We start from the raw sequence: 72,089 nt of genomic DNA, 5'->3' as shown, positions 1-72,089 counted from the left end.
CCAAGGGAAACAACAACAACAACAGTAACAACAACAACAACAGCAAGAAGAAAGCCTGGAATAAGAGAAAGGGCAATTCTTCTCAGGAACCCTCAAAGAAGCAACAATTAGTGGCGGTCCATGCTGCTACTGAACCTGCTACAGTACCTGCTGCTGTTCCAGCTAACCCTGCACCAGGTAAGACTTATGCTGGTAATCTCCCCAAATGTAACAAATGCAATTTTCACCATAACGGAAAATGTCGGGAAATGCAATGTCGTAACTGCAACAGAAAAGGGCATACTGCTCGATTCTGTAGATCACCATCCCAACCGATTAACCAAGTACCTGCGGCTGGAGTAGGTCAAACATGCTACCAATGCGGTGATGTGGGGAATTTCAAGAGAGATTGTCCGAAAGCTGGAAATTTCGGTGGAGTTGGGAGGATTCAAGCAATGGGTCACGAAGAAGCAGTGGCAGACCCTGCGGTGGTCACGGGTACGTTTCTTCTCAACAATACTTATGCATGCATTCTATTTGATTGTGGTGCTGAGAAGATCTTCGTGAGTCATAATTTCAAACACTTGCTAAATCAAAACTCCCAACCACTAAATGAAACTTTCACAGTCGAAATGGCTAACGGGAAATCCGAATACACCAACGATATGTACATAGGATGTACCCTTTGTTGGATAAGGTGTCTAAGTCCATAACTATTTCTGGTATGTACTTAACCCGACCCGGCATGGTCCATTTGGGTTGCATGGCACCATGCAATTGGATAAACTAAAATGAGAGAAATAACACTTATGGTTTATTAATATATTATAAGTTCTAATATATTAATAATATTATTTAATTAGTTTGATCAAGAATTAATTTAGAATTAATTAAGTGATCAAAAGATAACTAATTAAATATATGGGTAGATTATGTAAATCTTCCATATCTTATATAGTGGGCTAAGAGGCTCCATGGATTATCAAGTTGGGTTCCACCCATAGGATGCTCCATGGATGCTCCATAGGAGTTACAAACCCATGGGTCATGGAAATGAAGAGTCATGACACATTAGGGTTTACATGGTGTAACCCTAGATGTGTCAACACTATATAAGAAACCCATTCTCCACCAAAATTGGCTACACATAAGAAACAAGAGGGCTAGAGCCGATTTTGCAAGTGTAAGATTCTCTCAAAGTTTACTCCTTTGCATTTGGTGTTGTGTGAAGCATTTGAGGCATCACACTTGGGGTGCTAGGCTCACAAGGTTTCAAGGATCATAATCAACAACAAGGTAAGTTATTCTATCTTTCATTCAAGTTAAAAATGTTCCCCATGTATGCTAGATAGGAATATAACCTTGGAATTCAACTTTGCATGATTATTAGACAAACATAGATCCAAGGTTTCTAGGGTTGCATGTACACCATAGGAGTGTTAGAATGCTCAAAACCCATCAGTGGTATCAAAGCCTAGGTTTGTTTGTTGTTTTTTTTTTTTTGTGCAAATAGCTTGGAATTGTTTGTAACCTTCATGGTAGTTTAATTCATGATCATAATGTGTTTTAATGGAGTCCATAACTTGTCCTCAAGTTATGGAAAACCAAAAGTCTCACTTTTATTAAAGCCATTAAAAGAACACAAGAGTTATAAAAATGAAGAGTCTTCATTTTTATTACTCAATTAATTCATAAGTTATAAGAAATGAAAAGTTTTGGAAGTTTACAAAACTTGCCCTCAAGTTTTGGAACATGTAAAGTCTTGATTAAAACTTTAGTTCCAACCCTTAGAATTTTAAAAGTTAAAATTCAACCCTTATACTTTATAATATTATAAGTTACTAATATATATATATGTATAACAACAAGTCGTCTTACCGCTAGTACGCCTCATTAACGAAGCCGGTCTATAAGGGGGGTATAAGGTTGTTTCCTATAAAATGGCAACTTAATGGGTGTCCACTCTTACCCACCGCTTCCTTGATCGGTGGAGGGTCGTTAGCCGAACGGGTAAGACAAGGACTTATAAATTCTCATTAAAAGTATGATGAATATTATAAAGTAACTAAATGCTTTTATTAAATTCCCAATCTTAGTTACTTTAGGAAAATGTGAATAAGGTGCTAATCCATGAAATTACACTTTACACTTTGTTTAAGTCGTTGGTGGAGCGTGTGTGTTTAACCGGCACACTAACTTGGACTTAACAAGGTAGGTAAAGGGTGACTTAAAGTTTATTATAGGTCGGTGGAGCTCGTGTGGTTAACCGGCACATCGATTGAGTAATAAACATTGAGTGTACCAAGTGATTTGCATGGTTACTTCACACCTCGTTTTGTGATCCTCGGTATCCCAGTCACAAAACTTGGAGGGCACACTCGAGATTGAAACATGCCTTTGAAAAGTTCATTGAATCTCAAAAGAATCTAGGAATTTCTAAGAACCAATTAAAAACCTAATATTTATATTTCGTTTTTCATGGTGGAAATTGGTGAATCGTCATTCACCTACCTTTCAAATATGTTATAGCTTGGATTACGGCATACCTCTTCTAAGTTATAATATATTGTGATTGGATCCTAGCCTTAATATTACATTTGGGTGTTTTATTAAGGACTCTCTTAATATCTAAACTAATATTGTTCTCTTCTTTCAGGTGTCTTCAAACAATGCTGCTTCTGGCTCTAATCCTAATGGCTCCTTTACCCTTATGAACTTGTGTGGGAAAGTCACTTTTGATGGATCCAACTTCAATGAATGGATCAGAAACATCAGGATGATTACCCGCTACGAGGACAAAGAATATGTCCTTGACAAGGAGCTTCAGGAGATTGATGAGACCACTGCAACTCCCCAGGAGATCGCTGACTTCCGGGCACATGAAAGGGATGCTACAAAAGTGGCATGCATCATGTTGGCCACCATGACAGCGGAACTCCAAAAGTCCTATGAGGACTTCTACCCTTTTGAAATGCACCAAGATCTGATGGAAAGATACCATCAAAGTGCACGACAAGAGAGGTATGAAATCATATGCTCTATCATAACAACCATGATGAAGGACGGGGAATCCATCACGAGCCACATGCAGAAAATGCAAAGGTATGTGGATCAGTTGCTGAAGCTTAATGTGAACTTCCCTGAGGAGCTTGCAATAGATATCATTTTGCACTCCTTACCATCGTGCTATGATCAATTCCGCATGACATATCACATGAATAAGGAAGAGGTCACACTCAGCAAACTTCAGGGACTCCTCAAGACCACAGAAACAGGTCTTAAGGGTAAGTCAGTTGTTAACACTCCTACTCTAAACTCCGCCCCGGTTTTGGCAATCGGGAAAGGTAGAGGGAAGAAGAGAAAGAGCTCTTCGAAGGGTACCAAGGCTAGGACCCTTGATGACTCTTATTCAAGTGGAACCAAGAAAGGTTTTGTCACTCCTTCTTCTGACCCTAAAGAGGCTGAATGCTTCTATTGCCATGAAAAGTCACATTGGAAGCGGAACTGCCCAAAGTACCAGCAAGATGTGAAGGATGGGAAAGTTAAACCCAACCATGCAGGTATTTACACTATCTTATGTAATAACTCACCCCATTCTAACTCTTGGGTCCTTGATACCGGTTGTGGTATTCATATCTGTTCTGATTTGCAGGGACTAAGAAGAAGTGAGAATGTTGAGCATGGAAGAATAAACTTAATCATGGGGAATAGGAAAGCTTTACATGTCACCAAGATTGGAGTTTATACTTTATCGCTAAGTAGTGGGTTTAGTTTAGATTTGAATAAATGTTGTTATTCGCCATAAATGGCAAGAAATATTATTTCCTTTCATGCATTGTATAAACAAGGTTTCACCTTTTCATTTGATAATGAAGTTGGTTTGATTAATGCTTTCTTTAATAATGTTCTTTATTTTAAAGCATTACCTTGTGATGGTGTGTATGAAACTGTATCTGTGGTTGATAACTCAGGAAATAATGTATTATGTATTGATTCTGTTAATGATAATAACTTGGATAAAGCATCATTATGGCATTGTCGTCTTGGACATATAAGCAAGAAACGCACAGGCCAACTCCAAAAGGATGGAGTATTGGAGTCATTTGACCTAAAGTCAGATGATAGTTGCGAATCATGCTTACTTAGAAAAATAACAAAGTCACCCTTCACAGGTTGTTGTGAGAGGGGTGAAGGTTTGTTGGATCTTATACACATGAATGTGTGTGGGCCCTTCAAACATGCCACAAGGGATGCTAATCGTTATTATTTGACTTTTACTGATGATTACAGTAGATATGGATATGTCTACTTAATCAAGCATAAGTCAGAGACTTTTGAGAGGTTTAAAGAGTTTAAACAGGAAGTCGAGAATCAATTGGGCAGGAACATTAAGATGCTTCGATCCGATCGAGGTGGTGAGTATCTTAGTTCAGAGTTCCTCGACTATCTTAGGGAATGTGGGATTGTCTCACAATTGACACCTCCCAGGACACCGCAGTTGAATGGTGTAGCTGAGAGGCGTAATCGAACCTTGTTGGATATGGTTCGTTCGATGATGAGTCGAGCTTCGCTACCAATATCATTTTGGGGGTATGCCTTAGAGACTGCCGCCCATATCCTTAATCTAGTTCCCACAAAGAAAATTGGCAAAACTCCTCATGAGATGTGGACTGGTAAAGTACCCAAACTAGACCACATTAAGATTTGGGGTTGCGAGGCTTTCGTGAGACGCGAGACTCATGATAAGCTCGAACCTCGAAGTGAGAGGTGTATTTTCATCGGCTACCCACAGAAATCCTTTGGTTACCTCTTTTACAGACCTAGTGAGAATGTGGTCTTTGTAGCTAGGAGGGCTTTCTTTCGAGAGAGAGAGTTCATAAGCCAAGGAGACAGTGGGAGGCAAGTTGACCTTGAAGAAATTCAAGAGTCAAGTGGTGAAGGAACTTCAAACCCTAGCACTCAACTTGAGGAGGAAACTCCAGTTGAGCCAATTGACAAGTCTGTACCTCTGAGGCGTTCCACAAGGGTTAGGAATGCACCTGAGCATTACTATGGATTCCATATTACTGCGGAAGGTGATACACTTATCAGTGATGAGACACTGATAGGTCTGGATGAACCTAACAGTTACGCGGAAGCCATGGCAGGCCCTGAGTCAGCCAAGTGGAAAGAGGCAATGGACAGCGAGATACAGTCCATGTATGATAATCAATTTTGGAACTTGGTTGAGAATGTACCAGGTCGTAAGACTATAAGGTGCAAATGGATCTTCAAGAAGAAGACCGACATGGATGGTAATGTACACACTTATAAGGCACGACTGGTTGCAAAGGTTTCTCACAAACTCCGGGAGTTGATTATGATGAGACCTTTTCTCCAGTGGCCAAGATTAAGTCTATTAGGGTTCTGTTAGCCATAGCTGCATTTCATGACTATGAAATATGGCAAATGGATGTCAAAACTGCTTTCCTTAATGGAAAGTTGGCTGAGGATGTTTACATGAGTCAGCCAGAGGGTTTTGTCAATACAGAGTACCCTAATAAAGTGTGTAAGCTTGGGAAATCCATTTATGGGTTAAAGCAAGCACCTCGCAGATGGAATCTTTGCTTTGATGAGAAAGTCAAAGAATTTGGCTTTTCTAGGAGTGAAGATGAATCTTGTGTATATGTCAAGGCTAGTGGGAGTATAGTTAGCTTTTTGGTATTGTATGTGGATGACATACTACTCATAGGAAATGACATCCCAACTCTGCAGGAAGTTAAGTCCTGGCTTGGGAAGTGTTTCTCTATGAAGGACCTAGGAGAAGCTGCCTATATTCTAGGGATAAGGATCTTGAGAGACCGGAGTAAAAGACTAATTGGACTTAGTCAGAGTACTTACTTGGATAAGGTGTTGAAGATATTCGGCATGCAGGACTCCAAGAAAGGAGAGTTACCCATCCAGAGTAATGCCAGATTGAGTAAGACACAAAGCCCTAGTACTGAGGCTGAGATAGCAGAAATGAGTCGAATACCTTATGCTTCGGCTGTAGGATCGATCATGTATGCTATGACGTGTACTCGACCTGATGTAGCCTTTGCTTTGAGCATGGTTAGCAGGTATCAGGGGAACCCTGGCAAGGCACATTGGACTGCGGTAAAGAATATCCTCCAGTACCTACGGAGGACTAAGGACTGGGTCCTTACCCTCGGTGGGAGTGAAGACTTGAGAGTTGTAGGGTATAGTGATGCTAGCTTTCAGACTGATTGGGATAATTTCCGCTCTCAGTCAGGCTGGGTCTTTACCTTAAGTGGAGGAGCAATTTCTTGGAAGAGTTCCAAGCAAAAGACAGTGGCTGATTCAACTTGCGAATCAGAGTATATAGCAGCTAGCGAGGCAGCAAAGGAGGCGATATGGCTGAAGAACTTCATTGGAGACCTTGGAGTTGTACTAGCTATTAAAGAGCCAATGGAAATTTTCTGTGATAGTGAAAGTGCAGTTGCCTTAGCCAAGGAACCAAGGGATCACGGGAGATCCAGACACATCGACAGAAAATACCATTTCATCAGACATCGAATAGAAGAAGGACTCCTCGTGGCAAAGAGGGTATCATCGGATAAGAATCCAGCAGATCCCCTCACGAAATGACTGACTCGGGTTAAGCATCTCCAGCATGCTCGGAGCATAGGGCTGAAGGATGATATTAGATTTAGTAGTTAGATAACCTTCAAATTTGTAAAGTGTAATTGACATTAGATGATGAATAAAAGGTGTTTTATTTATGAGTAAAGTGTTGATATCTCTTGTCGATCGTTTACTATATTTCTTTTGCATGTTTTGACTTCGAGAATAATTATGTTTGGTATATCATATTATTCGAACCTCCACAGTCGGTCATATGTCGGAAGTAGGTATGAATCATGACTGTCATGATTGGTTGCAGAGGTCTAAGTTGTTGGACATGGCTACAACACTCATGAGTGCTCATAAGTTCTGAGCATTGGACTCAACCCACGCTCACTGGAATCACTTCATGGAATTTATCTCGAGTGATCGTGAGACGGTAATATCATATAAGTCTTCAAACCTAGATATATGATTTGTTACTTATGAGTTGGTTATGCATTGATTGTACGAAAACGCATTGGTAACTCGATGTTATAAAACGTGCTCTTGTGTATTATTCAATGAGTAGTAGAACAAACATATGAGTCGAAGTTTATATGTTCCTTCTTGGATTAGAAGCTGATATCTGGGCCCCTCGATGATTTTGTTTTGACCTATGTACCGGGCCCGGTCAGAACTAAGTTGATGTGTTCAATTGAGTTCTATGTCAAACAAATCGGAAATCAGGAAACAAACTGCTGGACACAAAGTAAGACATTGTTCCATGTATTTGTCTGGCTGATATCTAGAACAGAGGATTATATGATCACTTATCTTAAATGGCGTATCATCATCTTCTCAGTTCCGAGAGACCTTGAAAGAGCTACGATTGCCGATCGGTTCCTGAAGTATTGCAGTTATAGTTATTAGACTTATCCAAGTGGGAGATTGTTGGATAAGGTGTCTAAGTCCATAACTATTTCTGGTATGTACTTGACCCGACCCGGCATGGTCCATTTGGGTTGCATGGCACCATGCAATTGGATAAACTAAAATGAGAGAAATAACACTTATGGTTTATTAATATATTATAAGTTCTAATATATTAATAATATTATTTAATTAGTTTGATCAAGAATTAATTTAGAATTAATTAAGTGATCAAAAGATAACTAATTAAATATATGGGTAGATTATGTAAATCTTCCATATCTTATATAGTGGGCTAAGAGGCTCCATGGATTATCAAGTTGGGTTCCACCCATAGGATGCTCCATGGATGCTCCATGGGAGTTACAAACCCATGGGTCATGGAAATGAAGAGTCATGACACATTAGGGTTTACATGGTGTAACCCTAGATGTGTCAACACTATATAAGAAACCCATTCTCCACCAAAATTGGCTACACATAAGAAACAAGAGGGCTAGAGCCGATTTTGCAAGTGTAAGATTCTCTCAAAGTTTACTCCTTTGCATTTGGTGTTGTGTGAAGCATTTGAGGCATCACACTTGGGGTGCTAGGCTCACAAGGTTTCAAGGATCATAATCAACAACAAGGTAAGTTATTCTATCTTTCATTCAAGTTAAAAATGTTCCCCATGTATGCTAGATAGGAATATAACCTTGGAATTCAACTTTGCATGATTATTAGACAAACATAGATCCAAGGTTTCTAGGGTTGCATGTACACCATAGGAGTGTTAGAATGCTCAAAACCCATCACCCTTACCTTGAATAACTTTCGTTCCATATAGACCTTATGTCGGTCTCTATCAAAAGTTTCGACGCCATAATAGGTATGGATTGGTTGTGCTCTAACCATGCCGACATCCTATGCTATGAAAGAGCTATTCGCCTGAACTTGCCAACTAACGAAACTCTTATTATCTATGACGATAAACCCGGAACGAACCTTTAGATCATTTCTTGCATCAAGGCACAAAAGTACCTTCGCAAAGAGTATTGTGCTTTCTTAGCTCACGTGGTATAAAAAAAGCAAGAAGTGAAAGACATTGCGAGCATTCCTGAGGTCTGCAACTTTCCTGACATTTTTCCCGACGATCTTCCAGGACTACCTCCCGAACGACAAGTCGAATTCAGAATCGACTTAGTCCCTGGGGTTACCCTGTAGCCAAATCCCCTTATCGTCTTGCACCTTCTGAGATGCAGGAATTATCCAGCCAGCTTAATGAAATCATTAGCAAAGGTTTCATAAGACCAAGCTTCTCACCCTAGGGAGCACCAGTTTTATTCGTAAAGAAGAAGGATGGATCATTCTGTATGTGTATAGACTACTGCGAGCTAAATAAACTTACCATCAAGAATCGATATCCTTTGCCTCACATTGACGATCTGTTTGACCAACTTCAAGGTGTGAGCTACTTCTCAAAAATAGACTTAAGATCCGGGTATCACCAGTTACGGATTTTGGAGGAGGACATTCCCAAAACCGCGTTTAGAACTCGTTATGGTCATTACGAGTTTGTAGTGATGCCATTCAGATTGACGAATGCACCTGTTGTGTTCATGGACCTAATGAACAGAGTGTGTCGTCCATTGCTGGAAAAATTCGTCATAGTCTTCATTGACGACATCCTTATCTACTCAGGAAGCAAAGAGGAGCACGGCCAACATCTTTGTCAAGTATTACAAACATTGAGAACCGAGAAACTTTATGCGAAGTTTTCAAAATGTGAATTTTGGATCAGGAAAGTAGATTTCCTGGGTCACGTGGTTAGTTCAGAAGGAATACACGTGGACCCTTCCAAAATTAAGGCAATTGAGAACTGGTCAGCACCCAAAACACCTACAGAAATTCGAAAATTCTTAGGTCTTCCTGGCTACTATCGCAGATTCATCCAAAATTTCTCCCGAATCGCTAAACCGCTTACCACCCTGAAACAAAAGGGTGTAACTTTTAGTTGGGGAGAAAAGCAAGAAACGGCGTTCCAAACGCTGAAACGAGCTTTTTATAGTGCACCGATCTTGTCTCTACCTAAAGGGACAGAGGACTTTGTAGTGTACTGTGATGCTTCTAATCAAGGGCTTGGATGTGTTTTGATGCAACGAGGAAAGGTTATATCCTACGCCTTGAGGCAGCTCAAGACACATGAGGTCAACTATACAACGCATGATCTTGAACTAGGAGTAGTGGTATTTGCTCTGAAGATATGGAGACATTACCTATATGCCACGAAATGCACAGTATTCACGGATCATAAAACTCTCCAGCGTATCTTCGATCAGAAAGAGCTGAACATGAGACAACAAAGGTGGGTGGAGCTACTGAACGATTACGAATGCGAGATTCTTTATCACCCTGGTAAAGCCAATGTAGTAGCTGACGCTCTTAGTAGAAAAGAATACTTGGGACGACGAGTAAAGTCGTTGACCATGATAATCCATTCACATTTGTCCACACAGGTCAGAGAGGCTCAACTCGAGGCCTTGAAACCCGAAAACGTGGCAGGTGAAACCCTGAGAGGAATGGATAAGAACTTCAAAGTTAGGGATGATGGAGTCTATTGTTTCACGAACCGGATCTGGACATCAAAGTTCGGTGGTTACATAGACGTGGTTATGAATGAAGCACACAAAACCCGATACTCCATTCATCCATGTTCAGACAAGATGTACCTGAACCTCAAGAAACTATACTGGTGGCCTAACATGAAAGTCGAAATCGCTACCATTGTGGGAAAGTGCCTTACTTGTGCCAAAGTCAAGGTACAGTACCAGAAACCTTCAGGTTTATTGCAGCAACCTGAAATCCCTGAAAGGTAGAGTTCCAGAAACCTTCATGATACCATTTGGGTATTGTCGACAAATTATCCAAATCCGCCCACTTCCTGCCAATAAAAGAAACAGATAAAATGGAGAAGTTAACAAAGACGTGCTTAAAAGAAATAGTACGGTTGCATGGTGTGCTAATATCTATTATCTCTGACCGAGATAGTAGATTTACCTCACGGTTTTGGCAATCATTGCAAAAATCCTTAGGAACAAATCTTGACATGAGTACATCATACCATCCTCAGACTGATGGGCAAAGCGAAAGAACAATTCAAACGCTGGAAGACATGTTAAGGGCTTGTGTGATAGATTTTGGTAAAGCTTGGGATACTCATTTACCACTAGTTGAATTCTCCTACAACAATAGCTATCACACCATCATCAAAGTTGCACCCTTTGAAGCTCTCTATGGCCGTAAGTGCAGATCCCCTCTGTGCTGGGCTGAAGTAGGCGATACGCAACTAGCAAAGAACCAAATACTTGATAGTACTCTAACCGGTCCTGAAATCATTCGTGAAACCACAGAAAAGATTGTCCAAATCCGGGAACGGTTGAAAGCTTCTCGAGATAGACAGATTAGTTATGCGGATAAACGACGAAAACCTTTGGAATTCCAGGTTGGTGACCGTGTTATTTTTAAGGTCTCACCCTGGAAAGGAATGATACATTTTGGTAAATGTGGCAAACTGAATCCAAGGTACATTGGACCATTCCAGATCATTGCTAGAATTGGTCCAGTTGCCTACAAACTCAATCTACCACATGAACTCGATAACATTCATCCCGTATTTCATGTCTCAAATCTCAAGAAGTGTTTGTCCGACGAGACTCTTGTTATCCCACTCGATGAAATCAAGATAAACGAGAGCCTCAATTTCGTTGAACAACCAGTAGAAATCCTAGACATGGAAGTAAAGAGAACTAAACAAATTCGTATCCCGATAGTGAAGGTTAGATGAAACAGAAATATCCACATCTCTTTCCCTAGTCTTTCCGTAACGTTATAGTCCTAATTTTGGGACGAAATTTTCTCTAACGGGGGGATAATGTAACGACCTGTTATTTCGATTTTATGTAATAGTATATATATATATATATATATATATATATATATATATATATATATATATATATATATATATATATATATATATAATAAAGGGAAATTTATGTATATTATGTACATTTATATATCAACCCTCAAAAATGAAATGTTAAACAAACTTGTTTGGGATGAACATAATGGTAGAAATCGTGTCAAGGACTTCAAAAAAATAAAGAACGCCCAATTCCGAGTTATAACGAAAAATTTCTAACCTATCGAAAATCCGCGACAAAACCGACAAAACACTGTTTAACATAAAAACTGAATTTTCAATAAAAATGCTTTTTAGCCTTAACAATCTAAATAAAAGTCGTAGAATACATTAAACTGAGAATTTGCATAAAAAGAACGTCCAAATCTGACTTCATATGAGGAAGTTATGATTTTTCTAAATTTCGGTTTAGCAGTAGACAACTAAAAACTCGAAATAAAGATCGAGTGATTTTTAGCCGACGCAACCTAAACGAGAATTGAAGATCTCGTCAATAGTAGTACAGCGATAAAAATACAGATGAAAACGGACGTCGGATGAAGAAGTTATGAATTTTTAACGGATTTTTCATGTCCCGGCCTGTTAAAAATATAACTTTAAAAATAAAGTCAGAATTAGCCGACGAAGTCTAAATGAAAGTTGTAGAGCATAGTGTCACCTACGCGTGGATATAAAGAAATTTAAAAACCGAGCTCGTATGCAAAAGATATGAATTTTAGAAGTTTGGAAAAAGGGAGTACGCCCCGCGTACAAGAGTACGCCCAGCGTACTCGGAAACAAGGCCTTGGATTGGCCACGTCGACGCCCCGTTACCCCTATCTCGCATGCATGCCATGAAATGTAATAGCTCCGATACGTAACGACTAGGCTGGGCACGTACGCTACGCCCAGCGTACGCCCAGTGTACCAGGAGGCCTCAACCTCCTATAAATAGAAACCGAGACCTCCGGATTTTGTTGCTCAAATTCTCTAAAAGCTAACCTCTTTCCAGTCGAAGTGTTGCCCGCGTAAAGCCCAGCTTTTCATCAAATCGTCACTCTTGCTAAGTGAGTTCATACCCCCGTATTTTCATAGTTTTTACTGTTTTAAGGGGGGGGGGGATACAAGTTTAACTCAAAGATTTTGTGTTACAAACTAATAGTTTTAAAGATTGTGTTAAAATGACATCAAGTCATCACACGTATTTCAAAATGTTAAACTTCTATTAAATGGCTTTATAAACTTATATTTTTCCCCATAAATCATATTTATATATTTATATAAATAAGGTTTAAAAGGCTTAGGAGTGATAGCTCACTTTGGTTCCTTTTCCTTGTTTGGATGTGGGATTATAACCAATGGTTATTTGTCCAAATGTCATTTAAATTTTACTTATATAATTGTATATGTATATAAATATATAATAGTTAATTTGTTCAGTTCAAATACCCTTTGTAACATGTTGAGCAAGGGGTTACGTTCATGAACAGTTAGTATCAATTCAAAAAGTACATATAAATTATAATAGGTATAATTTATGATTCATAGAACATTAAATCACGATTCAAGTATACTAAAATACATTGTTTTACAAGAACAAAGGTTTGATTCAAAACTAATCAAGAGTATACATCTTTCAAATACTAATTCAAGGGCATACTATCAATTATTCATTTCAGAATGATTGAGTTTTCACAACTATTATACATGTAACGTCTATATGCTTTTTATGAGTCATTTGATTCAGGTTGTTTAGTTCATTTAAACAACATAGTTAAAGTCATGACATTATAACCAGAATCTCCAGTCGGGGATCGAAACAATGTTTGTATAGATCTATATTGGGACTGACAACCCCGCACTCAGACTGCTAGCTACAGTCAGGCATACACGCCTACGAGTGACAGTTGTTATCAACAGTTTTAACACATTCATAGCGTTGGGTCAGGCCATCTAGTCTCAGTATGGTTATAATAACTCATTAAAAAGGTATTATTAACAATACGTTATTGCATAATAAACTTAAGTACATTTTCAAGGTACCAGTTTACCATAATATAGTTTTATGACATTAAAACTACTTTTCATACACAGCAGAAAATATAGATATTTTGAAACAGATTACATATTCAAGAAACAGAAAACATACTTTTAAACATAAATACTTATGCACTCACTCAACTTTATGTTGATACTCTCTTTTCAAATTACTTGTATTTTCAGAGAATCAGTAGACAGGTACTCCCCGAGCTTTTGAGAAGATGGAGCTATTTTGAGTCATGTCTTCTTCTTTTGTATAACTGTTTTGGTTTCAATATACAATGGTTGAACACATGTAAATGTTTATACTTTTTAAATACAATGGTTGTTTGTACTTTGATTACTATGATGCATGTGTTGTGATACTACAAATGAAGTCATCCACCCCCGGACGTTTCCGCCGTCTAGTTTGGGGGTGTGACACCGTCCTTGCGATCTCTCAGGTAGTTAGGGCAGCTTCGTAACTAATGCCCCTTCTCTTGGCAGTAGAAACACACAGACTCTTTCGGAATGGCACAAGGGACAATCTCAGAATTTGCCTTTCTCTTATGGTCGAACTTTTTGACCATGGTAGATTTCTTTCCCTTAGGAGAAGAAATCATTTCTGGACTATCGTTGCCATTGCCTATGTCCATGGAAGTTTGGGAGGTTATCCACCAGTCAAATGTGCTTTACCAGTGCGCCAAATCATTGTTGATTCAGCAGCAATAAGCAAATAGGCAAGATCAATGTGGGTCACGTCGTGGTCTTTCATATAATAATCATCAATGAACTCACTATACGACTTAGGAAGTGACTGAAGAACCAAGTCAACAGCCAACTTCCTTGAGATTTCGACACCCAACATGCCCAACTTGTGAATGTGCAACTTCATTCATAGGACGTGAGCACATATAGACTTTCCATCTTTGTGTTTGCTTGCCAAAAGGGCTTGAGTGACCTTGAACTTTTCAATTCTTCGAACACGTGGGTCAGGGAGAATAATTGGAGGAGGTGGAGGAAGTGATGCATGATTTCCATTTTCACGATCTAATCGTGGAACATCATCTTCGTGTGGAAAGCTTTTTCCAAGGGATTCAGGAAGACCATAGTTGTTAGATTTTGACATCTACAAAAGGGAGAAATTCAAGTTAGTTGATAAGAGTCCTTGATATAACACCCAAATGAAATATCAAGGCTAGGATCCAACATAATACTCTACAACTCGGAAGAGGGATGTCGTAATCCAGTTGTAGAATATTTGAAGGTAGGTAAATGACGATTTACCAATGTCCACCATGAAAAATGAAATGGATAATTAGGTTTTAAATGAATTGAAACTCCTGGAAAATTAGGTTTTAAATTAGGTTTCAATTGCATGCTTAATCTCGATTATGCCCTTCATGTTTGTGACTGGGATGCCGAGGATCACAAACAAGGTGTGGATAACCATGCAAATTAGCTTGGTACTCTCGATGTCGATCACCACCCAATCAATGTGCCGGTTAACCACACACGCTCCATTGATCAATGATAATCTTACGAGAAACTCATTACCATCCTTCATTGGTCCCATATTAGTGTGTCGGTTAACCACACACGCTCCACTAACGGCCAACAAGGTGTAATGTGCAATTTCATGGATTAGCATCAATTCAACATTTTTCCTAAAGTAACTAAGATTTGGGAATTTATAAAGTGTTTAGCTACTTCGTATTTCATTATACTTATAATGGAAAGTTGTGTCCTATCCTACCCGTTCGGCTAATGACCCTCCACTAGTCAACAGTGCGGTGGGTAAGAGTGGATACCCAATGGCGGTCATTCTACAGACCGCTTCCTTAAACACCCCTTATAGACCAGCTTCATGACTGAGGCCTACTAACGGTAAGACTGACTCTTTACTTATACATATATAATATATTAGACTTTTAATTTTATATAGTATAAGGGTGTATTTTACACTTTTAAAATACTAAGTGGTTTAAACTATTAATAAATTATACTTTTAATTTTATTAATCTTAAACCATATTTTTTGGGTCTAAAATATTGGTTTATACTTAACTTTTCTAGGAAAATATATTTTTATGTCTAGGACCGTAAACAACTTGGTGTTTACGGATGCATATGTGTTTACGGTTGTGTTTACGGCCGTGAACAGGTTTAGGGCTGTAAACCCATTCACGGCCTATGTCTACTATATATTGTATTAGTGGTGAGGAGTGCATAAGTGTGAGAGTGTACGGCTAGAGAAGGAGAGCATATTGTAGAGAGAGAAAGTACAGAGAACAATAGTGTGTGTGTGTGTGAATCTCTTGTAAGGATCTTCATTGATATCATCAATACATTAGATTCATCTTATTCTTCTCCTCCTTCTCTTCTATTTTGATCTGGCATCATCCGTTTGATTGGGATTCCGCACGATCAAACGGATCTTATTGATACACTAGCAGATTGGGGACTTACAAGTGGTATCAGAGCTTGGTTGTATCAATCAATTTTGCCAGATCTGGAGCGTATTTTACCTTATTCTTGAAGGATTTTTTCGTTTTTGGATTGATCTTGGCAAAATAGGGGGGTTTGTTCTTCGTGTTTTTGATAAAAACGAGTTTTGGAGCTACAAAGTCGAAAAAACGTTGTTTTTGGTCGTAACCAGCGAGGGGGTGGCTGCGTGTACGGCCAGCAACTAGGGTTTCCGAAGCGTTTGCAGTCGAAAACGATTTGCGGTCTAAGGGTTTACGGTCCGAGGTCTCACGAGTTTACGGTCCGAAGACACGTGTTCGGTCAGGCGGGTTTACGGCTCAAGAGTTCACGGCCTTTGGAGTTTACGGCTCAGCATCATCTTTCTCGGCCTCGCACGTCCTCGCATCCTCGCACGTACATCTGTAAAAATAGGAAACAATTTTGGGGTTGCCGAGTTTCGAACCCGGGTGCCTAGCATCAACATCCCAAGCGTCTTACCAGTTGGGCTAGGCTGGATCTTGTTTCCTTCCTTCCCTTTTTAACTCAAATATCATATCTTCGATTCCTTAGTTTCGCATTTTTAACACTTTTAACCCAAAAATCAATTTCCTTTTATTTTTAAATTCCATTTTCAACCCAAAATTTTAGTTTTTATTTTTTGACTTTCTAAATTGACTTTTGACCTAAAATTTTGACTTTGACTTTCAAGTTTGACCTTTGACTTTAAACTTTGACTTTCTCGTTTAACCTTCAAATTTTCAAATTTTGCTTTTCGGTTTGACTTTTAAGTTTGATTTTTTAAGTTTGACTTTTTAAATTTGACTTTTAAGGTTGACTTTTGAGTTTTTAGTCAAAGGGCATTTTTGATAAACAATGAGTTCTTCAAACACCAAAGTCAATGAAATTTCTTCTTCTCAAACATGCATTGATAATGTTAAATGAGCATATCGAATTATTACGTAGAGAGAACGAGGACCTAAAATACGAAGGATATCAACTCAGGAAAAGGACAGAAACCTCAAAAAGCACAACTAGAAGCCAAAACAAAAGATTTTAGGAAACTTTAGGAACAGTGTAGCAATAAATGTGCAAACTACAGATTTGTGACAGAAAAACTTGCTGAGTTAACTGCTGAACTTGACACATTGAAAAATAAGTTTGAAAATGCAGATTTTAATTTCAGAAAATTTGATGTGTCAAGTGAAGTAGTTACGTCAATGATGGAAAATAGTTTGGGATTTAAAAATAACCAGCAAAAGGGTTTAGGGTATGATAAAGTGACTCCTCCTTTTCATCACACCTATCAGTATAACCCTTTGACAAAAGAGGAAATGGACAGAGAGGCACATCTCAAATATGGCAAACCTGCTGTATTTGTGTTGGGATGTGGTCCTCAGGTTGCAAGTACTAATGTTTCTACTTCTTATGCAGATCAACCACTATGTCATTGCAAGCAAGCTGCTGAAGAGAGTGTGTCTGATAATAAGATTGTTTCAAAGTCTGATGTTTTTGTTTTAAATGATGCTACTCTTGTTTCTAACTCTAAAACTAATGATTTGTCTTGTGCTGATTTTGTGTCAAAGTCTGATGACTTAAATATTTTCGATATATTTGATGATATCTTTGATAATTCTGTCGTGGTTGTGCCAGAAAGTGTTAAGATGAAAGATTCTAATGTTTCTACTTCATGTGCAGGTAAAGTAACGGAAGATGAGAACAAGGAGAAAACTATTGAACAAACCAATGTCTCCTTCAACTCTGAATCTGTTGCTTCGAACTCAGTTGCTTCTGATCAACCTGCTGTTGAGAAATACAGGCCACCAAATCAAGTGAAACAGCCAGCCTGCTGCAAGTGTGCATGTGGAAACAACCAGGAAAAAGGCAAGGATATGCCACCAGGGGCAGGAAGAAACAACTCCTACGTGAAGAAGCAGACTTGCTTTCACTGTGGAACACCTAGACACATTGCCAGAAATTGTCCTAATCGTGCATACATTCCCTACTACGCACAAGGATGGCAAAATGCGCCAAGAGGGAGATTTTTCAAAAGAAACCCCTCAAGTTCACGTTCAGACAATGGCGACTGGAACGCGCAAAATGCCAAGAATCAAAATCCCAAGGGCAAGAAGGGAATGTCGGCCAAGAAGTCCAATCCAAGAGATGCTCCAGTGAAATCAAGACCGGTTAGGTCAAAGTCATCTCGACGATCGGCTTCAAGTTCAAAATCAAGTACCGAGGCAACCATCGTATCGAAAAAGATATGGGTTAAACCCAACTACAGATGGGTTCCGAAGGTTCACTCTCCCAAATGTCCTAATGCTTCTAACGTTTCTTCATCTTCTGTTTGTGATAAGCAGGATATGTCGTGGGAGAGAGTTCCTTGCGTAGATGACAAAGTTCAACCCAATTTCAAAATGGACTGGGTTCCAAAGTCCAACTGATCCCGCTCTGTGTCGGAGCAGCTATGGAGGCAAATCATCAGACTTCGGTTTGTTGATAGTGGCTGTTCCAGGCACATGATAGGAGGCATCTCTCAACTTTACAACACTCAGAGCTATGTTTGAGAGTATGTTTCCTTTGCAGGAAGGGAAGAAAGGAGAGGATCACACATGGGTTTTGTGCTTAATGACATGAAGAATTTTCGGATCTGTTCTGAGATTATGCGTGCTGTTCCCAGACCTTCTGGATGCAAATTCAATCGGTGACTTACGGTTTGAGTTTTCTTCTCGATACTCTTGAGTTTTTCCTAAGCTGATTCGCTTCAAAGACAAATTTTTGTTTTAGGATAGTTTAAATTTGCGCATTTACTTTCGTTTCTCTCCTATGCACAAATTTAGGGGGAGAAATAAAAACAAAACAAAAATTAGAAAATTTTAAAAAATCCAAAAACATTAGAAAATCAGAAAATCCAAAAATATGTTGTTAATGGAATGTGCTTGCAGGTGATGTGTTGGGAAGTGATATCAACAAGTGTAACAGGCAATCGTCTTTTGTATAAGGTACCAATGCTGAATTGTCTAGGCCCTGTGTTCAATGCGATGGTAGGCACGAAAGATTTAAAATGGACTTGACTAGGCATAGATGAACTTAAGGAATCTAGAGACTTGAAAAATCTTGACCTAGATAGATCCATTTAGCCTGACAATACGACGCTCAGATAGGTTGACCAGGGAGATATACATGAGAATCTGCGGATTCACTAAATAATTTGTATCTAGAACCATGGTTTAACTCTTCCTCGATGTACGGACTCTGTCCTTAATTCCGGTATTGATGGGGCGACTGGGAATTCCGATAAAGTAGGTCTGTAGGAAATTATTTTCTTGCTTTCTTTCTGTTAGTCATATGTTTCCTCCTCTGCGTGATTGAAATACATCCGACCTGGACTCCAACATATGCAATTCTATTTCTCTGCATCTTCTATCTATGTAATTCTTCCTGTCTGTTAGTCATATGATGTCTCCTTTGCGTGATTGAAATACATCCGACCTGGTACACAGCATATGCACCATTCTACTTCTCAATCCCTCTAAATCTGGTTAGTCATATGTTTCACCTTCTGCGAGATTGGAAGAGATACGACATGGGTGTATAGCATATGCATTCTAAATCTGACTTCTCTCATAATAATTGTCTGCTCACCTAAAGTAAGGAGTACTTTGGAAGTTCTTGATTATTGGGGTATGTCAGGAAGCGGGAAACATGTTCTAGTACGTTTAAAATTGAACAATCACTAGGTTGTCTGTAGATCTCGCTGCTTAATTTAGGTGGACAACAATATCTTTGGTCGTCGTCAGCTGAATGGTCCTTTAGGAATATTATCTAGGAACATAGGATCACATTGTCTTGTCACTTGTAGTATGTCCTAATTTTGTCACAATCTTTCGTGTTTAAGTGGACCATAATACCAACGATTGACCAGATCTATTCATGAAGGGAGAGGTACTGATAAACGGATAAAAGATGTCTAAAAACTTTGATCCCAAATCACTCTTAAAGTTGGCTATTATTTTTGTTTTTGTTAAATTTGTTCATAGTGTTCTTCTAATTTAAAAAATTACGGGGAGAATTAAAAAATTTAAAAAACCAAACAAAAATCAGAAAATAAAAAAAATCTAAAAAATAGTGTTACATCTGTTTTATTTCTTTTTCGGAAAATATGAAAAATCCAAAAATATTTTGTGTTAAGTTTTATTTTAGTTTTGTTTCTACTTTTAGCTTTGTTTGTCTTGAAAAGTGAATTCAGATGTAGATGAGTGTCGAGACTTCATCCGTGAGTGTCGATGAATTTTCATTCAAAGGAGCAAGAAATGAAGATTATTCTTTCAACATTCAATCTTTCAACCCAAGAAGCAAGGTCAAGCTATTCTTGAAGATTATGTGACAAGTTGCATTGAAGCCTCCTCAATCAATTTGCTGCTATCTATGTACATGCTAAAGTGATCCAAAAGATTCGTTCTCTCTGATATTCTCTCTGAAGATTCTCAAGCTGAAAGCGCTATCTTTCACGAATCTCTACAAAAAGCCTCCTCACCCAATGTGCATTCAATGTCAAATTCTGAATAAAATACCAACTGCTCAAGATGAGTTCATTCATTGAAGATTCATTAAGTTCATCTTGAAGCTGTGAAGAAATCGAAGATAAAAGCTGAAGCCAAGCTCCCATTGAAGATTGACAAGAAAAGCCAACTACTTTTTAGGGGGAGCTTGTTGGGTCAATTAGAAAAGAAAGCTATAAACCAAGGGGGAGATTTTTGGGTCTAAAATATTGGTTTATACTTTAATTTTCTAGGAAAATGTATTTTTATGTCTAGGACCGTAAACAACTTGGTGTTTACGGCTGTATATGTGTTTACGGTTGTGTTTATGGCCGTGAACAAGTTTACGGCCATATACCCATTCACGGCCCATGTCTACTATATATTGTATTAGTGGTGAGGAGTGCATAAGTGTGAGAGTGTACGGCTAGAGAAAGAGAGCATATTGTAGAGAGAGAAACTAGAGAGAAGAATAGTGTATGTGTGTGTGAATCTCTTGTAAGGATCTTCATTCGTATCATCAATACATTAGATTTATCTTATTCTTCTTCTCATTCTCTTCTATTTTGATCTGGAATCATCCGTTTGATTGAGATTCCACACCATCAAACGGATCTGATTGATACACAAGCAGATTGGGGACTTACAATATTATTATGGATTTATTAATTATCTCTTTTAATTAAACATTTAATTAATTTAATAAAATTATAAGGGTCTAATTTAAACTTTTCAAAACACTAGGGTTCTAGAATTTAGTATTTAAAAATTAATGCCTTTTAATTAAATTATAAATTTCAAAACTTGAGGGCAAATTTTGAAACTTTTCAAAATATCTTTTAGATCAAATTTGAAAAATAATTAAATATCATATAATTAATAATTATCACATAATTTGACATAATCTACTTTTCTTACAAGATAATTCAAATCAAAATAAAACTAATTAATCTTTATCTTATAAAACAACTAATTATCTTAAATTGACAATTATCCATTAATTTGATTAAGATATAAATTACTATAATTAAAAAATCTGACTTTTATTTGGAAAAACAATTTATTGTAATTATCCAAGGCAAATTAAGGCAAAATTTTCAAAATCCTTCTGTCAGACTAAGCTCACGTCGTGAGCACTGTGCTCACGTCGTGAGTCTGGTTCAATTACGAAAAACGAAAATTTCCAGCTTTGAAAAACTTAACCTTTGCATCATATAACAGAAAAACTACCCTAGGCTCTGATACGACTGATGGTTTTTTGAGCATAACATCATTCATTTGGTTACATGCAACCTTAATGCTTTGGATCTTGGTTTTCCTCAAGTTACACATGCAAACAATCTTCCAAAGCTCATAAACCCTAGATCTAGCATACTATAATCGAAATTAACATATGAATAGGGTTAGGAATATTACCTTGATTGTTATGTAGCAATAACAATCATAAACCTTCTTGATCTTGACTTCTGAAAGCTTAGTGCCCCAAGTGTTGCACCTCTATTGGAGTCACAAACACCACTAGAAATAAGGACGAACAAGAGAGAGAGAGAGAGAGAGAGAGAGGAGAGGAGAGGCACAAAAACGTCCAAGATCTTCTAAGAATGCTTATCCACGTTTTTAGGAGCCTTAAGGGTCCTTATATAGTTGAGGCTTCTAGGGTTATAAACTTGGAAACCGTAATCGATTTTCATAGTCCTTAAGTAGCCCAAAGATCCTTCCAGAAGGCCCCTTGGACGATTTCTATATGGACTCTCATATAGAATTCGTCTATTGCTTCCTTATGGATCTTAAGCCCAACATTGCAACTATCTTATAATTAAAGTATCGCTCCCCTTTATTTAATTAATCTCTTTTGACCACAAAATTAATTCTTGATCAATATTAATTAAACAGTATGATTTCTCTTTTAATATATTATTCACATAATATATTAATAAATCATAATTAATCCTCTTTCTCCTAAATTCATCCTATCGGTTGCTATGGTGAAGGCAACCCAAAAGGACCATGCTCATAATCGGGTCAAGTACATACCAAAATAGTTATGGGCTTAGACACCTAATCCAACATTTCTCCCATCCATCTTTTGGGTATTGAGTCATTTGAGCATGACATGAAGTTGAAACATCAGATCTGGACTGAATGAGGTCCTTTGAGTCCAAAGATCCAAGCATTATCAAGCTAGTGACAAGCTTTTATGCATTAAACCCTATATAGAGCTTGTTTTGGCATTTTGAGCCCTTGATGCCATGCATGGACGTAAAGCCTACAGCTTTACATGGTATTTCAGCCTTGGGAGGCTAGATCTAGAGTTTAGGACATTATTTCTGCTTAGAATCGACTGAATGAGAATTGGTGAAGAGGGACTCGACGAATGCATGAGCCAACTCGACGATTCAGCAAGCGTTTCCCCGATAGTCTGAACGCACTACAACTCGGCGAGTTGATGAGACATTCGACGAGTTGAGTTGGAGTTTTCCCGATTCTTCTGAGGACAAGAGGAACTAGACGAGTCACATAGGTGCACTCGCCGAGTTGGGTGAACAGAGACTGTTGACTCGAGTGTTGACTTTCGTTGACTTTTAGGGTTTGGTCAATTGTGGACTTTGGAGACTATGGAGGGCTAAAATGGTCTTTTCACCCTTTTGAGACCTAGCAGAAGAGTTAGCTTTGTGATTTTTACAAATCTTTGATTAGAGATAATTATATTATGTAGGCGGAGTCTAGACTGTTCGTGGGGTACTAGATCTACTTGCTTACTTACGAGGTGAGTCTTCTCACTATACTTACGTGAGTGGTAATACTGTGTGACCGGAGGGTCCTATGTGTTTATATTGAGTTATATGATATTATGCATCTTGTCTTTATAATATATGCTATATTATTATGTGCCTTACTTAGTAGGACCGAATGGTCCAAACCGAGTTGTCAGACCGGAGGGTCCTCACTAAGATACAGGACTGGAGGGTCCGACCCGAGCTGTGAAGACCGGATGGTCTTCACTGAGACACATGACCGAAGGGTCCACACCGAGCCGTGAGACCAGAGGGTCCTCACTGAGATGCACGACCAGATGGTCCATGCCGAGCTATAGCCATGAGAGGCTTGTTACGTGTGTATGTGGTATTTTGGGGAACTCACTAAGCTTCGTGCTTACCGTGTTGTGTGATATGTATTTCAGGTACTTCTCAGGATCGCGGGAAGGCACCGACTTGATTGTACACACTAGTTCGAGATTATGTTGAGGATTCTGGGATACTATCAGTTGTTTTGTTGATTTGTGATTTTGACAAATGATACATTGTGGTTTTTGAGAAAATGTAATATTGAGCTTTATGTGATTTAAAATCAAAAAATTTGTTTGAAAATTTACGGTGTTACAATATATATATATATATATATATATATATATATATATATATATATATATATATATATATATATATATATATATATAGGGCTAGGTTATAATGTGGATGGACAATTATTGTGCGGACGTGTGGACAATGCTATTCTATGAGAATTACTAAGAGAATAAGTTGTTTAGTAATGCGAATACGTTCAACCTTACAAAAATATCGTCATTTTCATGCATTCTCACTAATTCTTATTCATTTTTGTTCTCACACATCGTTTTTCACTCATTTTCATTCTGACAGAATACGACTCAATAATAACACACAATATGATAGATAAAAAGAAACTCAATACAATTATAATCACAAATGAAGAAAGCACAATACAAAAGTAAAAAAATTGAATACATGTGTAATCGTAAATGAATAAAGGACAATGTGAAATTAAAGAAATCAGTTGAAATCACTAAAGAATGAAACATATAAAAAACATATAATACATTTATAATCATAAAAACGATGTTGCACTCATGGTCATTAATCTTGATGCTACCATGACACCTAAAAATAAAGGCACCTGTGATCATTGTTATACTTATATTCATACATACAAAATGAGTTCATTGATATAAAAAAAACAATTCACAAACTATAATAATGTATATATGCATCTTCATTTATTAAATAATGCATGAATATATGGTTATATTTATATTCATGTATGATTATAGTTATATTCATATATGATTATATATAGATATAGAAATCTTATAGATATATTAATTTATAATTATAGCTATATTAATGTAAATTTATTGATATAAAAATTAAATATAGATTAAAAAACCCATTAATGTTTATTATACATCTAAATTCAAAAAATCTATTAACGTGTACATATTTAATGTTCAAAAACTTATTTAATAGACCTTTCAAAAACATTTGATTTTCAGCAAAAGGAACATAATAAGCATGATGAACACCAAAAAAAACTTAAATATATTAAATGTAAAAACAATTTCATAAGCATTATAGGAAAGTAAAAGAAGGAACACATAACTCCTTTACCTTTGTATGTGTCTTTGTTTTGCTGTCTCAAAATGAAGAAGTCCTTTTAATTTGTATATCTTCGACACAAACACTAGACCACGTGATATAACTATTGACGAGTCTTCATAAAGCCACTGTCTTCACCATCATAGGCCTGTTAAACACCCTTCCAACACCATACACACACAAACAAGAGGAGGCTAATTAGTAAGGATTTAAATAACTTAGATTACAACAAAATGTGAAAATAATATCAGAAAATCAGAAAATAATCTTGGAAAATCAAAACAGGAACAAGAAGAAGAAGAAAGACATGTATAATAATGATAACCACAACTTCCAAGCACCAGGTTCGTAATCGACTCGCTGGGTTGCCCAATACAGCGCGACATCAACAACATCATCTCTAACACCGCTGCTACACCGTCCCCCTTCTCGATCTCTCTTTGTACCCTCTCTCTTCGTGTTGTCCACGCTGTTTGCTTGTTTAAGAGAAAGCAAAACTCTGTTGTAGTTGAAATCGATCAGGATTCAAAGAAAGAACCAAGTGTGTAAGTGACGTTTAGACCACGTGATATAACTATTGCCGAGTCTTCATAATTTGTATATCTTCGACACAAACACTAGACCACATGATATAACTATTGATGAGTCTTCATAAAGCCACTGTCTTCACCATCACAGGCCTGTTAAACACCCTTCCAACACCATACACACACAAACAAGAGGAGGCTAATTAGTAAGGATTTAAATAACTTAGATTACAACAAAATGTGAAAATAATATCAGAAAATCAAAAAATAATCTTAGAAAATCAAAACAGGAACAAGAAGAAAAAGAAAGGCATGTATAATAATGATAACCACAACTTCCAAGCACCAGGTTCGTAATCGGCTCGCTGGGTTGCCCAATACAGCGCGACATCAACAACGTTACCTCTAACACCGCTGCTACACTGTCCCCCTTCTCGATCTCTCTTTGTACCCCCTCTCTTCGTGTTATCCACGCTGTTTGCTTGTTTAAGAGAAAGAAAAACTCTATTGTAGTTGAAATCGATCAGGATTCAAAGAAAGAACCAAGTGTGTAAGTGACGTTTAGACCAGGGAGGATGCTTGATGGTTACTACAACGTGAGATGATGATGATTAATAGATTATGGTGGTATGCAAATGAAAGAGGCAGCTTTGTCAAAGATACCCTAGGTATAAAAGAAAGGGAGGAGGAGAAAGACAGGAAAATAAAAAGAAATAGCTGAGATTGAGAAATTTTAGGAAATACTATTTTTTGATTACTGTTATACCCTATTACAATTTTAAGGTTACGCTTTAATGTCAGTAGTTTAAGAATTTACATAAATGACCCGATTAGTAATAGCCTTAGATCTAGATATTTAGATGGTATAGATTTATTCTCACGTTCTTAACCTTTTAGGTGTTCTCATTTGATCATATATATATATATATATATATATATATATATATATATATATATATATATATAGGAGGGTTCAATTGAGAAAAAAGGGTTGAGAACGGGGGAATGAATCTAAACCACTCGTTTCAAATCTGCCGCTTAAGCGCTCCAGCGTACAGAGTCAACAGAACAGATCATATTCATATTAGAATACGTATATTCATATATGAATAAGTATAACGAAAGTGATTATTGATAGATAAATATGGCGGCGATTGTTGGTGGTGGTTGGTTGTGGATGTGGCATGGTAGTTGGTGGTAGTGATGGTGGTGGTTTGTGGCGGAGGGAGGTGGTGTATTCATATATAAATACACTTATATTTATATTCATATATGAATATTACTCATCTTCCATCGGCCCGGTATGCGGGAGTGTTTTGCGGCAAAACTAAATGATTGGCTGATAATGACATTTTCAACTTTTTTTATAGTTTATCAATTGAACTTACATATATATATATATATATATATATATATATATATATATATATATATATATATATATATATACACACACACACACATACTATGTTTAAACCCGTGGAAACTACGCTTGATAAAGAGAAACATTATTGTTGTGTAGACTCCAAAATTAAAAAAAAAATCATATGAAATCCAAGTAATTGGTCCCGTTCCAACACAATTTTCACACATAAAAGTGTATAGTCCATTGTTGTATTGTTGTGTATTTATGTACGATTAAAGAATTTATTGGATTCTTGGGAAATACATAATCTATTAATTAGAATGCTTGGTATAACAACATATAGTAGAACTGTAAATAGCCCATGTTTTTTATCCATATTAAGCTATATACATTAAAAACTGGGTTGTGCCCCCCCCCCCAGCGCTTTCCAATAGTCTGAAGCAAACAAAAAAGGGATCGTGATTGTCATCAGAGATTCAGACCATCAAGTATTGAGCCATCGTCAATTCGCCAGTCAATCGTCATTGGTCTTTCGACCAAAGTAGCGATGTTGCGGTGTTGCTTTCTGCTGCACGCTGAAGTCTGCATCTTCTATCGCTGCAGGCGTGCTGCCTTGCGCCCCTGCTGGAATCAATGGATTGTGTCCACTGTCCAGTAATCACTTAATCAGGTTTGTCTTTTTTTTTGTGTCTTCAGAATGCATAAATCATAATCTCTCAATTCTGTTTAACTGCCCTGCGCCCCTGCTGAAATCAATGAATGATTTCAATTATGTTTAACTGTTTGACTATTTTTTCATAAATCAAAATCATACATGTTTGACTCTTTTCAGTTCTGTTTTATCATGCAATTGTTAATTAATTGATTTAAATTTCTGATTGTTAGGACTTAGGAGCATTGTTAGTTAAATGATTTCTCATAAATAAGATTTGTAGAATTTAGGAGCATTGTTGGTTAACTGATTTCAGAATTTTGCAAAATTTTGCAGAAATAAAAGATGTAGAAATAAGCATTTTTGCAAAATTTGGGTTGTTGGTTTATGAAATATGAGATTATGATTTCAATTTTGATTTTTATAGATACAATCAAAGCTTACAATTTTATGGGAAAGATGGAAACCAGTGATTCTTTTTTCAGAAGAAAGAATGATGATGAAGATACTCATAATGAAAATCAACACAATAAACGTCACACAGCTTCAACAAGTGAGCCACAATCGCAAGTACATGAAAATCAACAAGAGAATGATACTTTTGAAGCTACACAATCAAATCTTAATGAATTGGATCTTAAAAATCTAGAAAGAGATCCCGCTAAATGAAAACAAATGTGGGAATATCCGGTTAATTTAAGGGAACTAGTAAGACGAGCTTATATGACTTTAGGACCTTTCCAAATACGTCTTCAAGAATATCATGCTAAACGTTCAAAGAAACATCCTCGTAGATTCCAATATTATTGGTACAACATTTTCCCTAATTGGTTAGAGTATTCTCCAAGAACACGTGCTTCTTATTGTTTTATTTGTTATATATTTAATGATAAACCAAGTGTGTGCCATGGTTACGATGAATTTACTGTTAAAGGATTTGAAAATTGGAAAAAAAGTTAATGATGGGAAAAATTGTGGTTTCTTGAAGTACTTAGGTTGTTCACAACATAGAAATGTTGTTACATTTGCTGAAAATTGGAAAAAAGGTAATTTTCTTCAAGTACTAAAACTTCTAGCATCTTATAATGATGAAGTTGCAAATGCTATATTAGAGAAAGCTCCTTATAGTTCAAAGAATGCTTCTGGAGATATTCAAAAAGAAATTCTTAGTATTATTACAAATAAAGTTCGGAAGCATATTCGTAGTGAAGTCGGGGATTTATACTTTTGTGTCATGGTTGATGAGTCATGAGATGAGTCTAAAAAAGAGCAAATGGCCATAGTTTTGAGATTTGTTGATGCAGAAGGGATCATACGGGAAAGGTTCTTGGATTTGGTTCACGTTAGGGATACCTTATCATTAACCTTGAAAAGAAATATGTGGACTGTTAAAACAGTTGTCGTGCACGATTTAAACAAATAAAAATATAAATAAGACTGTTCTATTGCACTAACAGGTAGTACATGCAAGCAGGGTCGGATTCTCATGGACACGTCCTAAAGTCTTTGGCTCTTTGCGTGAGGCACGAACTAATTCTTGACAAATGTATAAAGCATGAAAAAGGGGGGATTTATTTCTGAAAATTAAAACTAATAAAAATTGGAAATCATAAAATAATAACTCAATTAAAAGGTTGGAAAAATTCAATATAGAAAAACAATTTCAGTTCCGCGGTGACTCCTCTGATCATGTAGTTAACCTTCAACACACTATTTGATTGTACACTTGTTTAAACTGGTACTGAAGTTCATTAACAAGCTCTAATGACCTCTATTACAAAAATTATTTATTCAAAATAAGTTCTTTGAATTAAACTTAACTTTTTACCAAATTATCCAAACAAGCTCTTGATTAACAAAGAAAAGTTCTTTAAACACAGTGTAACTTTCCAGTAAAGTCCAATACCTCTCATAAGCTCGGAGGCATAAAAACCTTGTTCGATCGATTCATATTAGAGTTAACCCTAAACGCATAATTAATCCAATATTTGTTATGTTTTACTAATTAGTCTAGACAATTACGGATCTAAACAATCAGATAACTAGAATGATTCACAAACAATTTAAGTGGCCAACAGAAATTGAAATTAAAATCATACATTCAATTAAACAGAAAATTGATCAAACTAAACAATAATCACAATCAAACATAGTGCCTAATGATTAATCACACGAAAAGGTTACGTCTTGCGAAACTGAAATCTGAGTTTTTAGCCTGACATGGCCAAAAACAAATTATAAACAATATAAATAGAGTCTAAATGATATATCTTACTAAAAATGAAAAGAAATTGAATCGTCTTGCTTCAGATCTGCTTTCTTCACTTGAAAGTCTCTGAAAATCGCCTTAGAATCGCCAGGAATCACCAATTAGGGTTACTGGACAAGTATGTGGCTCTATTTATACGTCCAACTGTAAAAACGACGCACATGCGATCGCATGTATGGAAGTTGCGATCACATGTTATGTTGTTGCGATCACATAAAGTATCTTTTCTCATCCTTTTCATTTTTTGGCATTAAAATCTCCGAATTGAAGCTGCGACCAAACATGCGATCGCAAGTCTTCGTTTTTGTCTCTTTCCGATCATCATTCCTCCTTCCAAGCAGTTCTTGATCATTCATCGGCATCCTTCCTTAGTCTAGACTCCAGTTAAGCTCCAAAGCATCCATTAACACATCCCGAACTCGCGTAATTATCCATGTGCTCCAAATTACCCTAAAAAAATCATAACAAACATTAGCAGTACGCACATTCTATAAAATAATCACGAAACACATAATACATAAGAATAATCAGGAGTTAGTTAGCTTTTTATAACTAAATACCGAGGAAAATGTGCTAAAAGATGCATGCAAAATGCATCTAACAAACCTCCGCAAGCTTAGACCTTACTTGCCCTCGAGTAAAGAAAGGATAACTTTGGAAATGGAATAGAGGTTGAGGATAATAAAGAAATAACCTAGACACACTAACAACTAAAAACGAAAACCTAACTAGCAAGAACTACAGAAAATAAACAGAACAAAGAATAAAATATGCATGCAAAAACAAAAGAAAATGAATAATGAACGAAAATGATATGAAAAGAGAAACAAACAACTAAAAATAAACAAAAAAATATATACTTCTTTTTTTTCTATTATATATATATATATATATATATATATATATATATATATATATATATATATATATATATATATATATATATATATATATATATATATATATATTTCTATACGATCAGACTTTACATCGAAAGGGGATCCAATCACTAACACCTAAGCAACCATCCTGCTACCTTTCATGTATCACAAACTCCCAAAGTGAGGAAGACCACGAAACGGTGTAACCCAATAGTCCAACCATAGTTTTATTTAAACTTTATACCTTAATTACCTTTATGAGCGAAAATAACACCGTCCGGATCTCATGTCCTTAAGACTAGATAGGTAAGAATCAGAATCGACGCATCCTTAAGAACCCGGCATGACCAAATCCGCTTTCGCCGAAGCAGCAAGGGCCAACCCCCGTAGGAGCCCGAGCTCTATGCTTTCACTTTTTCGAGAGCCACAAGTATCATATCACACAGTTCTTCATTCGCCATATATGACTTTGAAACGACTTCTAATTTGACTGAACATGGATTTGTAATTTTGTTTTGAGCTTGAATTCTTCAATCTATTTTTTGGAATTTCTTGAAATTTGTTCGATTGAGCGCATGAAATTCTTGAATTGGGTACTGGATATGACGTTGTACCATTTCTTCTTCTTTGACTGTGTGGATCTGATACTCAAGTTCTATGTTACCGCGAGGGTAACGTGTGTCAACAAATAGGGTCATGTTCTGTGGGTCCAGACTTGTCGATAAAGATTATTTTTAAACATTCAAAAGCGAATCATCCCAAAACTGTTATTATCGCCCACAAAACGTTTCAATATTCTATTTTTTTATTTTCTACGGCTGAGGTCTCGAATTACGGTATTTGGGTCCCCTAGTTATGACAGCTGATTCTACACTTCCAATAACAATCAGGTCGCTTCGTATTTTTTCATTTTTAATTCTCGATATCCCATTTCACGGAGCTATCGTATGTAAAGAGTGTCATCATCTCGTTTTTTTTTTAAATAATAACAAAAACATAATTTGTTTTATGCAAATGCGAAATGCAACAAAATGACAATATTTTTGTTTTTTTTTAGAAAAAACTAGGAAGAAAAATGAAAAATAAGGACCTACATGAAAAATCTTTTTGGATTTTTTTTAATTTTTTTTTATTTTCAAAATAAAAAAACTTTGTACAAAAGGTACAAATCCCCTCCTCAAGCTTAGAATTAATCATTGTCCTCAATGCTCAGGGAGGAGTGGAAAACGACTACTCTGGCGAGGATGGAAAGCGACGGAAGAACTCGTCGCGAAAATCGGTAAAGTCCTCGCGATAACCTAAGACCTCGTCACTAAGCCCGGAAACCTGAGTGCTATAAAGTTGATAATCGAGGCTGAGACCAGTCATACTTTGCTAAAGAGCAGTAATATCCTATCGGATGTCAAGATAGTGCTGATAAGTAAAGGGGGAGTTGGGGTCAGGATGAGGTGGCTGGGTATGTTGGGGGCCGTCCTGAAAGTCAGTCTGCATGGGATCAGGTTGGGTATAGGAGAGTGGGGCGACATCTGTGTAATCAGGGTGCATAGTGGACGAAGATGGTCTGTCAGAATGGGAACACAAGGGGGACTGATGTGACCTACGTAGGCGAAGAAGTGGTGAAATGTTTGACGGAAGAACTCACACATTCTCGATAATAGGATCAGCGAGGGTGATGTCAACAGGACCTGTGACCTTGAAATATGTGGATCGTCCTAGCATCCAAACATTCCCACCCGGAGCGGGACGTAGCATGTGCATGGCCTCAAGGTTCTGCAGGGTCAAGCGAAAGGAGTCACCTGAAAAGAAGGTGTACTCCAGGGGAAACTGTTCTACGACGGCGCGAGCAATAACGGTGATGAGACCACCAAAACGAATGGCACCGCAGGTGTTGAGGTTTATAACTCTATGTAATCGTTTGATGTTTAAATCACCAAAATGAGGGCGGTACGATCCGGTGACCATGCACCATAAAAAGAAAAGCTTGGCTTTGGTGGTCTCAACCTGTGCGTAAATAATGTTGCAAATAATTTTCAAAGTGAATTTCATAACTAGATGGACAATGCTGGTCTGAATGGATTGGGATGACTCGTAATAGTCCAATCCAATGATGGAATGCCAAAAATCATGCACGTTGAAAGCAACGGTAGGTTGAGATAAGTTGGTGATGGGTGTACGAAAAAAAGTACACAACTGGTCAACGTGGATAGAGTGAGGGGTGCTAAAACAGTGAAAAGCAAAGTTTCCCTATTGGTTGACTTCACTCAATGTAGCTAAAAACTCTTTGGTCAGTAAAGGACAAGTACCAAAATATGCAGCTAAAAGACGCTCCAAGCCAATATTGGCAAAAAGATCACGAACACCATCGTAAATATGGAGTTCCCGCATTAATGTGCGGCTGGGGGACCAAACCTGCGGTAAAATCTCTCGTTCCTAAAGTCGCTGGTAATAGTCTAATGCAGTCTGGGAGCCTAAATCTAAAGTCACATTGTCCGCCTGGACAATGTATGACGGGTCCGGAATGTCAACATTTCGGCGTGAACGGGAAGGTCTAGGAGGCATTTTCAGGTCAAAAGCAGGGACAGATCAGACACAATTTCCAGACAAACAATTATCAAGCAAAAATAAAATTTTCTAACTACTCCCAAAGCGGATACGCAAGCCCGCATAGATATATAACAGAAACAAAAGAGTTCAGTTTCAGAACGAATATACCTGACTGCGCGCTGAGCAGCAGTATATTTTTTGCGTCTGAAATTTGTTTGAGTTTTGAAATTCCATCTGGATGAACCTCTTATGAACTGTGTGCGGAGTAAACGTTTCGAGATTCCGGGACCTTCGGAGTGCTAACGGATCCGCGTAGATCGGAAAAAGAAACTCAAAAAAATTCAAATTTCAAAATGAAGAAAACGAGATTTTTGGAGAATTTCAACCATGAAATCGTGATTTCGTTACCGTAGAGATGTAGTAGAAGTAAAGTAGAAGAGATTAATACCTTGTTTTCTTGATTTGGATGAAAAACGAAGTATTTGTGTGACTTTTGGTGAAATATGGATGAAGTTGCGAGTAGAGAGAGAATATGCGAATAAGAGTGGTGTGTGAAATGAAAGCCAAGCCTCGTATTTATAGGAAAAACGAAACTTGCGATCGCATAGGGACAAGTTGTGATCGCAGGTTTTTAAATATTTTAGGATTCGAGTGTTTTAAGCAATGACGAACATCCAGGTGTAAATAACTCGAAACATGCGATCACATGTATACAAGTTGCGATCGCAACTTTTATAAAAATCACGTTTTTTGTTATAAAATTGCTCAAGGGTGTAATATGGTTAAAAAAATCAAAACATGTGATCGCAAGTATCATACATACGATCGTATAAACTCGAGTTTTGTCAAAAATCGGCTCAAAAATCCTCGATAACCTCCTGCGACCAAAAAAACACAAGTTGCGATCGCAAGGACTGGACCTGCGATCGCATGTCCCACAATAGTTGACATTTTTCAAAATTTCGTAATTTCTCTCTGTTCCTTTTTGTATGAAAAACAGGATTCGATTAATAAAAAGACGACCTAAGTAACTAAAAACACACAAAAATTGAAAATAATTACAAAAACGAAAGTCAAAAGCAAACGTCCGGGTTGCCTCCCGGTAAGCTGCCCGTTTTTACTGTCGTTAGCTCGATGTTGTTACTTGATTTCCTCAATTGCGGTAAGTCGGGACCTCGATTACATCCACTTCCTAATTCTTAACTTGAAACCCTTCGTAGAATGGTTTGAGACGGTGACCATTAACCTTAGAAATCTTTCCTGTTTGTTTACTTTTAATTTCTATGGCACCATGATCAAACACGTTAGTAACAACAAAAGGTCCCACCCAACGAGACCATATTTTACCGGAAATAAGTTTAAAACGAGAATGATATAAGAGTACATTTTGACCGGTAATGAATACCTTTCGCGAGATCATCTTGTCGTGAAAAGCTTTTGTCTTCTCCTTATAAATTGCTTCGTTCTCGTAAGCATCGTTCCATATTTCTTCTAACTCCTAGATATCCAACCTTCTTTCTTACCAGCTTCATCTATGCTCGTATTCAAGTTTTTGACAGCCCAATATGCTCGATGCTCCAATTCAACCGGTAATCGACAAGGTTTGCCAAACACAATTCGATATGGTGACATACCGATAGAAGTCTTGTATGCTGTCCGATGAGCCCATAACGCATCATCCAATCGAATACTCCAATCTTTCTATAATGCCTTTGATTTGTCTGTTTGAAGCTTCTGCTTGCCTGTTCGTTTGCGGGTGATATGTTGTGAATACCCGATGTGTGACACCATATTTCTTGAGGACAACTTCAAGGGTGCGGTTGCAGAAATGCGTACCCCGATCACTAATAATGGCTTTCGGTGTCCCACACCTAGCGAATATGTTTGTCTTGACAAAATCAAGTACAACCTTGGATCGTCTGTTCGTGTAGCTTTTGCCTCGACCCATTTGGACACATAATCCACAAAAAGTAGAATATACACAAACTCGAAAGATGGTGGAAATGGACCCATGAGATCTATACCCTAAACGTCAAAGATTTCACATACTAAGATTGAAGTAAGTGGCATCTGATTTCGATATGTTAAGGAACTAGTCATTTGGCACCTTTCACAAGTTTTGCAAAACAAAAAAGAGTCACAAAAAATATGAGGCCAGCCTAGACCGTTGTCCAAGACATTGTGCGCAGTTCGTTGTGGACCATAATGCCCTCCACAAGCTTCTGAATGGTATAAAATCAGAATTGACTTGAGTTCATCTTGGGGAACACATCTTCTAATCACCTAGTCAGCTTCATCTTGGGGAACACATCTTCTAATCACCTAGTCAGCGTAGTGTTTCCATAAATACGGCTCGTCCCAAACATATCTTTTCGGCTCCTTCTTTATTTTATCTTTCTTGGTTCGGGTGAGAATCTGAAGGGAGTTCTCTAGAGACCAAGTAGTTCTCTATATCAGCAAACCAGGGAAGATTCTGAACAACGAAAAAATGCTCATTAGGGAAGGTTTCTCGAATCGGTGTCAGGTCTTTAGGTGGAGTGAGTCGGCCCAAATGATCAACTACCAATTTTCTCTCCCGCTTTTGTCCCTGATCTCTATATAAAATTTTTGTACCAGCAAAATCCATCTGATCAACTAGGGCTCTGAGTCTTTTTTGGCAAGAAGGTACTGAATGGCTGCATGATCAGAAAAGATTATAACTTTCGTGCCCAACACATATTGTCTGAACTTTTCCAATGCAAAAACAATTGACAACAACTCTTTTTCTGTGGTGGAGTAATTTGCTTGGGCGCTGTCCAAAGTTTTTGATGCGTAATATATAACGTGGGGACCCCGGTCTTTTCGCTATCCTAAAACAGCTCCAACAGCAGTGTTACTTGCGTCACACATTATCTCGAATGGTAAACTCCAATCTGGTGGCTGAATAATGGGGGAAAAACTAAGAAGAATTTTCAGCACATCAAAAGCTTTCTTGCAATCTTTATTGAAGTCGAAGTCTGCATCTTTTTGCAGTAATTGGCACATGGGAACTGATATCTTCGAAAAGTCTTTTATAAACCTCCTGTAAAAACCTGCATGACCAAGAAAAGAACGCACTTCCCAAACACTCTTCGGGTAGGGTAAGCTTTTTATAACATCTATTTTTGCTTTGTCGACTTCCAAACCTCTTTTTGAAACAATATGACCACAAATCAGACCTTGGTCAACCATAAAGTGACATTTTTCGAAATTTAAGACCAAGTCTGTTTCAATACATCTTTGCAAAATTTTTGTGAGCTTTTTCAGAAAAATATCAAAGGAGTCTCCATAGACGGTAAAATCGTCCATAAAGACGTATATGGTATTCTCGACATATTCAGAAAAGATACTTACCATACACCTTTGGAAGGTGGCGGGTGCGTTGCAAAGACCAAATGGCATACGCCTGTATACGAAGGTACCGAATGGGCAGGTGAATGTCGTTTTCTCCTGATATTCTGGAGCAAATAGAATCTGATGGAAACCCGAGAATCCATCCAAACAACAGTAGTAGAATTTTCCAGTAAGCCTCTCTAACATCTGATCTATGAATGGGAGGGGAAAATGAACTTTTCGGGTGGCTGCGTTCAATTTTCTGTAGTCGATACAAACGCGCCATCCGTTCTGAACCCGAGTTGGAACCAGCTCTCCTTCTTTGTTCTCTACCACTGTCACTCTAACCTTTTTTTGGTACGACTGGAACTGGGTTGACCCATTTACTGTCAGATATTGGGTATATCATCCCAACATCCAATAACTTCATAACTTCTTTTTTAACCACCTCCATCATTAGTGGGTTTAATCTGCGTTGGGCTTCCCGCGATGACTTATAATCTTCTTCCATCAAAATGTTATGCATGCAGAGAGATTGTCTGAGCCCTTTGATGTCAGCAATAGTCCATCCAATCGCACTTTTATACTCCTTCAGAATTATGATCAGTTCCGAATCTTCTTTTTCTAACGACTTGTTAGAGATGATGACTGGAAGCGTTTCTTTTTCTCTAAGATATGCATATTTCAGATGTTGTGGGAGTGTCTGAAGCCCCAAAATGGGTGATTGCACTACAGAGGGAAAATTTTTGGAGTTAGAAACTGGTAATTTAAGAGTTTGGGTACCATACCTTAACTTTCTCTGTTGTTCCATACAAGCCGCCATTTCCTGAACTTCTATGCCAACCACATAATTTTCTGATAAAACCAGAGCTGCATTAATATACATATTTCTATGGAGCACTGATGCTAGTGACTCACAGTTAGCAATCTCAAAATATTCTGCAGATAATGGTTCAATTACATTAAGAAATTAAGGGCTGAAAAATCATCAAGATAACTCATGGAGTCATAAATATTGAATTTGATAACTTCACCATCGAATTCCATTGAAAGGGTACCATCATAAACATCTATTTTGGTTATGGCAGTTTTTTAAAATGGTCTCCCCAAAAGAATGGAACCGGAATTCGGTGAGACGTCATCTCCTATATCTAAAACATAGAAATCAGTTGGGAATATAAGTTCGTTCACTTGAACCAATACGTCTTCCAACACACCTTTTGGGTGTACCAAAGAACGATCAGCCAGCTGAATGATAACTCCTGTCTTTTTTAGTGGTCCTACCCCGATAGTTTTAAAAAGTGAGTATGGCAAAACATTTATAGAAGCTCCTAAGTCCAACATAGCTCGCGACACTGAAAGGTTCCCCAACTTGCAAGGAACAGCAAATACTCCTGTGTCCTTCCACTTTGGGGGTAGCCTTTTTTTCTAAAACAGCTAAAACATTCTCGCTTAGTTTAACTGTTTCGTTTCTTTTTAATTTTATTTTTGAAGTATATAATTCTTTTAAAAATTTTGTGCATCGGGGTAGCTGTTTAATAGCATCAAGAAGGGGAATATTTACCTCAAACTTTCTGAAAAAGTCCATGATATCTTTGTCCTCCTTTTCTTTTTTCCTGTTTTTTAGTCTTGAGGGAAAAGGAGGAGGATTAATTTTTACCTCGGGTTCAGCAGGTCTATCCTTTTTCTGCACCTCTTCAGTTGCCTCAGATTCTTGCTCAATCACGATCTCTTCTTCCTCATCTTCTTGCTGATCTGGTCGTTGATAGTTTTTACTACTTCTGAGAGTGAGAGCACAGGCATTATGCTTCGGGTTTTTCTCAGTCTGAGATGGAAATTTTCCTTGTGTTTGTGCTTCCAGTTTGCTCATAGAGTTTGCGAGTTGTGATACCTGCTACTCTAAATTTTTGATACTTGACTTGGTCTCATTCTGAAAAGCTTAGGTACTGGTAGCAAGAATTTTAACAATGTCTTCCAAAGACATGCTGGAACTACTACCTTGTGACTGAACAAGTGGTTGTTTAAAGTTGCTTTGGTGCTGATTTTGTTGGAAAGGTTGTTGAAATCCAGGTGGAGCCTGGTATTGATTTCTTTGCTGAAACATGTGTTGAAGGCTTGGCTGGAAATCGTTGTTTTGAGGGCCTCCCCAAGCTTGGTTGTTGCGATGCTAATCAAATAGCCTTTGATGAAACCCTCCCATAGCTTGAACATATTCAATATTTTCTTGAAGTAGTGGGCACATATCTGTTGGGTGCCCAGTTTTGCAGCAGATCCCACAAGGTTTGACTTTTGGTTCAATACCTTTTTTCTTTTGTCAACAGAAGGACAGTGTTTGTCAATTCTGAAATCTGGGATTCCAGGTGGGCGTTACTTATTTCTTTGACTCCTCTTGGCTGGTCCGGGTACCACTCTTCTTCAGTTGCTGAATGATTTGATTCATTTTCCAGCTTTTCAATCAATGTTCAGATCTCTGTTGGTGTCATGTCTGAAAGTGACCCTCCGCTTGATGCATTTATAAGTCGCATCTCCATGGGTATCAACCCTTTGTAGAAACAATGGTATAGCTGATAATCACTAACGTCATGTTGAGCGCATCGGACCAGCAGCTTCTTGAACCGCTCCCAATAAGTGTGGAGAGCCTCTTTTTACCTTGCTTTATACCAATAATCTCTCTGCACGGATTTGACACTTTCGCCTGAGGAAAATATTTCTCTAGAAAAAGTTTGTTGAGTTCGTTCCAGCTTGTTATCGAACCAGACGGAAGATCATATAGACGGAAGATCATATAACCACTCCTTTGCTGCATCTTGAACTGAGAAGGGGAATGCCCTTAGTTTGATCTAGTCTTCAGTAACTGCACGGGGTTTCATTCCAGAACAGACGACATGGAATTCCTTGAGAAATTTATGAGAATCTTCATTCTCAAGGCCTCGGAACGGGGGCAGCAAATGGATTAAGCCGAATTTGAGCTCAAAGTTTTGAGCTTCTGGAAAGTTGATACACAGAGGTTGCTGGGTAACCTATTGTTTTGCCGACTCGCGAAGAGTCTTTTCAGCATCGTCTCCGTTTTCGCTCATGATGATTTCTATTTCGGTTTCAAAAGAGTATGTGAGTTCGGATTCTTTTGAAGGTGATGAGGAGTATGTTTTAAACGGGCTGTTAGCGGGTGACATAAGTGGTTCTTTTGGAAAAGGTTGACATGAGGCTTCAGGCTCGTTCCACAAGGGAGTGCCTTGTGGTGTGGGTGTTTTATAGTGTGATGGGGAAGAGGAGGATGAGGTTCCTTCTTGCTGCTTCCGAAGTTTTGCTTCCTTCTTTAGCTTCCTAGCAGTCTTCTCAATCTCTGGATCAAAAATTAGATCACCTGTACGTGAAGATTTTCGCATTAAACTATTAGTGTTTACCGTGTCCCCGATAACGATGCCAATTTGTTAAAACTGTTGTCGTGCACGATTTAAACAAATAAAAATATAAATAAGACTACTCTATTGCACTAACCGGTAGTACAGGCAAGCAGGGTCGGATCCTCATGGACATGTCCTAAAGTCTTTGCCTCTTTACGTAAGGCACGAACTAATTCTTGACAAATGTATAAAGCATGAAAGGGGGGGGTTATTTCTGAAAATTAAAACTAATAAAAATTGGAAATCATAAAATAATAACTCAATTAAAAGGTTGGGAAAATTAAATATAGAGAAAACAATTTCAGTTCTGCGGTGACTCCCCTGATCATGTAATTAACCTTCAACACAATATTTGATTGTGCACTTGTTTAAAATGGTACTAAAGTTCATTTACAAGCTCTAATAACCTCTATTACAAAAATTATTTAATCAAAATAAGTTCTTCGAATTAAACTTAACGTTTTACCAAATTAACCAAACAAGCTCTTGATTAACAAAGAAAAGTTGCATTAAACACAATGTAATTTCCCAGTAAAGTCCAATACATCTCATAAGCTTGGAGGCGTAAAAAAATTGTTTGATCGATTCATATTAGAGGTAACCCTAAACGCATAATTAATCGAATATTTGTTACTTTTTACTAATTAGTCTAGACAATTATGGATCTAAACAATCAGATAACTAGAATGATTCTCAAACAATTTAAGTGGCCAAAAGAAATTGAAATCAAAATCAAACATTCAATTAAACACATAATTGATCAAACTAAACAGTAATCACAGTCAAACATCATGCCTAATGATTAATCACACGAAAATGTTACGTCTTGCGAAACTGAAATCTGAGTTTTTAGCCTGACATGGCTAAAAACGAAATACAAACAATAGAAATAGAGTCTAAACGATAAATCTTACTAAACAATGAAAAGAAATTGAATCGTCTCCTTCAGATCTGCATTCTTCACTTGAATGTCTCTGAAAATCGCCTTAGAATCGCCAGGAATCGCCAATTAGGGTTACTGGACAAGTATGTGGCTCTATTTATACGTCTAACTATAAAAATGACGCACATGCGATCGCATGTATGGAAGTTGCGGTCGCAAGTTCTGTTGTTGCGATTGCATAAAGTGTCTTTTCTCATCCTTTTGAATTTTTTGGCACAAAAAATCTCCGAAGTGAAGTTGCGACCAAACATGTGATCGCAAGGTGAAAGTTGCGATCGCAGGTATAAGGCATGTGATCGCAAGTCTTCGTTTTTGTCTCTTTTCGATCATCATTCCTCCTTCCAAGCAGTGCTTGATCATTCCTCGGCAACCTTCCTTAGTCTAGACTCCAGTTAAACTCCAAAGCATCCATTATCGCATCCCGAACTCGCGTAATCATCTATGTGCTCCATATTACCTTGAAAAATCATAACAAACGTGACCAGTACGGGCATTCTACAAAATAATCATGAAACACATAATACATAATAATAATCGGGAGTTAGTTAGCTTTTATAACGAACTACCGAGGAAAATGTGCTAAAAGATGCATATAAAATGAATCTAACATGGACCCAACTTTTGGACTATCAATTTAATGTTAGTAAAATCCGTTGCCAAGTTTATGATGATGCTAGTAATATGATATGGGAATGGAATGGATTACAGGCACTTGTTCTTAAGGATTGTCCTTATGTGTATTATGTTGACTGCTTCGCTCATAGATTACAACTAGCATTGCTGGCTGCCTCAAGGGACATTATTGCTACACACCAATTTTTTACAAACTTAATTTTTACAATTAATGTAGTTTTTGCTTCCAGTAAGCGTCATGATGAGTTACAAAAGGTAAAGACAATTGAGAATTGAACATTTATTGGAACTTGGTGAAATCGAATCACGTAAAGGATTGAATCAAGTTGGGACATTAAGAAGAGCTGGTGATACACGTTGGGGTTCTCATTTTCGTTCCATTTGCAGTTTGCTTAACATGTTTGATTGTACTCGTTTTGTTCTCCATGGAATAATTGAAGATGTATTTACTACTTATTCTCAATGCGGAGACGCTGATGCAGCTTACTGTTACCTGAAATCATTTGAGTTTGCGTTTATTCTTCACTTGATGAAAGTTGTAATGGAAAAAACTGATATACTTTCTCAATCTCTACAAAAGAAATCCCAAGATATTCTTAATGTCATATAGTTAGTTTCAGCAACAAAGGAGAGTCTAAATGATTTCAGGAACAACGGATGGGATTATTTATTTGCACATGTAATGTTATTTTGTGAGAAACATCAAGTAGATATGTCGGATATGAAAACTCCATATACTTCTACTCGATACCGGCCTCGAAAAAACGATAATCATGTTACTTTTGAACATTTTTATCGAGTACATTTCTTTACATCCACATTTGGCAAACATGTACATTAGTTGAATAGTAGATTCAATCATCAAGCGATGAAGTTGTTAAGTCTTAGTTCTACTTTATTTTCAAAAGAACACCCTAAAGTGATTAACATTGATCAGATTTGTCTTCTTGTTGAGAAGTATTATCCTGAAGATTTTACGGAGCAAGAGAAAATTCAATTACGATATCAATTGGAGATTTTAAATATCGATATGACAAAGAATCCCATGCTAAGTGGTGTATCAACTATTGCTGACTTATGCAAGGGTCTTGTAGAAACTCAGAAACGCGAGACATATCATTTGCTTGATACAGTGGTTCGGTTAATCTTGAGACTTCCAGTTTCTACCGCAACAACAGATAGGGGATTTTCAGCAACGAAAATATTCAAGAACCGCCTTCGCAATAAGATTTCATATGACTTTCTCGCAAACAACTTGGTGATTTACATAGAAAGAGAAATTGCTGAAAACATTGATACGAAGTCAGTAATTGATGAATTTAAAGACCTTAAAGGTAGTCGGGTTGGTGATTTACATAGAAAGAGAAATTGCTGAAAACATTGATACGAAGTCAGTAATTGATGAATTTAAAGACCTTAAAGGTCGTCGGGCTTAGTTGTAATTCTTCTTTTAGGTATCTTTGGTGTTTAGTTGCTGAAAAAATTTGTTTTTTTATGTGTAAGAAACGTAATTTTTGGTATTTTTGGTGTTTAATTACTAGAAAAAAATGGTTGTTTTATTTGTAAAAACGTTAGCTTTAGTTTTCTAATACTTTCGCTCCCCCCCCCCCCACCCAAATCAATCGTTCAAGCTCCGCCCCTGCTTGAAAGTCATGAACTCATTTGGCAGATGTATGGGAGGACCAGCAATATCACTTGCACGGGTCAAACCTAGTAACAAAAGGTCATATTCCATTTCTTAGTATTGTACCACAAAAGACGCAAATGGAAGGCCATGCGTCGGCCGATATGATTTTGTGTGACTTATATCCTTAGTTATAGGCCAACACAATGTTGTTCTTTGTCGTTATATAATCAGTATAGGTATGTATGCACCAAAGGGCTTCTAGCATAGCGGTAGCGGTATCATCTCGTCGTAGAAATAGGTGGAATTAGGTGTTCGTTTAGGAGTAGATTATATATTTAGATTTGCCGGTTAAAAAAAAGTATAGGTATGTATGGGGCGGTTTGGTTTGGTTTTTAGCTAAAACCGAACCATAACCATTATGCGTGGTTAATGTATTTTGGTAGCCATTGGGTATTGGTTAATATTGGTTTTGGTTAACAGTTTTTGATGGTTAATGGTTAATATTTGTTAATTATAACGCTCGAAAATGAGATAAAAATAAAAAATAATTTGCTATAAAAAGTGAAAAACATAAAGTATATTGTTATACAAAACGAACTATTCAATATTTATAAGTATATTAATATGATAAAAGATTAAGTATCCATTTAATTCCAAATAATTACTCTTTAAATTTTTAATTCCAAATATAATTACATACCATATATTTAATATTATATTATATTAAAACAATTATTAATATTGTTGGTTCGGTTCGGTTTTTAGCGGTTTCAATTTTGGATGAAAACCATAACCAGACCATATGTATTTGGTTAATCAAATAGAAACCTTACCGCCTTTTTTAGTAATGGTTCGGTTAAAATGTTTCGGTTATTTCGGTTAATTTGGTTTTGGTTTGGTTTGTTGGTTACTATGTTCACCCCTAATAATCAGCAATATTGTGGACAAGGACCAACCGCATAAGATAGAAAAATATGCTTTAGTCATCAGGTAAGTTAGTAGAACAAACACATACACCGAAATAGATCTTGAGCAACAAATATTTTAAGCAACCTTAAGTCTATCGTCTCAAAGAAACTTCATGGGGTAAAGCATATTGTATCAACCCGAGATATGTGGTCGAGCTCACAAACTTTATGTTGGAGTTGTCCAATATGCAGGAAAAACAAAAGCTCTTTTGTTTCATGGATGGACTACAATATTGGGCTTATAATGAGCTTTTCAAGATGAGGAATATTCGAGATGTAAACAAATCCATTACCGTGGCTAAAGACCTTATGGAATTTTGTAAGGAAACCACGTTTAAGAAAAATACAATGGAGAACAATCTACATTGGAACCACAAGTAAAGAAAGATGCACCCTCACATTCAAAGGAAAAAAGCAATGAAAGGGAGAAATCGGTAAGGAGAATGAAAAGAGATCAAGTGTTACTTATATAATGGTCCTCGCTTGAGTTGAGATTGTACGAAAAAGAAGACCTTTTATGCGATGGTATTGCAAGAAGAAGAAGAAGAAGAAGAAGAAGAAGAAGAAGAAGAAGAAGAAGAAGAAGAAGAAGAATCACATATAAGCTTGATGAGCCTACTCAACTCAATAACAAAGGATGGAAGGAAAGCACCTAAATGGGACAAAACCAAAGGAGGGTCTATCATGTTCGTCGAAACCAAGGTGAATGGAAGGAACATTAAGGCGTTAGTAGATTCAAGGGCAGCAAATAGTTTCATCACAAAGAGGAAGCCCAGAAGTTTGGTATCTACTATACAAATGATTCAGAATGGATGAAGGCTGTAAAATATTAATCCAATTTTATTCTTGGAGTTTCTCGTGGAATACCCATGAAGATCGAAGAATGGGAATAAACCATCGACTTGATAGAGGTTTCGATGGAAGACTATTACATGGTACTAGGAATGGACTTTCTATATAAGGTACGCCCTTGATCTATTGAGATAGATAACGTCATGCGTATAACTAAGGGATCAACGATCCATGTTATTCCCTTAGAAAGTAACAAGACAAAGTCTCGTACTCTTTCAACTATGCAGTTTGACAAAGACCCAATGAGAACGAAATATGCAAGAAACATATGACTATGGTAATAAGATCAAAGGGAATATGAAGAAGAAAAGGGACGTTAGAGTAGATGAGACATACTCAAACAAGTTGGGATGCTTATCCTACTTATGGATTGATCTAATATTTCATGAGGTTCAAAGGATACCTATGATATAAAGAGAAATGAGAAAGAAAAGCATGTCATACTCGAAGAAACACTTTTGAGAAAAGGAAAAGACCGAAGTAGTTTTGTGATAGGATTGAAACATACTGACAAGGAAATTAAGGATTGACATGGGGGAGGGTGTCACGGACCAAGTTTCCAGAAGTTTATAGGATTGTTTAGAGAACGTTGGAATGATCAAGAAAATTCGGGAAGAATCTGAAGAATTCACGAACACACTACATGACCCTGGAAGACGTTAGAAAATTATGGAAGACCCTAAAAAATATGGAACAACTAAGAATGATCCATAGGACACTAGACGAAGCTAGAATAATTTGGATAATGCTGGAATATCCTGGAAATCTCTAGGACATCGTAGACTACTATGGTATATTATAGAGTCTTTTAAACTTCATGTATATATCATTAGAAGAGTATAAAATAGTTTGGAAGACACATGACCTAGAAACTTCCCTTGAGGATGTGTAATGTCCCTACAAATAGGGAGATGGCTCATTTGCCCAAACTATTGAGAGTTGATTTGTAACATAAGGAGCTTGAAGTAATGTACACATTTTTTCCCTTATCAAAATCTTTAACCTTCGTCTCTTGCTTCCTACTTCGATAATACATTATAATGAGTGAAGTTGGTGTAACTTAGCCGGATGTGCGCTAAGTGGCACAAACTATTGTCTAGTCGAAAGAGTCATCATGTGACTAGGCCTATTCATTATTTGGATGAAACCGAATTGTCCAATTGGACAATATGGATCAGATTATTTGGTTCGGATATTCGATTTTTAGATTGGTTTGCAGCAAGCAGAATTATTATTTTAAATTTTGGATTGGTTTTGGTTAATAAAATAAGAATTGAACAGTCGAAAAAACCCAAATAACAATTTTTTGATTAATTTTAATATATATCTCTAATTATTTTAAATTTACTAAGTTATGCTTTTAATTGCTAGAAACTTTCATCTAATATAATATCTTAATATGTATCTTTTTATCAAAAAAAATTTGTCAATGAAATATTAAATATAATCTATTTTTCTCAGTAGTTGTTTATAAATTAAAATTCATAACTAAATAATTTTTCTAGATTATTTTATAAAAATTGGTTAATATTCAAGTTATATATATATATTTTTAAAAGTATTGCCTCTTAAAAACCGAATTGTAAAAACCGATCCAACCGAATTGTAATTTGGTTGGATCGGATCAGATTTAATATTAATTTAGACTATTCAGATCTATGTTTTGAAAACCAAAATCTATCTAATTCACTTGATCGAATCCGATCAAATCAAAACATCCAAACGAACATCCCTACTTATGACAGGTGGATCTGAATCTGCAGGCTTGTAGCATGTTAGGAAAGAGATGAAGTTTTTTTGCTTCATACAATAAATATTGATCAAGATACACATCTGTTATCTTCTGAACAACATCAACCTCATAAACGGGAAATATATTTTTTTAACAAATCCACGAACTTGATGCCTACATACAAAACAATAACCCACTTAAAAGCATCAATATCCTTACCCAAAAACTAAAACCAAGAAATCTTACCTAGCACATTAATATCATGTGAAAAACTTACTTCTTTAAAATCACATTAGGTAAGGAGATGACATTTTATTCTTGATAATACATCAAGTGGATTGTGATAAGATAAAGAATTCAATATTACATCCACGCTATGTGATTCATTAAGCCTTTGAATAGCAAGAAGGAGAATCTCTATGTCATGCTTGTATGGATGGTGAAAATTACACCAGTATCTTTTACGCTAACATATGGCTCATATTTCAAATATGTATGCCTGTAAGAAAGACGAGAAAAGCATATATCGGCATTACTTGTTACATATGAATATCATACACACCTAAGTATACATGTTATGCCTATATCTAAAGACAAGCGATCCAGTTGCCCCAGATTTTTCCTACAACCGGTCCTATTAGTTATGACACCTTTCCTCATACGTTCATGATCCTATATAACAAGATGTGTCCACCAATCAGCTATTAACGTCACATACAATTGAACCATCTGCTCCATAGGATCTGGTAAACTACGAAGCTATTAACACAGATGTTAGATATGAAAAGAAGAAGGAACTGAAAGTATAATACATGCAAAAATATCACATGGTGAAAACCTTCCAGTCACAATCTTCTTGCCAACAACGCCAAGCTATGTCAGATGTTGCATAATGGTGTGGCTTTTCAAGAAATATGTAGGTTCATATGAAATGCATTTTAAAACCCTGGAATTGGTCATTGTTAGGGAGAGAAAAATATGTAATCACAAATAATCAAGAGGTATGAATTTACCCGACACATAAATTGATGAAGTTTTAGACCAAGATTATAAAGAACATCACATTGAAAATCGAAATATCAAGTATAAAAATGATTCTCTTAGAATTGCTTTCGCTTTTAGAATTGCTTTTAGAATTGCTTTCGCTTCCACCAAAGACTGCAAGTCCTAAAAATGATTCTCTTAGAGGAGCATTGGTCATCTACATGATTCCAACTCAAAGTTCAACACAAAAGCCTACAATTGGGAAATAACTAAATAGATTAACCCCAAAAACCATAAATCAATGACCAAAATGGATAATATCAGTTGCTTGTAGTGAATCTTCGGATTTACCGGACATAATCTAAAAATCACCAACTATACACTATATCTTAGATCAATTTGTACATTTTTGTTTTGATTTTATAGTAATATGTGCAACAAAGTTTACCCAAATCATAGTTCTAAATTGCAGCAAAATGAATCTAAAAACTACATCAAAATCAGTGAAAATATTGTTTAGAAAAGTTGCAAGAGGAAACCAGAATTCGATATATTCCAAGTACATGAGATTAGTGCTTTTTGGTGTTCTTAATTTCAAATCAGAAATAGATGAGTATGAAACACAAAACAAATATGTATACAAGAACTTGTATATGTAGGTTTCTGGTTTTGAACCACTTAATGCAAAATATAGAGTTGTGGTAGCTAATTTTGTGATAGATGTTATGTTCGGCAGAAAAGATAACCATGTGCTCAAGAGGGAGGTGAAGTTGGCGTTGGGTGTAACTGGAGATAAGACGAAAATGAGAATGAGATGTAGATGGGCAAACAAATTCTACTTGGGTATCAGTTATGGGTCTCGTTAAAACAATGTGCTATCATTTCATTTATTTTAAGGATTTAAGTTACCTAATAATATTTTATTCGTTGTCAATTATGTCATCCTTGTTCTTCTTCAATTAAGGCATACTTTTTCATTTTAAAACCTAAAAGAGACGACTCGGTCAAAAAAAATTACAAGTTGATGTTTCACTCCTACCGAGTCGACTATAATTAATCTGTTTCTTTTTTAGAGGGACCAAACACATAATTTCTTAAATTAAACATTATAAGTTTTTTTTTGAACGGCTGCAAATTATAAATTATAAATGTAGTTTAGTCATTTCCTAAATTAACCGGCTAAAACTATAACTACTTTATTTCTTTTTTGAATTAAAAATTACATACCTTCTTCTATCGGTGGAATTGGTACGGTACAAATTCGTTTTTTCTTAAACCGTGTACCGTACCAACTATAATTTGTATATAAAAAAATTGTTACCGGTACCGTACCAAGTATATTTGATACCAATATATTTGGCTACCAACAAGTTTGGTTGGTACAAATTGGTAATTGTATATACATATTTCTTTTAATTTTCTATTATAAGATTTTAAAATAAGAAAATACATCGGGTAATTTTGACGTTTAGTACATAAATTAGTTACATGGTTCTTTTAATTTACAAAAGAATTCTATTTAAGTAATGCTAAAGAAACGTTTTAATTTTGTGTTTTAACGTTGTAATAACTATCGGCTAATGCGACCAAATAACTTATGTAACGTTCTTAAAACTGTAAAAACTAAACACAATTGACAACTGAAATACATGATCTCCTTTACATATATATATATATATATATATATATATATATATATATATATATATATATATATATATATATATATATATATATATATATATATATATATATATATATATATATATATAGAGAGAGAGAGAGAGAGAAAGAAAGAGTTAGGTTTAAATGTGGAATGACATCTATAGCCCTATATATATATATATATATATATATATATATATATATATATATATATATATATATATATATATATATATATATATATATAGGCTTAGGTTATTATATTCAAAGTAATTATTGTGTTACTATATGCATAAATGTGGGCCAATCATTTTACTTATTTTAAGAAAGTGATTAATACATATTATTGAGCTAAATATAATTGAAAAATATCATCTAATTTAACTAGAAGGGTATTTTAGTCAATTAACATAGATTTAATAAAGGAAATTTGCATATTTTAAGGAATCATATATTCTATCAATTTTAAAAATCCGATTTTACGAATTATAAGGTTTTTAATTCGGACATTCTGACAGAATGTGTTTGAGTGTGTTCAAAAATAAAAAAATTCTTGAACCATAAAATAATAAAAATATTCTTGAACATATTTCTTGATCATGACTTTAAAAATTTCTTGTAGAATAACAAAATTCTCGAACTATCAATTGAAGAATTAAAACAAAAACTACATTAATTCTTATAGAATACATGTAACAATTGCTAAGAATTACATTTATTGTTAAAAAATAAAACTAAAAAAATTTCAAATCTGGAAAAAAAAACATCAAAATCTAACAAAGACACTACTACATTCTAAAAGAATAATGTTGCTAAGAGGCTTCGTTCAAATTTCGTAGTCCGTTCTTCAAGCATCAGCTTCTGTAGAAACAAATCCAATAATAAATTAGTGAGTAAATATCCATATTCCATTCCAATATAATTGGAATTCGTGATTCCATTCTGATAGAATTGGAATTCATTTACCACTAATTATATTAATTCGGGTAATTCTAACAGAATATGTTCATGATTATCATAAAAAAAACATTCTTTTATGATATAATACTATAAAAGAAGAAATACCATTCAGTTGAAGCATTTTAGCGAGCGTTTGGTGTGCATCAATTCGTCTAGAAACATATTGTCATTGCAATCGTTATTCTTCTTTGTTTTTTGTCTAACTGTTTGCAGCAATTCGTCTATAAACATATTGTTACAAATCAGATACATAGATACATAGTTTTAATTAGATAAACGCATATATGTAATTGAATCAATATATATCAGATAAAGCATAATGAAACCCATACAATGTTAACTAAACTATGCTAACAGATGAACAACCCATATGTCACACCCCAAAACCTGAACGGCGGAAACGTTCGGGGGCGGAGGACGTCATGTACAGTATCACAACAATGCACAATAGTAAACAAGCAACAACATCATCCATTGCATTAATAGTAATAATTTTAATACAAATGTGTTCTGAAGTTTATAAGACACCAAAATGTATAATCAAAATAAAAGACGAGTCTTGAATGTGCTCCATCTTCTCAAAACCTGGCCATCGGTACCTGTCTACTGGTGACCTGAGAATACAAGTTATTTTCAAAGCGTAGAGCAGCATTAAAGCTGGTGAGTTCATAAGTATTTTAGTGTCATTGTTTGTATAAGTTTGAAGAATGTACTTGTAAATGTTTGATGTAAAAGTTTGTAAGTATTTGATGTAAATGTTTGTAAACTTCCTAGAAAATCCAATATTTTCTACTAAAGTAGTCTTCTACCAAGACCCAACTGTTCTCTATGTTTGTTCTTTTGTAAAAGTATGAGTTTTCCCAAAGTATGACTATCATTACCAAAATATAGTTTCTCATTACCGTTTATGTGAGAAGATCACAATGTGAATGAATTGGGACAACTAAAGATGTACTGTATTTTTATCTAGTTAACTACTAATGTACTAACTACCTTTAACTTGTTAGTTAATTAAGGTAAAATGTGATATGATTGTAACCATACTCTATTGACCAGTATAACACGACGTTCGAGACGTCGAAATGATATGACATTCGTCACCCGTAGACCTACAGGTCCCACTGTAGCTAGCAGCAAGGTGTAGGAGGGTCAGTCTTGTATAGATCTATACAAAAATTCACGCTTTCCCTCCTGGAGACTCTGGGTACAAAACGTGACACAACAGTATATGTCGAGCCATGAAGTAGTATCTCACATTAATGTTATAGTGTTCTTGTATTTGTATAGTATGTACTAGTGTAGTGTATGTTCTCTCTATCTAGTATGTAGTATGTTCTCTAGTGTATAGTGTATAGTATGTATTGTTTCTCGTTATAGTATTCTCTATCTGTTTCTCTTTATAATGATTATTGTTTCTCGTTATAGTGTTCTCTATATGTCTCTCTTTATAGTGAGTATTGACTCATGTATGAACTGACTCTTTGTATGTTCCGTTGTTCTAGTAATAGTATTTAGTGACTTCCTAAACTATACCTATTATAGTTTACTAGCAATGTTGTTTGTGTGAATGAACATGTTTGTATAACTTTGTTACCCGAAGGTATTGAACTGAATGAAGAACTCTTTATATCTATATACATACACATAGTATATAACTAAGATCCAAACGACCTTCGGACAAACAACCGATACCCTAAGTCCACAACCAAACAAGGAACAGGAACTAAGGCGGGCTATCAGTCCTAAGTCCTTTCAATCCTACTTATATAACTATATCTATATAGATATGCTTTTAACAAAATATAAGTTTGAAAGAGTTTGATAAGGAGTTTTGCATGTAAAAGAGTTGGTAAAACGATTTGAAGCAATTTGATTGACAACACAGTTTGAAGTATAAGAATTTCATTGTTTGATAGTTATAAATCGCATATGATTGATATAATAACTATAATGTTTCTACTTGTATTCTCCCCCATAAAAGCATTTAAAATCATTTAAAAGATAAGTTAAAGGGGTATGAACTCACCTGCAGTGACTAATACGAATGAAAGATCGGTTTGTAGGATGCTAAGTGTCAAGTGAAGACTTGAGCACAACGGATCCTAATAAGCATATAATGACACATTTATGTATATAATTAGTGTTTATACAACTAATTATGTAAGAAAAAGACACCCTAGGACATAGGAAACACTTATATTGAAGTGTTAGAAGTTCCAAGGGTTGCATATAATGGGTGTATGGCCACAACTTGGAGTGTACGGCCATAATGGTATGTTTCATGTGTGTGTACGGCCAGAGTGTATGGCCCAAGTGGGTGAGCGGCCGCACACTCATGGGGAAACATTTCATTGAGTGTTTTCAAGTCTTAGCAAGCATCTAGGAAGTGTGCTTTGGCCAATGCTTAGCCTTAATGGAAGTTTGTTGCCATTTTGGGGCTTAAATAGGGTGTGTACGGCCACAAAAGGAGTGTACGGCCGTACACCCTTGTTGATCATGTAAAAATGGTCAAAAGTGTATTCCAAGTCTCTATCTTGCATCTGATAAGTGTTCTTGATCATGTGCTAGCATAAAACATGAGTTTGAAGCCCAATAGCACTAAACAAAGGGGTGTCGGCCACATGGGGTGTGTACGGCCGTACACTCCTTGATGATCATGTTTTGGATGGTTTCTAAGGAGTATAACTAGTAAATAACAAGCACAAGGAGTGGTACTTACGATATAGAAGCCTTTAGGGGTGTTTGAGGTCAAAAACTTAGTAGGTGCTCTTGGTGTTCTTGGTGAACACATGAAGATCTAATCAAAAGGTGTAATTTCATGGATGAAATGATAGATCCTTACTAGATTGTGTAATGACTCAATAACACAAAGGAACAAACACTTACAACTTGAAGATCTAGATGAAAAACGGATGATACTTGAGAGAAAAGTCGATTTCTTGGCTTAGGAGTGTGAAAAGAGGTAAATGGAGGCTAAGACTCTCATTTATACATGAGAGTGTACGGTTGGGATGGGTGTACGGCCGTACACCCATGTGTGCGGCCGCACACACCTCATAATGGGGTGTTTGGCTCAATTGCAAGGAGTTGCACTCAACCACACTCACCCTAGCCTCATACCTTGGTTATACTAGGTTTAGAACACTCAAATTGACTCTAAACAGTGCTAGAAGATAGAAAAACGAGTCTGACCTTGATTGATTTGAATAAGTGTACAAGATAGAAATTTCGGGTTGTCACACCATAAAGTAGAATGCAATCAACAGATAAAGCAAAAATCAACAACTCACACTCCTATGATAAAATGCAGATTACATGTTTATCAAATCGGCTTTACTTAAACATGGTTGTGTATGAAATTAGCAAAAACATCGACTGTTTATAAAATGAGAATTTGAAATAAACAAAGAAACCGACTGTGAATGAAATCAACAAATACATCGACTTTGTATGAAATCAGCAAAGAACAAATTTTACATAACTATGAAACCAGATTCAAAAAAGAAATCAATAATGACATCTTATTCAAACAATGGCATAGAAATCGAAACTGACCTGAGTCGTCGCTGCCTTGCTTCGCCGGAGTGGAGACGAGGTTGCGTCGGTGAGTAGAAATCAATAACACCATCGACGAAGTAGCAAATAGGGGACGTAGTCTTTTGAGGCGTGTATACGGCAAGTGGAGTCGACGAACCAGAACCACTGTGAATTGTGAATGTCGGCTGCAAACGGAAGAATCGAAGCTGAGAATTGGAATACACTCTTAGGGTTAATGGGTTAGAGTCATAAAGGGCAAAAAATGTATTTTCATATTGGTCGGCCGGAAGTGGAGTGTGTACGAGAGGGACATGAGAGGGAAAAGGTTGGGGGCGACGATGAATAGAAGAGAAGAGGGAAAAGGCGGACGTGAGGATATATACTAGAAATTGGGTTTTAAAACTGATATTACTAAATTAAAGGGATATTAATTGATTTATATTATTTACCATAATTAATTAAATGTATGATTACATATTTACCATTTTGAAATGATTGGCCTATATTTATTCATACAATAACACAATAATTACTTTAAATACCTGAACCTAGCTCTCTCTCTCTCTCTCTCTCGCTATATATATATATATATATATATATATATATATATATATATATATATATATATATATATATATATATATATATATATATATATATATATGAATTGGTTGGTATGATATTACCATGGTATTCAAAATTTTATACCTTTATCGTATCAAGATTGTTCAATTGGTACCGTACTACCAACCGAACATGTTGGCTACCAAATTTATTGGTTCGGTTAGTAGCATGTTGGTTAGTTTTCCATGGTACAATTTTGACAGCCTTACATAAAACATAGATCGAATAACTTGAAATAGCAAAATTAATGAAATTGAATTACGGAAAGTTTTATAACTATTTTTTATGAGATATTCATAAAATTTACCTTTTAGATGTGTCTAACTTTTCCCAAAAAATTATAAAACTCCCCAACTTATTAATCTAATGAAATATTGGCCACATGAAACAAAACTCTACTAATTATAAAACTCCCCAACTTTTCCCAGACGGCGGAAACGTCCGGAGGTGGGTGACTTCATTGTCAGTATCATAACAATTGAATATAAATGAAACAGAGCAATCCAAACATCATACATTGAGATAACAAACTTACATTGTTTACATATTGTATTTGTTCTTCGAATTACACAAAAGAGACATAAGCAGAAAAATCCAAGCTACAGCTAAAAGTCTTGCATTCGTGTCCCTTGTTACCTGCTTACTAGATACCTGAGAATACAAATCGTTTTTAAAAGCGTCAACTAAAAAGTTGGTGAGTTCATAAGCAGTTTTGTGTATAAAATTGTTTACACTTGTTTAGAATCGTTCTTGTTGTACTTTCAGAAAATCCGATATTTTCTTTGAAATCGTTTGAAGTCTTACCTTGAAAATCATGAATATGTGTATGCATGACATTACTTTTGTTTATCCTTATAAGGAGTGATTTTGAAAAGTAGTGTGATTTGTAAAAGCGAGCTGTGTCCGAGAATAGTTCGTTTGAATAGTAACAATCAATCGTTTCAAGAAAAATCCCTTATTTTCAAAAAGGAAATATGGTTGAAAAACTTGTTCCTCTTATCGAGTAAAATTGAGTGTGTGCTTTCTAGTTTATCGTTATCGAAATCGTAGAAAAATTGTTTTCCCCAGAAAATCCTATATTTTCTGCTATAAAATAATCGTAAGTTCTAGTTTCCAACTATGTATATGTGTGGGTTAGTTTATCGTTATCAAAATCGTTTACAAACGTTTTCCATAGAGTCCTACGCTTTTTAATTTGTAAAAAATAGCAGTATTACGACTCTATACTTGTAGGAGAAAGAATCAACATGGCTATTGTGGACATTCTACGCGATGAAGAACGACAGTCAACATAACAAATGCGGACCATCACCTATCACGTGTAGGACAATCAACACAATGTGCCAAAGTTTATTTATGAGGTTTTCCTTACATAAATTTCCAGTTAATATATCATATTCTAGTGAGTCGTTATAACCATACTAATCTGACGAAGTGCCTGTTTTGGCGTTTCTCAGGCGCCCTCGATTTGGAAAAAGACATTTGTCACCCTAGACTGGTCTGTCTAGCTGTAGCGAACATCGAAGGTGCGGGGTGTCAACCCCGTATAGATCTATACACAAATTTCCGCTCTCCCTCCAGGAGACTCTGGCTATAACTCCTTACAGGACTTAGACGTACACTAATATTTTTATATTTAGGTACTTTTGAGATTTGTCTGACTAGAATATTAACAACCTTTTGAGCAATCGTTAGAGATCCATTATTTCTTAGATAAATAATGAAATTCGTACTCATTGAATAGAAGTATCGTTCTCGTTCCATATCGTTGATTGTGCTCGTTAACTAGGTGCTCGTGTTTGTTCCTTTTCGTTTATTGAAAAAAATTAAGTCATTTTAGTCAGGAGAGAAAAAGTGTCAAGTTATAATTTATATAAATTTATAACTGCCGGTTATGACACACATTTTCTGTTTTATGACATATATAACACTACTTATGTTCTTGGAGGTTTTATGACAGAAGCTTATGACATGCAAATGTTTCTGTCATAAAGGCTCTATTTGTATATTTTCTTGACGCAACCTTTTATGTTGAATATTTATAAAATACTTCCTGATAGTTTGCAAAATAGTCACAAAGTTTCTATTTTCGAAAATCACTAGAAATGGTGTCCACTTAGTAAGGTTCCTTTTTACAAATTTTATCTTTAGACATGAAAGCATAGATAAGGGGTTAGGTTGGACACACTCAATAGTTGGGAGGCTCTTTTGCACAAAGTATCCTCTGTTCTTTATGAAATTGAGAAATCCTATGTTCGTGAGTATATTACTAAAATATTAATTTAATAATATTTCACACACACATACAATCATACGTATATAAGGAATTCTTCAAGTATTTAGGCAAGATTTGACTTGTACTCTCCCCCAAAAACATTAAAATATTGAAAAGGTAGGGTATGAAGCTCACCTTGAGTTGGTTGAGGAGCTGTTTGGAGTTATGGAGTGAAGATCTCAAGCTTAAACTCTTGCTGAGATGAGAAACTTCCTTGGGAGAAAGATATCCTAAAGGTGATTTTTCACAGATTATTATGAATAAAATCATATAGATTCATCTTGAAATATTATAAAATATTAGATGAGTGGAGGAATTTACCTTACAACTCCAGGGAGAAGTTTAGAATTTTGTTTTCAGCAAGTTCTTGTTCTTGCTTGTTTTCAGCAAGTCCCTCACTGTCGTTGCTTTGGAGTATAAGGAAAAGGGAGGAATATTTGGTGCATGGGTATCTGGTGGTCCATCCATGGATATTTGGTGGGTAAAGCATGTAATACTGTGATTTGCATGGGAAATGAGAACTTCATCAAATCACAAAGTCAACTTCCTTGTCCTTTTCTTGATTTAGGATAATGTTTTCCTAAATCCCAACCATTTATTTTTATAAAGAATATGCTTAAAATAATTAATTTTAGCATAAAATAGGGGTTTATGGGGTTTAGGATAGGAAAAATACGAGTTTGGTGTAATTTCCGGGGTCAAAATGCCTTAAAATTATGAAAAAGTCCGAAAATAATGAAAATCCGGAGTGGGGGTTGGTTCCTGCGAGGGTCCGAAGCACTTAGAGGAATTCCGAAGCCATTAAGCAAATTCTGGAGTCAACAGGTGTGGTCCGAAGTGTCTCACATTTCCGGAGTGTTCTTCTCGGATCCGGAGTGAGACGCGAATCAGCGGTCCGGTCCGGCCAACGGTTTCCGAAGCGAGGCGAGGCGAGGCAAGAGGCTTCCGGAGCTGCGAGATTCCGGAATGGGTGGTCCGGATGAGAGGCTTCCGAAGTGGTGAGTCCTCTTGGTTCCTTAGGAGGCATTCCAGACTAAGAGGGTTCCGGAGGAGTCCGGACCAAGAGGATTCCGGCCAAGAGGTTCAAGACCAAGATGAGTCAAGACCAAGAGGGTTCCGAACCAAGAGGTTCCAGACCAAGCGGTTCCGGACCAAAATGGTCCTTTTGGGGTTTCCTCTTCCGGTTTTGAGCTGTTTTCGACTAAGGAAGGTACTTAGGGAGATTTGAGAGAGATTTGAGATACGTGGAGTGATTTGGGAGAGATTTCACATACTTGGAGAGATTTGGGAGAGATTTCACATGCTTGGAGAGATTTGGGAGAGATTCACTATTCTTGGAGAGATTTGAGAGAGATTCACTATACTTGGATATATTTCATATACTTGGAGAGATTTGGGAGAGATTCACTATTCTTGGAGAGATTTGGGAGAGATTCACTATTCTTGGAGAGATTTCGCATACTTAGGGAGATTTGGGAGAGATTCACAAATCTTGGAGAGATTTGGGAGAGATTCACTATTCTTGGAGAGATTTCGCACACTTAGGGAGATTTGGGAGAGATTCACTATTCTTGGAGAGATTTGGGAGAGATTTACTATTCTTGGAGAGATTCCGCATACTTATAGAGATTTGGGAGAGATTTGACATACTGGGAGAGATTTGGGAGAGATTCACTATACTTGGAGAGATTTGCATTCTAACACTTTATGGCTCCTTAGGAACTCATATTGTACACTGAGAAGTGTTAGCAAAAGTCTCACAATAGTACTTACTTACCTGAGGACAGAATTTTCTAGCCAAAAGTGCTAGTTGTGACATCATCCCCCCGTTAGAGGGAATTTCGTCTCGAAATTCTTTAGAAGGGCAGGGTTATGAATGCGAAAATAGGTGAAGGTACTTTTGAGTTATTTGGTCCTTACGTTCCCAAGTGAATACCGTTTCACACCTAGCGTTCTCTGGAACCTTCACAATAGGGATGCGGCTTTGTTTTGTGTAATTAACTTTTCCGTTCATTGTCTCGATAGGCGGATCAATGATTAGGAGGTTCTAGTTCGCCTTAGTCTTGTCTAGTGGGACTGGGAGAGTTGTCCGATAGACACTTTCTAGGTTCGATACATGGAATACAAGGTGTGCGTTACCAAATTCGGAGGGTAGTTGGAGTTTGTAGGCTACCGGGTCGATTCGTGCGAGGATATCGAATGATCTGATGCATCAGAGATTTAGTTTACTTTTCCTTTTGACTCGAGTCACTCTTCCCCGAGGGGAGTTCATAAATAAAACCCCGATCCCTACTTGGGATTTCAAGGTTTTAAGATGTTATCTACATAGTTCCTTTGCCGGTGTTACGATGTTTGAGGTCGCGTTTGGGTTTTAACTATCCTTCTTGTGGTTTATCGAATAATCTCGGGTCTAGTGAGTGTGCTATTGGGCGTTTGTCATCTTGTTGGCTGGGTATCTCCCATCTCAGTCTAACAGAGGATGATCTGCACCTCTGGCCACACAGGGCCTCGAGGGGTGCAACTCCTATGTTCGAGTGGTAGTTGTTGTCATAGGAATACTCGATTAGAAGCAAGTGGGCATCTAAACTTTGTCAATGTCCACTACACATGCTTCTCTTCGGGATGTGGGTTCGTGTTTACCTTGACCTCGACAGGTGGAATTTCTAGAGTTTCGGTGGTCTTACACTTATGAGTGCTGAGCCTATGAAAGGAGAAATGTCCTAACTTGGTTCCTTTGGTTAATCAGAGACTATGAGTTATCAGGCCCTTTCTTGGTGAGACCTTTTGAATGGTCTTCTAGGGATCAAAATCCTGGTCTCCTAGAAGTAGAGTGTTCTAGGTGTTAGGAGTTGGTACTATGGTCACCAAGGTTGTGTTTGCGAGTGGTGTAGTTAACCTTATGAGTCTTAGATTATCTAGGGGGTTTTCTTCTTATAGTTTTCCCGAGTTAACTGTAGGTCAGCCTCTGCCAGTCCTCGTTGTTGGTTGAACATGTCTTTGATTCGGGGGTAGGGAGTATCGATCCTTGAGGATGGGTTTGTTTGGCTTATTCGTAGTCGGTGGTGCCTATGGTAATTTCGTCTTTCTCCCTTACGAGTTAGACAGGTGCTTCCTATTGTTAGGGATTGGGTCTGATGTTTCCCTTACCTATTATGTCGATCTTGCGACCAGACACTATCTGTTCTTGTGACTGTGCTAAGTGGTATCGGGTGTTTGGTTATTGGGGTGGTTCCAGAAGTCGGGGTGATTCTATCTCTGCTTAGCACATGGTTGAGATGTCCAAGAGGTTTTGGGAACCTTTGGAGGAAGGTTGGAAGCCTTTCAGATCCCATTTTATGCCCTTTGCTTCTTGATTTTTAAATCTTTATCGGGGTTAGGGAAAAGCATGTGACAATTCTTGCACCAGGACTTAGGTGTCTGGTTGCTAGGGATTTGTCGTTACCGGCTGAAAGAGTTTCGTTACCCGGTCGAGTAGGAAGAAAGTCTATTGGCAGAGCTCGAGGTTTGTAATGTGAGGATCAAGTCACCCGCCTCCAGACGTTTCCGCCTCCGGACGTTTTCACCCGACTTTGAAAAGCGTCAACTAAAACGTTGGTGAGTTCATAAGCAGTTTTGTGTATAAAATCGTTTACACTTGTTTAGAAACGTTCTTGTTGTACTTTCAGAAAATCCGATATTTTCTATGAAATCGTTTGAAGTCTTACCTTGAAAATCATGAATATGTGTATGCATGACATTACTTTTGTTCATCCTTATAAGGAGTGATTTTGAAAAGTAGTGTGATTTGTAAAAGCGAGCTGTGTCCGAGAATAGTTCGTTTGAATAGTAACAATCAATCGTTTCAAGAAAAATCCCTTATTTTCAAAAAGGAAATATGGTTGTAAATCTTGTTCCTCTTATCGAGTAAAATTGAGTGTGTGCTTTCTAGTTTATCGTCATTGAAATCGTAGAAAAATTGTTTTCCCCAGAAAATCCTATATTTTCTACTATAAAATAATCGTAAGTTCTAGTTTCCAACTATGTATATGTGTGGGTTAGTTTATCGTTATCAAAATCGTTTACAAACGTTTTCCATAGAGTCCTACGCTTTTTAATTTGTAAAAAATAGCAGTATTACGACTCTATACTTGTAGGAGAAAAAATCAACATGGCTATTGTGGACATTCTAAGCGATGAAGAAGGACAGTAAACACAACAAATGCGGACCATCACCTATCACGTGTAGGACAGTCAACACAATATGCCAAAGTTTATTTATGAGGTTTTCCTTACATAAATTTCCAGTTAATATAACATATTCTAGTGAGTCATTATAACCATACTAATCTGACGAAGTGCCTATCACACCCCCGGACCATACTAATCTGGCGGAAATGTCCGGAAGCGGGTGACTTCATTGTGCAGTATCATAACAATTGAATATAAATGAAACAGAGCAATCCAGACATCATACATTAAGATAACAAACTTACATTGTTTACATATTGTATTTGTTCTTCGAATTACACAAAAGAGACATAAGCAGAAAAATCCAAGCTACAGCTAAAAGTCTTGCATCCGTGTCCCTTGTTACCTGCTTACTAGATACCTGAGAATACAAGTCGTTTTGAAAAGCGTCAACTAAAAAGTTGGTGAGTTCATAAGCAGTTTTGTGTATAAAATCGTTTACACTTGTTTAGAATCGTTCTAGTTGTACTTTCATAAAATCCGATATTTTCTATGAAATCGTTTGAAGTCTTGCCTTGAAAATCATGAAAATGTGTATGCATGACATTACTTTTGTTCATCCTTATAAGGAGTGATTTTGAAAAGTAGTGTGATTTGTAAAAGCGAGCTGTGTCCGAGAATAGTTCGTTTGAATAGTAACAATCAATCGTTTCAAGAAAAATCCCTTATTTTCAAAAAGGAAATATGGTTGAAAATCTTGTTACTCTTATCGAGTAAAATTGAGTGTGTGCTTTCTAGTTTATCGTTATCGAAATCGTAGAAAAATTGTTTTCCCCAGAAATTCCTATATTTTCTGCTATAAAATAATCGTAAGTTCTAGTTTCCAACTATGTATATGTATGGGTTAGTTTATCGTTATCAAAATCGTTTACAAACGTTTTCCGTAGAGTCCTACGCTTTTTAATTTGTAAAAAATAGCAGTATTATGACTCTATACTTGTAGGAGAAAGAATCAACATGGCTATTGTGGACATTCTACGCGATGAAGAAGGACAGTCAACACAACAAATGCGGACCATCACCTATCACGTGTAAGACAGTCAACACAATGTGCCAAAGTTTATTTATGAGGTTTTCCTTACATAAATTTCCAATTAATATAACATATTCTAGTGAGTCGTTATAACCATACTAATCTGCGAAGTGCCTGTTTTGGCGTTTCTCAGGCGCCCTCGGTTTGGAAAAAGACATTTGTCACCCTAGACTGTCCTGTCTAGCTGTAGCGAACAACGAAGGTGGGGGGTGTCAAGCCCGTATAGATCTATACACAAATTCCCGCTCTCCCTCCAGGAGACTCTGGCTATAACTCCTTACAGGACTTAGACGTACAGTAATACTTTTATATTTAGGTACTTTTGAGATTTGTCTGACTAGAATATTAACAACCTTTTGAGCAATCGTTAGAGATCCATTATTTGTTAGATAAATAATGAAATTCGTACTCATTGAATAGAAGTATAGTTCTCGTTCCATATCGTTGATTGTGCTCGTTAACTAGGTGCTCGTGTTTGTTCCTTTTCGTTTATTGAAAAAAATAAGTCATTTTAGTCAGGAGAGAAAAAGTGTCAAGTTATAATTTATATAAATTTATAACTGCCGGTTATGACATGTATTTTCTGTTTTATGACAAATATACCATTACTTATGTTCTTGGAAGTTTTATGACAGCAGCTTATGACATGCAAATGTTTCTGTCATAAAGGCTCTATTTTTATATTTTATTGACGCAACCTTTTATGTTGAATATTTATAAAATACTCCCTGATAGTTTGCAAAATAGTCACAAAGTTTCTATTTTCAAAAATCACTAGAAATGGTGTCCACTTAGTAAGGTTCCTTTTTACAACTTTTATCTTTAGACATGAAAGCATAGATAAGGGGTTAAGTTGCACACACTCAATAGTTGGGAGGCTCTTTTGCACAAAGTATCCTCTGTTATTTTTGAAATTGAGAAATCCTATGTTCGTGAGTATATTACTAAAATATTAATTTAATAATATTTCACACACACATACAATCATACGTATATAAGCAATTCTTCAAGTATTTAGGCAAGATTTGACTTGTACTCTCCCCCAAAAACATTAAAATCTTGAAAAGGTGGGGTATGAAGCTCACCTTGAGTTAGTTGAGGAGTTGTCTGGAGTTATGGAGTGAAGATCTCAAGCTAAAACTCTTGCTGAGATGAGGAACTTCCCTGGGAGGGATGCTTTCCTAAGGATGATCATCACATATTATTATGAATAAAATAATATGGATTCATCTTGAAATATAATAAAATATTAGGTGGGTGGAGGTATTTACCTTTCAACTCGAGGGAGAAATTGAGAATTTCCTTTCAGCAAGATCCCCTGTTCTTGCTTGAAGATGAGTTTTTGAGAGAAAATGGGAAAAGTGAGAGAGAAAGTGGAGTGTAAACTCCCTTACTGTCGTGGCTTTGGAGTATAAGGAAAGGAAAGGAATCTTTGATGCATGGGGATCTGGTGGTCCATGCATGGATATTTGATGGGTAAAGCATGGGATACCGTGATTTGCATGAGAAATGAGGAATTTCATCAAATCACAAAGTCAATCCCTTTGTCCTTTTCTTGATTTAGGATAAGGTTTTCCTAAATCCTAACTTTTTATTTTATGTAAATATAATTTAAATAATTAAATTTGGCATAAAATAAAGGTTTTAGGGGTCTTAGCTAAGAAAAACACGAGTTTGGGGGGATTCCCGACCTCAAAATACCCCAAAATGAAGAAAATGTCCGGAATAGTCCAAATTTTGGGGCTAAATAGTGAATTCCGGAGCTAAATGGTAATTTCCGAAGCTCTAAGTTAAATTCCGGAGCTATATCTTAAATTCCGGAGTGGAGGGTTTGGTCTGCGAGGGTCCGAAGCTGGGTGGCAAGGAGTTCCAAAGTCGCTGGACAAGTTCCGAAGCAAACAGTAATTTCTGGAGGGCTGTTCTCGGATTCCGAAGTCAGAAATGATCAGTGGTCCGGACCGAGGTGCTTCCGAACCGGAGTGGGGTAAGAACTTCCGGAGCTGCGAACCTATCCGGATGAGAGGCTTCCGAGATGAGCTTCCTCTTGGATTCCTTAGAAGACCTTCCAGACTAAGAGGTTCCGGACCAGGAGGGTTCCGGCCAAGAGGTTCAGGACCAAGAGGGTTCCGGCCAAGAGGTTCAGGACCAAGAGGAGTCCGGACCAAGAGGGTTCCGGCCAAGAGGTTCAGGACCAAGAGGAGTCCGGACCAAGAGGGTTCCGGACCAAGAGGTTCCGGACCAAGAGGGTCCTTTTGGGGTTTCCTCTTCCGGTTTTGAGCTGTTTTCGACTAAGGAAGGTATTTAGGGAGATTTGAGATCTGTGGAGAGATTTGGGAGAGATTTCACATACTTGGAGAGATTTAGGAGAGATTCACTGTTCTTGGAGAGATTTCGCATATTTAGAGAGATTTGGGAGAGATTCACTATTCTTGGATAGATTTCGTATACTTAGAGAGATTTGGGAGAGATTCACTATTCTTGGAGAGATTTCGCATACTTAGAGAGATTTGGGAGAGATTCACTATTCTTGGAGAGATTTGGGAGAGATTCACTATTCTTGGAGAGATTTCACATACTTAGAGAGATTTGGGAGAGATTCACTATTCTTGGAGAGATTCACTATTCTTGGAGAGATTTCGCATACTTAGAGAGATTTGGGAGTGATTCACTATTCTTGGAGAGATTTGGGAGAAATTCACTATTCTTGGAGAGATTTGGGAGAAATTCACTATTCTTGGAGAGATTTCGCATTCTTGGAGAGATTTGGGAGAGATTCACTATTCTTGGAGAGATTTGGGAGAGATTTCACATACTTGGAGAGAATTGGGAGAGATTTCACATACTTGGAGAGTTTTCATTCTAACACTTCATGGCTTATTAGGAACTCAAATTGTACATTTAGAAGTGTTAGCACAAGTCTCACGATAGTACTTGCTTACTTTCGAACAGAATTTCCTTGCCAAAAAGGCTAGTTGTGACATCATCCCCCCGTTAGAGCGAATTTCGTCCTGAAATTCTTTCGAAAGATAGAGTCATGAATATGGGAATAGATGAAGGTACTTTCGATTTATTTGGTTTTCGCACTCCCAAGTGAATTCCGGTTCACGCATAGCGTTCTCTCGAAGCTTCACAATCGGGATGCGGTTTTGTTTTGTGTCCTTAACTTTCCCGTTCATTGTATTGATAGGCTGATCAATGATTAGGAGGTTTTAGTTCACCTTAGTCTTGTCTAGTAGGACTAGGAGGGTTGTCCGATAGACACTTTCTAGGTTCGATTCATGGGATACAGGGTGTGCGTTACCAAATTCGGAGGGTAGTTGGAGTTTGTAGGCTACCAGGTCGATTCGTGCGAGGATATCGAATGATCTGATGCATCAGAGATTTAGTTTACTTTTCCTTTTGACTCAAGTCACTCTTCCCCGAGGGGAGTTCTTAAATAATACCCCGATCCCTACTTGGGATTTCAAGGTTTTAAGATGTTATCTACATAGTTCCTTTGTCGGTGTTACGATGTTTGAGGTCGCGTTTGGGTTTTAACTATCCTTCTTGTGGTTTATCGAATAATCTCAGGTCTAGTGAGTGTGCTATTGGGCGTTTGTCATCTTGTTGGTTGGGTATCTCCCATCTCAGTCTAACAGAGGATGATCTGCACCTCTGGCCACACAGGGCCTCAAGGGGTGCAACTCCTATGTTCGAGTGGTAGTTGTTGTCATAGGAATACTCGATTAGAAGCAAGTGGGCATCGAAACTTTGTCAATGTCCACTACACATGCTTCTCTTCGGGATGTGGGTTCGTGTTTACCTTGACCTCGACAGGTGGAATTTCTAGAGTTTCGGTGGTCTTACACTTATGAGTGTTGAGCCTATGAAAGGAGAAATGTCCTAACTTGGTTCCTTTGGTTAATCAGAGACTATGAGTTATCGGGCCCTTTCTTGGTGAGACCTTTTGAATGGTCTTCTAGGGATCGAAATCCTGGTGTCCTAGAAGTAGAGTTTTCTGGGCGTTAGGAGTTGGTACTATGGTCACCGAGGTTGCGTTTGCGAGTGGTGTAGTTAACCTTATGAGTCTTAGATTATCTTGGGGGTTTTCTTCTTATAGTTTTCCCAAGTTAATGGTAGGTCGGCCTCTGCCAGTCCTCGTTGACACTTCCGACCGCACCTGTTGACTCCGGAATTTGCTTAATGGCTCCGGAATTCCTCTAAGTGCTTCGGACCCTCGCAGGAACCAACCCCCACTCCGGATTTTCACTATTTTCGGACTTTTTCATAATTTTAAGGCATTTTGACGCCGGAAATTACACCAAACTCGTATTTTTCCTATCCTAAACCCCATAAACCCCTATTTTATGTTAAAATTAATTATTTTAAGCATATTCTTTATAAAAATAAATGGTTGGGGTTTAGGAAAACCTTATCCTAAATCAAGAAAAGGACAAGGAAGTTGACTTTGTGATTTGATGAAGTTCTCATTTCCCATGCAAATCACAGTATTCCATGCTTTACCCACCAAATATCCATGCAAGGACAACCAGATACCCATGCACCAAAGAATCCTCCCTTTTCCTTATACTCAAAAGCAACGACAGTGAGGGAGTTTAGACTCCACTTTCTCTCTCACTTTTCTCATTTCCTCTCAAAACTCATCTCCAAGCAAGAACAAGAACTTGCTGAAAACAAAATTCTAAATTTCTCCCTGGAGTTGTAAGGTAAATTCCTCCACTCATCTAATATTTTATAATATTTCAAGATGAATCCATATTATTTTATTCATAATAATATGTGGAAAATCACCTTTAGGATAACTTTCTCCCAAGGAAGTTCCTCATCTCAGCAAGAGTTTAAGTTTGAGATCTTCACTCCATAACTCCAAACAGCTCCTTAACCAACTCAAAGTGAGCTTCATACCCCACCTTTTCAATATTTTAATATTTTTGGGGGAGAGTACAAGTCAAATCTTGCCTAAATACTTGAAGAATTGCTTATATACGTATGATTGTATGTGTGTGTGAAATATTATTAAATTAATATTTTAGTAATATACTCACGAACATATGATTTCTCAATTTCATAAAGAACAGAGGATACTTTGTGCAAAAGAGCCTCCCAACTATTGAGTGTGTCCAACTTAACCCCTTATTTATGCTTTCATGTCTAAAGATAAAAGTTGTAAAAAGGAACCTTACTAAGTGGACACCATTTCTAGTGATTTTCGAAAATAAAAACTTTGTGACTATTTCGCAAACTATCAGGGAGTATTTTATAAATATTCAACATAAAAGGTTGCGTCAAGAAAATATACAAATAGAGCCTTTATGACAGAAACATTTGCATGTCATAAGCTGCTGTCATAAAACCTCCAAGAACATAAGTAATGTTATATATGTCATAAAACAGAAAATGTGTGTCATAACCGGCAGTTATAAATTTATATAAATTATAACTTGACACTTTCTAAGTCACATATTGACAAGCCGGGAGAGTTGGGTGTCAAAGTCTTGAGAAAGTTGGATGTTCAATCACTTTCTAAGTCACATAGTGAGTTCCTTTGGGACTACTATGAAACAGACTATGACATGAACCTTAATGATCATATCTATTTGCTTGGTGCTGCTGAATCAGCAATGATTTGGAACGATAGTAAAGCAAATTTGATTAGAAGATCAACTTCCCAAAAACTTTATGGACAGTGATAATGGTGACACTGGAAATCCAGAAAAAGCATTCTCTTCCCAAAGGAAAGGGATTGGCCATAGTCAACCCGGTTGACCAAATGGTAAAGAGAAAGGCTAAGTCTGAGATAGTCCCATTACCAAAGGGTCCATATGTTTATTTTGCCAAAGGAAGGGGCGTTGATTGCAAAGCTGCCAAATTTACCTAAGGATGTTAAAGTCAATAAGTTTGACTCTACATCAGGTAGAGCTCATTATCTAACTCTGTTAAGTTCTATTCTGAGATCCTCATTACATGATGTGACTGGGTCACATGTTGATGTTTTAAGAATCAAAGAATATAGAGAAATCTTAAAGGAAGTATATGCTGATTCTGATCGCGAAGGTGGATTTCGATCGCATCAGAATTTTGAGCAGTTGCTTAAGAAGTTATGATATATTGCTAAGGAATAGATAACAACAATTTTCCATGTGGATTGTAAAGATAAGTTTTTCCGCAAAGTTTTAAAATAAAAGAAAATTGTTTAATTTTATTTATTTGAAGTATCCTTACAATGGCATTTGTGGAAAATTGTTGCTTATATGATTCCACTGACAGCAATATCGGAAAATCGATTTGATTCTTTCATTTGTGGTAGTGTCTAAATTTACCAAATCAGGAAAGTTCCTCATCACCCAAGTTTCAATTGGACCGAAACTTGGAATCATGCAAGTTGAATAGTATGATGAATGAGAACTTTCAAGCATTGGAAAATCAAGACTAATTACTTGTTCACATGGATGTGTGAGTCAAGTGAAGGACTAAAGGGATCGAGTACACATTCTTGTGCACTGGTCAGGTCCACCACAAAGCTCGTTAAGACTATTTGATTTACTAAAGTTTAGTAAATATGGTTATACTTACAAGTTTAAGTATAATTCTGAAACATTGGAAAAGTCTCAATGTATGGCAGAACGAATGGGAAGAATCAAATTAGGCAGAAAGATAAAAGTTTCTCAAATCTGAAAAGATGGGAGAGTACTTTAGTATCATGTTTATGATCATCTTAATGATTGAGAAATCATATCACAATTAGTCCTCTAAAGGTCATCTTAGTGCATTCTTATGACTAAGAAGAGGAGTCATGAATTGTTGAAATGGTTAGATCAGGAAGATGAGTCATACTTCGTTCCAAAACAATTCTTAGAGTCATACTCCAAGATTGTAACTTGAGTGACATATCTTAAAGAAAGGTTTAAAACACTTGTCAAATGTAAGAGTAAAAGTGTCCTCCTCTTGTACATTTGAAATTGGTAATTTGTGATGTTTTGGATAAAACAAAGACCAACTAAGGCCAATTGTGCGAAGTGTTTGTCTTGATAAAGAATCCGCACTATCTCTTGAATATTTGGAAAGATAGTCTTATATGTCAAGAGGATAGTGGGAGTCTTAAAGATCCTAAAAAGAATTTCAAGAACTAATCAAGAATAAAACCTGAGGTTCTTCACTAGCACACGACTTGAGGTTTATAACCTATCGTGTTGACATATTCTGTGCCCATTCCAGTTAAAGTTGGCTTTGCATAGGAGTTCTGAAAGTTCTCAATTGGTTGCATAACAACTTGGAAGCAATGGCAGGCCCTGTACTGCCAGGTGGCAAGAAGCTAAGATTGCATAAGTTCAGTCCATATGAGTTTGGATTTGTCATTATCCTTGTCTTATTACTATGGTTTTGACAATTCACATGGATAAGAACACATACACCATAAAATCTAAGGGTCATAAGGTTTCTCTCCGATTCATGAAAATGATGGTGAGGAAACACTTCCACCAAGTAGATTTAAAGCAGATGGCAAAAGGTCTAAACAATTGAGACTATGATTACGGCATCCCTTTTCATAGTTCTGAAATTGTTTAGACACACATGCATGCTATCTAAGGAAAGGTGTATGATTTTGATAAAGTTTTATCAAAGCATCTCGTATCAGAAATCTGAACTTTGGTAAGAAAGTCAATAAAGTATTGATTTCTAGAAGTCCAACTGATATCTGAGTACATGTCAAAGCTAGTGGGAGCATAAGTGTTATGCTAATAATCATCATGTAAGTGGGAGCATGATAATTATTGTTAGTGTTGCAAGTTAGCAATGTTAATTATAGAAAACAAAAGTTTCAATTCATGAGGCTGCAGGGATTGAAAAAGTTATTTTGCTATAATTAAGGGAGAGGATATACTTCATTTCAGTTCTAAAGGCTTAGATTGAGACCTTAATCATCTTTAGTCAAGAATATATGTATGAATTTCATGTTGGATTGGTTCAACTTAAGGAAATTCTATATATTGCGTTCTCAAAATTCGATTATGATTACGGCATCCCTCTTCATAGTCAAATTTTGAAAACATGGCAAATAAAAATATTATAGCAAAAGACTGGTCTAGAATCATGTCTTTATGTGAGACATCATGAATCGTGTAGCATTTTCTTTGGGTACAGGATCGATTGCATGTGCTATAATATTTGTCATTTCTAAATTTTTCCAAATGCCCAGAGGCATTAAGAAGGGAAAAGGTCTAGAATTGGACATGACTAAAATGATTAAGCAATTGTCGAGGACAATCTGAGGTTTACCAAAGATTGGTTGCTTAGGGACAGTTGGAAGTATAGTGCTAATTTTGGAAGGACCATATTGACATATTCTGAAAAGAGGCATCTCTTATTCAGAAGTGATATTCAAAATGAGAATATGGAGTTGTCTCCATAGGTGGAAGTTATCTGTGTAAGATTAGAAAACTTAATGCAAGAAGCATGTCCAAAGCAATGTACTTTGAATATGAGACTTAGTTTCCATGGAGTTGATCTCCATTGGAATACCTTATAATGACTGTTGACAAGTCTTTGTGACTTTGTACATATTCATTACAGGAGGGTCAGTGCATATAAGTTTAAAATCTAAACAGATTTCGATAAATGATAGGAATTTGAAATTCTCATATTTTTCGATAAGGATTTGGGAGTGTGAAATTAGAATCATTGAAATTATGTTCAATTGGTTTATTTCACAAAGTAAGGATCATAGACAAACATAGAGTGCATACTTGGTGTATGGCAAAGCTATTGTTTAAGAAAAACATAGTGTACATGCTTGGAGCATGGGACAACTAGTGTTTTTAATTCAAGTATAAAGTTGATAAAACCGAAGCAATGAATAATGAGTAATCAGTATGGTGATAAATAAAAGTGTTTATTTATATTCATAGGGTTTGATACCATATTTGATTCATTTATTCTTGTGTTTCACTTTGCATGTTTTGACTTCCAGAATAACTAAGTCGCTCTTCCTGAATGATTAAGTTATTCAAACCATCCACAGTCGGTCATATGTTGGAAGTAGATATGAATCAAGACTGTCATGGGTTGGTTTGTAGAGGTCCAAGTTGGTGGACAAAGTGGTGCTACAACACTCATGAGTGCTCATAAGTTCTTAGTATTGGATTCAACCCGCGCTCATTTGAATCACTTCATGGATATTATCACGAGTGATCATGAGACGATAATATCTTATATTCTTCAAACCTAGAGATATGAGTTGTTACTATGAGTTGGTTATACATTGATTGCACGAAAACGCATTGGTAACTCGATGTTATAAAACGTGCCTTTGTGTATGATTCAACAAGTAGTAGAACAAGCCATATGAGTCGAAGTTTATCCATTCCTTTTACCTTCGGGATAAAAGCGATATATGTGGGCCCCTCGATGATTTAGCGATGACACATGTGAGTGCTTGGCCAAGCCAGGATTAATTTGATTTGTTCAATCAGTTAGTCATCATAAATCGAAAACCGGGAAACAACAAATGGACAGAGAGAATGATTATAATCCATGTCTCAGTCCATATGATATCTAGAATGGAGGAATATATGATCCCTTATCTAATGGACAAGTCATTGACAAGGTCAGAGTTCGACAGTGGCTTTAGGAGCTACGATTGCCAGTTAGGTTTTGAAGTCATACTCAATAATAGTTTTAGACTTATCCAAGTGGGAGACTGTTGGATTAATGTCTAAGTCCATAACTATATTTGGTATGTACTTGACCCGACCCGGCATGGTCCATTTGGGTTGCACTTCACCGGCACAATTTATATGGATAGTCTTTTGAGAATAGTATATTTATGATTTATATTAATATATTATAAGTTCTAATATATTAATATGGAATCATATTATTTAATTAGTATTGATCAAGAATTAATTTAGAATTAATTAAGTGATCAAAAAGAACTAATTAAATATGGACTCTTATATATATGGAATGGGCCAAGTTCATTTAGGTTGGGCTAAGCTTTCATGGATGGTCCATGGAGCTTTTAACCCATGGATCCTATGTAAATGAAAGGTCATGGGTATTAGGGTTTACATGGATGTAACCCTAATCCTCCATAATATATAAAGGGGTCCTTGGCTCACAAAATTGGCACAAGTGTGTGAAAATAAGAGTGGGCCGATTTTAGTGTGC

At 36.6% G+C, this 72,089-nt stretch overlaps 2 protein-coding genes across 2 annotated transcripts; both read left to right on the top strand.

Annotated features, from left to right (window-relative positions):
- Window positions 1–41,402: 41,402 nt before the first annotated feature.
- LOC145164188 (uncharacterized) lies at window positions 41,403–42,048 on the top strand. The gene is made up of 2 exons (XM_079082915.1): window positions 41,403–41,667; window positions 41,753–42,048. The coding sequence occupies exons 1-2, from the start codon at window positions 41,403–41,405 to the stop codon at window positions 42,046–42,048; spliced, it is 561 nt and encodes a 186-aa protein (XP_078939041.1).
- Window positions 42,049–42,306: 258 nt separating this feature from the next.
- Window positions 42,307–42,813, top strand: LOC145164187 (uncharacterized). Its single transcript, XM_079082914.1, has one exon. The coding sequence runs from the start codon at window positions 42,307–42,309 to the stop codon at window positions 42,811–42,813; it is 507 nt and encodes a 168-aa protein (XP_078939040.1).
- Window positions 42,814–72,089: the final 29,276 nt, after the last annotated feature.

Source organism: Lactuca virosa, chromosome 3 (assembly GCF_052849685.1).
Source record: "Lactuca virosa cultivar CGN04683 chromosome 3, Lactuca_virosa_CGN04683_v6, whole genome shotgun sequence".
Lineage (NCBI taxonomy): Eukaryota > Viridiplantae > Streptophyta > Magnoliopsida > Asterales > Asteraceae > Lactuca > Lactuca virosa.
The sequence above is the reverse complement of the archived record's forward strand: the minus strand, read 5'-3'. Positions and strand labels throughout refer to the sequence as shown.

Excerpts from the sequence above, each read along its gene's own strand:
- LOC145164188 (XM_079082915.1), top strand. The coding sequence starts at position 41,403 with ATGAATCTAACATGGACCCAACTTTTGGACTATCAATTTAATGTTAGT. Across the intron at positions 41,668-41,752 it reads TAATGTAGTTTTTGCTTCCA|GATTGAATCAAGTTGGGACA; the intron begins GTAAGCGTCATG and ends AATCACGTAAAG.
- LOC145164187 (XM_079082914.1), top strand. The coding sequence starts at position 42,307 with ATGAAGTTGTTAAGTCTTAGTTCTACTTTATTTTCAAAAGAACACCCT.